Source organism: Corylus avellana, chromosome 1 (genome assembly GCF_965113065.1).
Source record: "Corylus avellana chromosome 1, dhCorAvel1.hap1.2, whole genome shotgun sequence".
Taxonomy (NCBI): domain Eukaryota; kingdom Viridiplantae; phylum Streptophyta; class Magnoliopsida; order Fagales; family Betulaceae; genus Corylus; species Corylus avellana.
The window spans coordinates 18749421-18821466 of NC_142490.1; the positions used below are offsets into that span (position 1 = coordinate 18749421).

At 33.6% G+C, this 72046-nt stretch overlaps 3 protein-coding genes and 3 pseudogenes across 3 annotated transcripts; 4 read left to right on the forward strand and 2 right to left on the reverse strand.

Moving 5' to 3' along the window:
• The first annotated feature begins 1193 nt into the window (after window positions 1–1193).
• Window positions 1194–4714, forward strand: LOC148588044 (uncharacterized; annotated as a pseudogene).
• Window positions 4715–26957: 22243 nt separating this feature from the next.
• Window positions 26958–32299, forward strand: LOC132171518 (uncharacterized). Its single transcript, XM_088511862.1, has 5 exons — window positions 26958–27393; window positions 27991–28563; window positions 28866–28997; window positions 31061–31485; window positions 31576–32299. Exons 1-5 carry the CDS (start codon window positions 27015–27017, stop codon window positions 32188–32190), a joined length of 2124 nt encoding a protein of 707 aa, XP_088367988.1. The 5' UTR covers window positions 26958–27014; the 3' UTR covers window positions 32191–32299.
• Window positions 32300–49843: 17544 nt separating this feature from the next.
• Window positions 49844–53427, forward strand: LOC132170930 (aquaporin NIP1-1). The gene is made up of 5 exons (XM_059582090.2): window positions 49844–50158; window positions 50327–50551; window positions 51758–51955; window positions 52045–52106; window positions 52789–53427. The coding sequence occupies exons 1-5, from the start codon at window positions 50009–50011 to the stop codon at window positions 53006–53008; spliced, it is 855 nt and encodes a 284-aa protein (XP_059438073.2). The 5' UTR covers window positions 49844–50008; the 3' UTR covers window positions 53009–53427.
• Window positions 53428–56196: 2769 nt separating this feature from the next.
• LOC132169330 (aquaporin NIP1-1-like) lies at window positions 56197–60245 on the forward strand. Its single transcript, XM_059580382.2, has 5 exons — window positions 56197–56343; window positions 56491–56715; window positions 57696–57893; window positions 59551–59612; window positions 60008–60245. Exons 1-5 carry the CDS (start codon window positions 56197–56199, stop codon window positions 60243–60245), a joined length of 870 nt encoding a protein of 289 aa, XP_059436365.2.
• A 2672-nt stretch (window positions 60246–62917) lies between these two features.
• Window positions 62918–65712, reverse strand: LOC148588045 (uncharacterized; annotated as a pseudogene).
• Window positions 65713–66276: 564 nt separating this feature from the next.
• Window positions 66277–67492, reverse strand: LOC148588046 (uncharacterized; annotated as a pseudogene).
• Between the last annotated feature and the right edge of the window lie 4554 nt (window positions 67493–72046).

Sequence of the window (72046 nt, forward strand, 5' to 3'; positions counted from 1 at the left end):
TGAAATTGTCGAAATGTAGAGCACCCACCTTGCTTCTTTCAACCTACAGCTTGGGTGTCAAATTATGATTTTTGTATGCTACATACCGTCATTTTATTTAAAATGCACTCCCAAATGAGGAACTTTCAACTATTTTATTTAAAAACACATATTTGGCTTGCAAATTCTTAAATGAAGTCCAATAGAAAGTAGGCATTAAAAAGTTTGGAATATTTTATTTAGAACCACTCTTTTGCAAAAATTTTGGAATAAGTTAAATTAAAAAGAAAGTGAAAATGTCTAGGGTTAAACACAAAACACAAATGTCGACGAATTAGTTGCATCCTGAGGCCATGCTTGACTAGCTTCAAAAGGGATATCCAAATATACACGTTTTTCTCCCTTATGATGTAAGAGTTTGAATATTCAAATATTAGTATTTTCTTCTCTTGTTTTTTTTTTTTTCTTTTCATTTTATCTCTCCTTAATTATATGCATCATGCATGCATGGGAGAGGACAAAGATAGGAATATGTCTGACTTTTGTGGTATTTTGTTGCTACTTGTATGTTGCACGTGTTTGAGAATGTCGAAGTTGACAAGAATGATAATTTTTTAATTTTTAATTTTTGTAAGGGAAGCTTGCATATTTATTTATTGGAAAAAAAAAATCAGTTAAAGTTACAAAATTGTGTGGTCATTTTGTAACATAAATAAAGTTAGATTGGAAAAAAATATGTATAGCACTTGCTTCATTTTTACTCTAGTAACTTTAACTATATAGTCTTGAATTATTTTTTTATCACACATATACAATCATGCTAATTTTATAATGTCGAGTAACCCTACATCCCATCACTCTTTCCAACCTCCATCCGCAATGGGTGACGTGGCCATATAAAATAATGTCATATAAAATACTCATATGATCATATGAAGCTTCATGTGCCTTTATAATTGGGTGTGCATAATTAATGACCATATATTGTCTAGATTTGTTTCCGATATGTTCCTTTACTTTAGATTGCATGCCTTGTACAATTTAACGTTAATTATTATTTTTATTTTTCCTGTAAATTGACTTTAATTAATTAGTTAAAGTTAAATTATACTTAATAGTATTTGATATTTACATAAGCTTGAATTTCTATTAGTATTATTTTTTTTAATATTTTATTGAGTTGTTAATTTTCTTTACTTCTTTTATTGTTTAAGATGACTATACGAGAGCTTGTGTTTGAGGTGCATTACGGTGGTAAGATTAATAGGGGGTTTACGTGTACATATGTGGGGGGTGAGGTAGATGTGCATGATGAGACGTACGATGAGGACTGGTTCTCATTTTTTGAGATTGAGGGTATAGTAAAAAACTATGGATACAAGTCAGGGGATTTGGTGTATTACTTACAACCAGGTTGTACTTTTCAAGGGGGTTTGAAATTAATTTCATCGGATCATAACGTCTTGGAAATGGTTGCTGCACATAAAGAGGTACCGGTTATTGAGTTGTATCTTGTTTCATTTGATAAGCCTGCAGTTAATGATGATGAAGATGAAGACGATAATGATGATGATGATGGTGAATATTGTGAAAATAGTAGGATTGATCGAGATAATCCTTATTGGGAAGAAGTATTCGAACCGGACTTGTTTGATGAAGATAAATATCTACCTAGGCCATCCACGGCAGAAGGAAATGTTGAGGAGGGTGGTGTTGAGGGTATTGACGAGGGTGATGGGGAGGGTAATGAGGGTGAGGATGGTGATGAGGAGGGGGATGAGGATAATGATGAGGAGGGGGAGAGTGATGAGGCGGCGGAGGATGATAATGAAAATGCAAATGCAAATGCAAAGGTAGGTAAAAAAGATAGTGGAAGGGGTCAGTGCTATGGTGATGAGATTAATGATGATGATGCAAACTCTGACATGGCCAGAAGTGACATTCTTGTATCCCCTCCTATAAGTGACGAGGAGAATGAGGTTTCATCTGTTTCTAGATTTGTAACTAGGCAACCTGAGTTTCAACCGACTGACATGTCGAATCCGCAGTTAAGAAATGGGCAGCTGTTTCCCTCAATCAAAGTGTTTAGAGAAGCAATTAGGGAGAACAATTTGAAGAAGGGGAAGGATATAAGGTTTAAAAAAAATTACCTAGCCAAATGTATTGTTGTATGCAGAGATCCAGGTTGTAGGTATCGGGTTTACAGTCGTAAATCCAAGGATCAAGAGTCATTTGAAATTAGATCGATACAAGACAAGTACACTTGTACAAGGCAGCATAGGAATTCGACTGTGAAATCTGCATGGATTGCTGATAAAATTATTGACAAGTTTAGAGTGCAACTTAACATGCCGTTGAAGGCAATTCTTGGGGAAGTGAAAGACAAATGGGATGTTGATGTTAATAATTGCCAATTGTATAGGGTTTGGAGAATTGCAAAGGAAATGCTGCAGGGCAAAGTAAAGCTGCAATACAATAAGCTGTGGGATTATTGTGAAACCATTAGACAAATGAATCGGGGTAGTTGTGTGATGATGAAGGTTGATAGACCTTTACCTGACCACCCATCATGCTTCCAAAGGTTGTATTTCTCATTGGCTGCCATGAAGAAAGGTTTTCGAGCTAGTTGTAGGCCTATCATTGGGTTGGATGGGTGCTTTTTGAAAGGGACTTATAAAGGACAGCTTTTGTCGGCCATTTTGAGGGATGACAATAATAACATATACCCAGTGGCTCTTGCAGTTGTTGAGGCAGAAACCAAAGACAATTGGATATAGTTTCTTGAGACATTGGTCTTAGATCTTGGCACCCCCTGCACAAGGATGAATATTTATTTCTGATCGTCAAAAGGTAACTATATTATAAGTTCATTATGTTTATTACTTTTTTGTTTTTTATTGTTTTTGTCAAAAGATAACAAAGTGTTGTTTATTATTCATTGTAGTTGTAGGGGCTACAACCAGCGTTTGACGTGGTGCTTCCCGGGGTTGACCATCGCTTTTGTGTGAGGCATTTGTATGCCAACTACAGAGACACAGGGCATCGTGGTCTTGCATTGAAAGACAAGTTATGGGCAGCGGCCGCAGCATACACTCAAGCTGAATTCCATAAGGAAATGGATGAATTGAAGCATATAAGCGAGGATGCATACAACTACTTGTCAAATGTTGACCCAAGCTTATGATCCAGGGCTTGGTTCAATACATTCTCGAGGTGTGATCTACTTGTCAACAACCTCTGTGAGTGCTTCAATGCTTACATCCTGAATGCGCGTGACCTGCCAATCATATCAATGCTTAAATTCATAAGGAAGAAGTTGATGAAGAGATATCAAACGAAGAGGGATGGCATCCACACCATGATTGGTAGGCTATGTCCAAGGGTTGTTGCCAAATTGGACGAAATTGGACAAGTTGCTGGGCATTACTACAACACATATGCTGGGGCTGGGTTATACGAAGTAACCCACAATAATAAACAATATGTTGTGAATTTGTTGAGGAAAACTTGTGGGTGTAGACAGTGGGACATGACAGGAATCCCCTGTGCACATGCAATGTCTGCAATTTGGTTTTTTAGTGCAAATCCCGAGGATTACGTAGATGATTGGTATAGCACTAAAATGTATAAAAAGGCGTATGATGACATTGTGTATCCAATGCCTGGAGAGGACCAATGGGTGAAGACTAACTACGACAAAGTGGATTCCCCTATAAGTAGAATACAACCAGGGAGACCTAGAAAAGTAAGGACAAGGGGTCCAGAAGAGCTGGTTAATCAATACCATATGAGGAAGGGTGGAGTGAGGATGAGATGCAGCAAATGCAAAGGAATTGGACACAATAGCAGAACATGTCCACGAAACAGAACAGAGGCAGTGAATTACAGGAGAGGAAGCAGTAGTGCAAGACAACATGAGGTGAGTTACTACATACATATATGATTAATTTTTAATTTTTGTCAAGTGGATTTTCTCCTGTTCATTATATATTGTATTATGTTATTATTTTATAAGTTTATTATCATAGGTACAAGATGATAGTGGTCGAAGTTTACATGGTCAGACCCCAACTCCCCAGCCAACCATTGATGCTGAAACAGTAAGTGATAAACTGTTTAAATGTCATTACTCATTATAATTAGTTCATTACATTTGATTTACCAAGTTGACATCATATTTGCAGATTTCGCAAGATACTGATGCATCTTCTAGAGGTATAGGGAGTACTAGGGGTAGGGGTAGGAGTAGAGGTAGAGGTCAGTTTCAACCTACCCCAGAAGGGTCTACTGGACTGCAAAGAGGTGGACCAAAAATAAGGGAGGGCCTGCTGGACTGCAAAGAGGTGGACCAAGAACTAAAGGAAGGCCTACTGGACTGCACAGAGGTGAACCAAGAACTAAGGGAGGGCCTACTGGACTGCATATTAGTGGACCAATGACTAGGAGTGGAGGTAGAGGTCAGTTTCAGGGTACAGTCCACACCGTCAGATTATATGGGCCGTCTCAATATCATACCTCATAATCTCAGGGCAATGCTACTGTGAGCAAACTGCTTATAATATTACTTTTGGATAACATAATAAAATGTTATTTCAAATATTTAATATTGTGAAATGTTACAACGTTTCAGGGTACTGGTACTGTCAATACTGTAAGGTTATACGGATCTCCTCATACACAGTCCGCACAATCTCAAAGCCTTTCTAGTGTCAATGTGAGTACTTCATACACTTAAGTGTTTCTGTTGTTAAATTATTATACACTTCAATTTAACTTGAACAAGGATGTTAAATAAATGATATTATTATGTTTAGAACAATCGATAATCTACGCCATCAACTCATTTGACACGTTGATTGGTTGGATTTTTTTGTTTAGATTGTAATTGGAGTATGAAGAACATGTTTGTCTTGACGAAGTTTTTAAGTATATTTGTGATATTATTTTTGTTGACTGTTGTGCCGATATTGCCTTATTAATCAAATTCTGCCCAATTCCTTTAAAATATATATATATATATATTATAATAAAATGAATGAATAAATCCAATCAATGGGATTTTTAAGTCCTATTAAGTGAAACTTTGACTTCTATTGTAACAATATCTTCTATATTGCCATGAGAAAACAACCAAGTAGTGAGTAAGGAATCCTAAGGGGCTTGGCTTCTACTTATTTCAAGTTATGATTTTCAAATTTCAGTCATCAAGTGTTGGGTTTGGTCATTCTTATTGACATTTACTTCACTCACGTATCTATCCTCATAATTAATTATAATGATGTGTGTGGGATGAGAAATAAAAGCAGAACAAAACAAAAAAGTTAGAGTTTTTTTTTTCATTTGTTTTAGCCAAAAAAAAAAAAAAAAAAAAAGTTAGGTTTTGAATTTGCTTAATATGCGTTTTTGCATGAGAAGTTAGGTATACATAGCAGGTGAATAGCAAGTGCATGTAAGTTCGATTTTATAATGAACTCTTAGTATGATAAGAAAATATTATAAATTGAGAATGTTTGTCAATATGTTTAGTTTTGAAGTAATTTTTATATCTCCCCCAAAAATGTTATGATGTGACGTGTGTGTGTGTGTGTGTGTGTTTTGAATTGTTTGTTAATGTGTGTGTGTATGTGTAAAGACATTGTTTTTTAATGTCTTTTGTCTTCTATTTATAACAAAACAACAAAGTCTATCCTTAAAGCACATAACTTCATGTTTGCAAATAGTACTCAGCAGCCTTTACTCATTGAACAATATATATATATATATATATATATATATATATATATATATATATATATATATATATATATATATATATATATATATTAAACGTATCTATAATTTTGGGAATTTCTTTTTTTTATTGGTTCCTCAAATGTGAGCCCACACTTGTCGTCGCAGGAACATGGAACATCGCAACTAGAAGGGTCTGCTTTACCAAGCAGATCTTCTCAGCCTTCTCAACAACATTTGGGGCGTACTACTGCATGTACATAAGCGCCTGCCAGAAGAGGTAAAACGATTGTACCGACTGTGGAGAAGGGAATTGCAGTCATGGAGGCTAACAAGAGAAAAAGGAAGAAGCCAGATTGGCAAAAATATTAGACACCAAGAAAATTGATTACTATAGAGATAATTGATCATTGTGGATGTGTGTGTGTATATATATATATATATATATAATGCTACAATTTGGTCGTTTTGGATGTGTAATATGTATATGGGTAATGGTAGACACATTAAACCTTGTAGCCGTTACAATTTTGTTATTTTGGATGCGTAATATGTATATAGGTGATGGTAGACACATTAACCTTGTTGCCGTTACAATTTGGTTATTTTGGATGCGTAATATGTATATAGGTGATGGTAGACACATTAACCTTGTAGCCGTTACAATTTGGTTATTTTGGATGCGTAATATGTATATAGGTGATGGTAGACACATTAACCTTGTAGCCGTTACAATTTGGTTATTTTGGATGTCTAATATGTATATAGGTGATGGTAGACACATTTACCTTGTAGCCATTACAATTTGGTGATTTTGGATGTGTATTATATATTTGGTTTATGTTTAGAACATGTACCTTGTGTATGAAACCATTGTAATTTGTGATAGAAAATTCAACTTATCAAATTGTATCATGAACAGACTCTTAACTACAATTGCACGAGGAAAACGCCAATTACACCAGGACTAGGTGTAAACACTACTTTATAGAACACAATCAATGCAATTCGGTTGGAATAGGTAAATGTACAAACAATTGAAACTCATCAAATTGTCATATTAGGAGATTGAAACAAGGTTTCGCACTTTAACATAGGTTTCACACTTTAATACAACACACTAAATAATAGTCCTTAACGTACATAGGTTTCTCCCTCCCACGGCAACATTGTGCTACTAACAGTGCAATGATGTTTCTCCCTATCATTAACAAAACAAGACAACAACAAAAAAGTTAAGATCAAACAAGTGGCCAATGACATCCGTAAGTTTTTTTCAATGCTATTATTTTTGTACTTTTCAGTAGCAATTTGCAACGTCAACTTCGCCAGTTCAATTTCAAAACCTTTCTTCTGATCAGCTATTTGGGCATCAAACTGTGACACAGGGAGCATAACTTCTTCGTCAACCCACATAAAATAATCACAACCACGATCACCTTCGCTTTGCATATTTCATAAATGAGAATTACTAACCAATTCACAAACAGAGTGTAATATAATTCACAATAGAGTTCTTCAATGTTATTTGATTTAAGAGAGTCAAAAACAAAAGAAGACAAATAAGACAACAACAAAAGGAGACCTTATGAGCTTTCAAACTATTTCTATTTATGGAGTGTGAAACATTTACATCCTTCAATTTTCCAATACTCCAATGGAAGAGACCCAAAAACTTTGTCAAACAAGGCCAACCTTATTTGGTAATGGACATGCCTAATTCTAATAAATAATAATAATAATAAAAAGTCTAAAGACCCACATTTCTAATTAACATTATCTTTATTTGCTTAGAACAATAAATAATTGTTGTATGCTCTAAGAGAGAACTAAAACAGTCACATGGAATGGGAATATATACCATGTTATTATTATTATTATTATTATTATTATTATTGGGAATAGATTGACATATGTTTCATCATGTACACAAAAATGATGTCATTAAACTTCAAGAAGCAATTAACTAAATTAATAAGGCAAAAGGGGATAATAATTAAACTTATGCTATTGGGATACAAAGTGATGAATGGAATACAAAGTGAATATGGTATTGGGATACAGAGTGATGAATGGGTCTCAGAAAATGGGGTCCTGCATTTCAAAAGTAAATGAATATGTTCATCAAATATCTTCATTTTTTTTTGTTTTTTTTTTTTTTTTCTTTCCTTCAGTTTTTGGTAGCTTACTTACTCAAACAAATTCATATTAATGGGTGTAAGTCTTCTATTCTCATCACAGAATCAAATGAAAAACGTCTAATATAAGTACTCATCATCAAAAACATCAAATGGAACCCACAAAAAAGCAGACACCCACAAATGGAACCCACAAAAAAACATTGGCTACACAACATGGAACACATCTCTTAGAAGAGACCCACAAATCCAAACCAGCAATCACTGTACAGATTTGAATCAAATGGAGAAAAGCATAAAGAAAGAAAGAAAGAAATCGAAAACCCCTAATTTTTAAAACCTAAATTTGCACCTTATATTTACCGCATCCAATAAACCTTCTACCAAGATTTTTCTGTGTGCGAGAAGTCATCACTCGTGATTCAATTCCGCATAGGCATTTCGTACACGCAGAGGTAAACATCACCGGCGAACTTCCCACCGACAGTACACAGCCATTCTCATCATCTTCGTTGGCAAACTTCTCCATCGTTGACGACGAGACGAGACGATGGGACCGGCTGCGTGACATGCATTACAACAAGGGGGACTACAGAACAAAAGGAAGGTAGAATGAAAAATTTTAAACCAACCCATCCGACAATATACACAGCAACCAATAACTTTCAATTTTTAACCAAAAAAAAATTATATTAAAAACTAACGGGTTTGCTGCAGACAAGACAAAAATATAGAGACAAAAATATTCTAAACATAGGGACCCATATCACTTTTGAACACTATAAAGCGAATTTTCCTTCACACTAAATCAGAACATCAATACATATACAAAACAACCAAACCCATTCTCCACAAAATCTTCTGCAAAACAACCAAACCCATTCTCCACAAAATCTTCTACAAAAAAACTAAACCCATTCTCCACAAAATCTTCAACAAAACAACCAAACCCATAGGAAAAACTCAATCGGGAAAGTGGGCTACCTTCAGGATGACGGGACCGTGACGACCAGCTGGCACCGTGCGCGGGGCTGCATGGGGGCTGCATCAAGGGAAGGCTACGATTGGGCGGCCCACCGTGCGAGGGGGGCTGCGTGGGGGCTGCGTGACCGGGGGATGGCTACGATCGGGCGGCGCACCGTGCGAGGGGGGCTACGTGAACGGGGAAGCCGACGATCGGGCGGGGGGCTGGGTGAACGAGGGGACCGGGTGAGAAGGAGGCTACGTGAACGTGAAGGAGAAGAAAGAGAACTAAATGAATTTTTCCCCAAAAATTTACCTATTAACCTAAGCAAAACGGCGCCGTTTTGCTCCAGCTTTAAAAATAAATAAATAAATAAAAATAAAAAAAATAAATCCAACAAGGGCAATTTCGTAACTTAACCTTAATAAAACGGTGTCGTTTCATGGTTCCCGTCCAGACTAACGGTTTTGACTAACGGGATGGCCAAAATGCAACAATTTGGTAGTTTGGAGGACTACTTTATGACTTTTGGAACATCAGGGGGCTAAATCGTAAACAGCTGGTAATTTGGGGGGTTTTTTTATATTTTTCCCTAATAATAATAATAATATACATTATAAATCTAACAAGTATGTATGGCTCTATGAGAAACTTTTTTTGAAAAATATGGAACTTCTATTGATGAAATTTCATAACCATAAAGCTCTTACAACATAGAGCATACAGCTCTGAAAAATTATAGTCAAAAGCTATGAAGGTTACAAAGTCACAAAAATGACTTCAAACTTCCGCTAACCCATGTACAATTACCTTTAAGGAACAGATCTGCTTCGTGCGAACTAGATCTATGACATGAGTAGTGTTGTGACAAATACTACCTAAATTAATAGATAATATTTGGTACGTTTTACTCGCAAGTGCACAAGATCAAACAATAGTATAGTGCGACAAATATGAGATCATTCCTACGAGGATTGTTGATTTTGCTTAGAATTAATTTGCTAAATCAAATATCAAAATTGTCACGAAATTAATATGTTGAAAAAGAAATAAAGATAAATGAAAGGGTAGGGCTTTGATATTCACTACTAATCATACTCAATTAATATAATAATATTTCAATGTTCCAATCATATCAAGATTACTTAATGTTTGCCAACCTAAGGGCATGGGTGTATAGTTCTTAAACTATTGATCTTCCTAAGCAACGAATTAGGTATGAGTGTATACTCTAATTCTTTTCTTTCTTAAAGGATTTAGTATTGGTGTATACTAAGTTGTTCTTTAAGAAAGCATAATTCAATGGAAATCGACAAACACATGAGACCTAGGGAATGGGTGTATACTCCCGGTTCCTCATGTTGATTACCCCAAGAACCCGCAAAGATATCATTTGTCACTCTACTAAGCCCAGGACTCGGCCATCTAAATTGACTTAAATAATTAATTCATACCACATGCATATGTTGGCCAAACACATTCATATGAGGAATTCAATAAAGTATGGAATAATCAAGTTAAGCACCACAATATGATTATTACAAAGGCGTCAATATTAAAATATTAAAGAAACATGATTAGTGCTTCAATCTAGCCCTACTAAAATATTTAGTTATACATAACTAAAATAAAGGGAAAAGAAAAAAACTGAAAACAACTCTTGGAAGTAGCCTCCAAATTCTCCTCCCAAAGCAAGTCTAGAATTGTATCTCTGAAACTGTGTATTAAATTGTGAGGCTTAGATGTCTATTTATAGGGCTTATGAGAGTTCTAGAAGCCCTAGTAATCTTAGGAAATTAGGAGTCCAGCCTCCTAGTCCAATTAGGAAGTAATCCTAGTACAAATTGGAATAGGATTCGTCCAAATTTGCGTTCTTTTATTGCGGAATGATTTTAACATAGCAGAATTTCGAATTAGGAAAATTCTATTTCACAATGATTTATATAATCTGGAGTTAGCTTTTCAATGCTGCTAGAATCACCTCAATCGGATACTTGAACTGAAAGTTATGATCAAAGTATCGAGGCATGTGCAGAATCCAAATTTGAATGCAATTCGATTTTGACTTCAATTAGAGAAATTTCGATTTAATCATTTCCTTTATTTGATTAACCTTAACCACATTATATATGCCCTCTATTATGATTGGTTAAGCTTAACCATATATTATAGGTCTTCCGAATTTTCCCTTTAAGCTTGAAACTTTTCTAGAAACGCTTTCTTTCTTTTGAGACCTACAAAAACATAGAAAACACAAAAAGAAAATAAAATAGCACAGCATAACAAGACTAAGAAACTAACAAGGGTAAATAAATGGCTAAAATATGAATATTTTGGCACTTATCAAGTAGCTCAAATACAAAACAAAAATAAGAAACAACTAGAAACTAAAAATTCGACTATGAGAGTTAAACCCGCACATCAATCTACTACATCCTCAACTCGAAAGCCAGAACAACAAATCCATCTTCAACCTGAAAGCCAAGACAAACAAAATTAGAAACAAAAAATAAAAACCCCACAAGCAGCAGCGGAGGAGCACGGCATTGTAGACATCCCTTCGGGAGACACGCATTGACCGAATAAGACAATTAGATTTAAGGTTGAAGAGACTAGATCTAGATCTAGAAACGAAGACCGGTGGAGCCTACAAATAAAACACCGAGTACTGTTATTGTGAAAGGAGAAAAGAGGAGATCTAGATCTAGAAACTTAAAATTCTCTTCTCTTTAAGTTTTTCTTGATGTTCTTAGCTCTATGAGAAACTTGAAGGTTACTTATTAACATCCCCAAATCTAAATTATTCTATTTTTTTTTCTCCTAATTCCTACATGTAATTTATAATAATTATATACTATATAGTATGAATTAATACAATTTATCATCACACGTTTTCTCTTTTGTCCGTTTCTTCACGCTATTTTTTAAAAATTTAAAAAAAAAAACCCTACATTTTCCATTATATTTGCAATATTTATTTAATGTTTCAATTTTTTTTTCCCCACTCTAACAAGTAGAATCTGATTAGATTTTTTTTTTTTTTTTTGGAAAATGTATAACAAATCCTTAAGTCAGCAATTCAAAATTTTAATATCCTTAAGTTTTTTTTTTTCAAAAATTTATTCCCTGACTCAATTAAAATGACAATAAAATTTCTACCGTTAAAATTTTTTAACAGACGTTTGGGGAACTAAAAACGCACCGTTTTACTCCATTAAAAAATTAATTTTTTATTAATTTAATTTAAAAAATTAAATCTAAAAAAAAAAAATTGAATGGTGCCCAGGGGTGACGTCTTACTCCTTTAAAATATTAATTTTTTATTAATTTAATTTAAAAATTAAATCAAAAAAAAAAATTGAAGGGTGGCCAGGGGTGGCTTGCAACCACCCCTCCACCCACAGTCTACCCCAAACCCCCCCTGGGGTCGCCGGGCAAACCACCCCTGGGGTGGCTTGCGGCCACCCCATAGGGCAGCCACCCATGGCCACCCTTCAATTTTTTTTTTTTTAAAAAAAATAAATTAAATTAATAAAAAATTAATATTTTAATAGAGTAAAACGGTGTGTTTTAAGTTTTCCAAACGTCTGTTAAAAAATTGTAACAGCAGAGATTTTATTGTCCTTTCAATTGAGTCAGGGACTAAATTTTTGAAAAAAAAAAAAAACTTAAGGATATTAAAATTTTGAAGGTCTGACTTAAGGATTTGTTATACATTTTCTCCCTTTTTTATTTTAACCAATATCTCAAAAAGCTCAGCGAACTACTTTTACCTTAATATTACGTTAAAAAAAACACCGTTTAAAAAGTCCTACCAAAACGAAGTCTCGTTTGGTGGCTGGCTCTACTTAAATATACTAAACAAGTATTTATCTTTAGAAGGGCGTAAATTTTTTTTTTTAAAAAAAAAAAATGATAAAAATCATTCACTTAATTATCTTGCAGGGCTATTTGGCATTGAACTATTTAGTGGCCTGAAATTATAGCAAGATTTGATTAATGTGTGAAAAATAAAAAAAAAAAGTAAAAATGTTTATATGATAAGGTAAAATAATTTTGTTTTGTAATGATTTTTTTTATTAGAATAGTAGTAAAATGTGATTAGTATGTCATAAAAAGTAAGAATGTTAATAATTGAATTTGAGATGAATAGTATGAGATTTTTTTTTGGGATCAATTTGTAAACAACCTCAATTATTTTTGTATAGTGAAGGAGTGAATCACTAAATCTGCCATTGAAATTTTGTGAAATTCACATAAGTCCACAAATTTAATGGTTGATCTATTAAATTTACAAAAAAGAAAACAATTACTCAGAGCATTGACAATGGAGGAGTCAAATAGTACTTTTATCTAAAATGGCTAATCAAATTTGTAAAAAAACCCTACATTGGATTAGCCAAAAAATTCAAAATGAATATTAGATTGGATTAGTTAAAAGAAAAAAAAAAAAAAAAAAAAAAAAAAAAAAGCTACATATAATATTGCTTTTCAAGTGAGTTATTTTATTTTTTATTGTTTCTTTCACCTGTGTTCTCTTTTTCTTAAACTTTTTCAACTTTTTTTTTTTTAGAAAAGAAATAAAGATAGAATCAATAAAGAGTAAAAAAAATAATATTTAAATGATATAAATAAAATATAGGTAATCCGATGTAGGAGGTCTTTAAATTCATTAAGAGTTTGTTTGGGATTGTGTTTGAGAGATTTAAAAGTGCTTTTAACACTCAAAAAACTCGTTTAAAGAAAAAAAAAATTCGTTTGATAAAAAAATTAAAAACGCTTTTAAGGGTCTAAAAAGTCTAAAAATGGCTAAAACGCACTTTTGACAAAATCTTAAAAATGAAGCTTTTGCCCAAAAACTTTTTTTTGACTTAAAAACTCTATTTTTTAAAACACAATCCTAAACATACTCTAACTAACTTAGTTTAAATAAATTTTAAGAAGTTATTTTACATAAAAATTTGACTTCCCCATTGTGAATAGTCTTTCATGTCTCTTAAAATTATTTTAAAAAATGTAAAATCTCACCCTTTCTATTAAAGAAATCGAATCTTCCCCTCTGCTCAAATTGACGGACTCGCATGGTTAAATTGGGTGGCTCTGATGAGTCAAATTTTAAATTATTTATACCATTGTTTGCCTCGAACCCCTTAACAAATACATGTTACCGAAGACCGAAGTTCCTAAAAATAATTTTTCTCCCAACCACTATTAAAAAGTGAGCCACTATTGGTTTCTCAAATTCAACTTTTTAGTCGATTTTTTTTTTTTTTTTTTATTTGGTTTGATTGAAATAATATTTTAACGTGATATAAAGATAATGCAATATTGAATTGTTATAAGTGTTTTGTACGTACAAAAATTATTAGTTAATATTTTAAGTTTTTTGGTAAGAAGAAAATAAAAATGTTAACAAGGCCAAAATGTAGCCATTTCAAGAGATGGAGAGGAGCTATGTAGGTGAAATGGTGGGATTAAATTGTAATTTTAATTTTACTTTTAAAGTTAAGAATAATTTTATTCTAATTTTATCACTTTTTTATCTAAATAGGCAATTCCATTTCAAATGAAATGGAGACGTCCTATTCCCAGAATGTAGGCAACTTTTGGGGATAAGTGTAAAAATAAAGACTTCTTAGGTCAATATTAGTTTCTCAGTTATTGATCAAAATCGGGAATCAAAACCGAAGTACCGATTATTAATTTTGGACAACCAGAACCGGGTAACTGGTTTCCAGTTAACCAGTTATTGTATAACCGGCCGGTTCTGGTTGGTACCCAATTATTCGGATCGGATAACCAGTTTTTAAAAAATTTGTATTTTGAGCTTATTTTAGGTATCGGCCTAAAACTTGAGCTTAATTGAACTGTTTTGCCCATTAAAAAAAAACTATTGATCTTTTTGTTTCAATCAAATAAGCTTTGTTGTGATTCCAAATAAAAAAACTTTGCACATCCTAAATTTATACACATTGAAGTGACTCCTAGTTATATGAGCTCCATAAACTTTGCACATCCTGACGCCCATTATCACTCAACAATCAAGCCCAAAAAAAAGAATCAATTAAAGTCAATCAGTATAGCACATGATTAACGATTGTTGTACCATAAAGTATGAAAGAATTAAGTAATTGTGAAAATATTATGGATACCTTTTCCACTGCAATCAGTGATAAAAGAATGGACCCATAAAGAGAATGATATGAACGAAATATGTCCAAACGTGACTGCAGTACTTATAAAATATAAACATAGCATATACGTACACTAAGCAAAATTAGAGAACATAGCATATATATATATATATATATATATATATAGATCAGATGGTTGAACCACGGGATATGCATTTATTTTAATATTCTAATATTGACCCAGCGAGTCTTCTTTTTTCACTTATCCCAAAAAGGTTCCTCAAAGATTTTTGTAAGGCTACAGATGGTTGAACCATTTATTTTGATCTCAAAATTGTAATGTGACTAAGTTATAAAAAAAAAAACCGAAAAATCGAGAAATCAGAAAATCGGAGAACCAATCGGAAAAAATAGTAACTGGGTACTCCGGTTTTGGTTTTTTGCACCCTATTATAACTGGGTAACCGGATATATATATATATATATATAAAATTGTAATATGACTAAGGTATCAAAAAAAACCGATATATATATATATATTTTTTTTTGGTATCCGGTTACCCGGTTATAACAGGGTGCAAAAAACCGAAACCGGAGTACCCAGTTACTGATTTTTTCCGATTGGTTCTCCGATTTTCCAATTTCTCCGGTTATAATAGGGTGCAAAAAACCGAAACCGGAGTACCCAGTTACGGATTTTTTCCGATTGGTTCTCCGATTTTCCAATTTCTCCGGTTATAACAGGGTGCAAAAAACCGAAACCGGAGTACCCAGTTACCGATTTTTTCCGATTGGTTCTCCGATTTTCCAATTTCTCAATTTTTCGGTTTTTTTTGATACCTTATATATATATACCCGGTTATAATAGGGTGCAAAAAATGAAACCGGAGTACCCAGTTACCAATTTTTTCCGACTAGCTCTCCGATTTTTTTATTTTTTTATTTCTTGATTTTTTGGCTTTTTTTTTTTTTTTTTTGATACCTTAGTCATATTACAATTTTGAGATCAAAATAAATGGTTCAACCATCTGTAGCTGAAGGGTGTCAACCCAGTTCAATTTTTCAGTTTTTGGCCAAAATCGGGAACCAGAATCGGGGTACTCCAATTTTTCGGTTTTAAGAAACTGGAACCGGAACCGGGACCCCGATTAACTGGGGTCCCAGTTACCGGCCTGTTCCAATTTTATCTGGTCCAGTAACCGGTTTTTTTAAAAAATTGGTTTTTGGGCTTATTTTAGGTATTGGGCTTAAAATAAGCCTTTTTTTTTTTTTTTTTTCATAAGTTGTCCCATTTTTAAAAAAATCTATTAGTTTCTTTGTCAAAATTAAAGGGACTTTGTTGTGATTGTTCCAAATAATTAAAAAATAAACCTAAAAAAATCCTAAAATTCTAAAAATTCAATGTTTTTGCCTATTTGGGCCTTAGAAATAAAAATTTAATTTTTTAAAATACCCTAAACCTAAACCTAAGTGTAAAAAATATTAATATATAATATATATATATTAATATATAAATATTATTAAATAAAATAGAAACCCGATTCCGGTATTCTCGGTAAAAATCGAGTACCAAAAACTGGGTACCGGAATTTGGTACCCAATTTTTGAATTTTTCAAATCAAAACCAAAACTGGGACCCCGATTTTTCGATTTTTAGTTTTCTGATTTTTCGATTTTGGTTCCGATTTCTTGATAATTTTTGACACCCTTACCTATAGCCTTACAAAAATCTTTGAGGAACCTTTTTGGGATAAGTGAAAAAAGAAAGACTCGCTGGGTCAATATTAGAATATTAAAAAAAATGCATATCCCGTGGTTCAACAATCTGTATTCTTATAAAAATCTTTGAGGAATCTTACAGCAAGATCAGTCCATACCAACAAGGCCAAAATGTAGGTATTAACGACTTTTTGGGATAAGTGTAAAAAGAAAGACTTCCTAGGTAAATTTTGAGATCAAATAAGTACATGTCCCCTGGTTTAACCAGTCGTGCTGTAAGATTAGTCCATACCTTTTCATCGGCTCAGAAAAAATAAAAAGCTTTGAGGAATCTTACTGCATAGCAGTCTATATTATATGATCTTTTGTTCAACTTTTTGAAATATATATATATATCAGGTGGAATGGTGGATCCTAGATTTACTTGATAAATTTTTTACTAATTTCATTTTATAAATTAACAATTAAATTTATAGAGTTCATCATTAACTTATATATGGTTAGCATAAGTCTATAAATCTAATGATTCATTTATAAAATGAGATGAGTCAAATATGAAAAAAAATATTAACCTCTAACATTTCTTCAAATCTAATAATTGATGGATTAAATTTATAAAAATATATATATATATATATATATATATAAAAGAAATATGATAAAATTATTAATACCAATCATTTGTCTTTTTAAAATAATTAATTAAATGGTGATTTATATATTTCTCTCTTAATATTTAAATAATGTAGGAAAAAAATAATAAAAAAATATTATAGAGTTTAAAAAGAGCACATTAGTGTTTTACTTTTTAATTATATTTTCAATATTTTTCACTGTTTGAATTTTTGTATTTTTCTCCCACTTATTTTATTAAAAATGTAATGTCTATTTTCGTGTCCTAAACGATAAAAATACCATAAAAATAAAAATTCAGAAAAAAACCCCAAATATAATATAGGGGTATTTTTGTCTTACTGAGAAATACTAGATAGATATTATTATTTTGAAGGAAAAAATATAATTTAGCGCTCCAAACTATCAGTCATTTTTATTTTAGTCCCTTAATATTCAAAAAGTGATAAGGTAGTTCTCCTAACTGCCAACCAGTTACAATCTGGTCACTCCGTTAGTCATTACGGTCAAATATGATGAAAAATTTAATACTACATCATTTTGACAATGTTAAGTTGCTAAAATATTCTTTTAAAAAAATTAATTTAAAAAATACCCCCCAAAACGACGTTGTTTTGATTGAAAAAAAAAAAAGACAAACGGTGGTTTAGGGGTGGCTTGCCAGCCCCCCATAGGCCATTTTTTTTTTTCAAAACGATGTATTTTTTGGAGGGCATTTTTTTAATCGACTTTTTTTTTTTTTTTTTAAAAATGGCATTTTAGTAACTTAACTTAAAAACAACGCTGTTTTGCATTTTGCATCCTATTTGAAGGTGTTGACTAATGGAGTGACTAAATTATAACTTTTTGGTATAGACTACTTTATTACTTTTTGAATATTATAGGGCTAAAATAAAAATGACTAATAATTTGAAGGCTTAAATTATATTTTTTCTTTTTTAAAAATAATAATGACAGAAATAAGGATTAATTTCTTTTTTACTTTTTTAGAAAAGAATATTATTCTAAAAGTAGGAGAATACTTAGCATTCTTTTTAAAATAATAAAATTTATTTATTTTTAATATCTTTTAACCATCTTCATAGTGAATGAACGAATTTATGGTACGGTCTATATAAATTTATAAATATAATAATTGATCTATTTAATTTATAGGATTAAACTAGAAAAATGTGAAAAAAAATATTTGTGAATCATTTCTCTATCATCACGATTTCACACGTTTTCTCTTTTGTCCGTTTCTTCACGCTACTTTGTATTATTATTTAAATTAAAAAATAACTAAAAAAAAAATATTTTTATTTTTAACATAAAATAATTCAAAATTTTATATTAGATTAATCATTTTCAGTTTCAACAAAGTACGTACGCAAAAAATGCTCTGCCAGGCCAATATTTTAACCGCCAAGCCCCACGTTCTGACTTCTGAGTGTCTTTATGAGTCTCTCGATGCTCGTGAGTGATGCGTGAGCTGCCTCTCACTTTCTCCCACTGTCTGTCTCGATGCGCTCAGTCTTATCTTCGTGAGCTGGCTCCCACTGTTTTGATGCTCCTGAGCTAAGAGAGATGGAACCGTTTTTAATAAAAAGGGAGAGAGAGAGAGAGAACTTTAATCAATATGGGAGTAAATAGTAAGGATTAATGTTAGATATTATTTTTTTATTTTTTGAAATTAAATTAATTTTTAAAATTATTATTAAATTTTAAATAAATTATGTTTAAATTTTAATCTAATGATGATTTTGAAAATTATATCAACTTTAAAAAGACTTTAAGTAGATAAAAAAATAATACCTAGCATTATTTAATAGTAAATTTTTAGTTTGGTGAGTACTATTCACCTCATTACTTTTTTTTTTTTTAGATTAAAGTAGTAAGGTTGGAAAAATGTACATTTATGCCATTTTATTTAAATTACCTCACCAAAATAACCAAAAAATAATTTTGGTGATGCGGCAAGAAGTGCTCTTAAATAAATAAGATAATAGACTTTTTTTATTTTGTTTTAATGTAAAAAAAAAAAAAAAAATGTTTTCCTAGGACACTATCATCCCATATCACTTTAGACAAACATATTGCTTTCATAGAATATTAAGAGCTAAATTTTTATGCAAAATAACTTTTTAAAATTTACTTTTATCTAGTTTAATTAATAAATTTTAAATGCCACTACATCTGATTAGCTATATTTCTATATATTATATTAAAATAATTTTTAATTTTTAATTTTTTATTAATTTTAGTTCCGAAAACCATTTCCATGAAAAAAAAAGAAAACACCAAAAACAACCAATCACCCCTTGAAAAGTGGGAAACGATTTGAGAAAAAGAAAAAACAGATGAGAGAAACAATAAAACTAAAATGGCTATCTTAAAAAGTGCTGCTACATTTAGTTTTTTTTTTTTTTTTTTTTTGCTAATCCAATATAATGAGTATGTCATTTTAGATAAAATCAACATTTAGCTCTTCCTTAATGCTCTTATAACATTTATAATACTCTTTATAATTAGTTTTTTTTTTTTTTTCCCTAAAAATCTCAAAACTCATAAAAATATATATTTAACAAACTTCATTTATTACTTTAAATATAACTATTAAGAGTCAAAAAGTTAAAATTATATTAATTTTTAAGTTTATTTTTTACTCTCATCTCCCTTGATTGATTTAAAACTAATAAAAAATAATATTTAACTAAAGTAGAAAAATGAATAGAGACTTCTTTTTTCTTTTTAATTGAATAAGGAATGGGTTATAGGGAATGATCTATTCCACTCCTAATCTGAACGAAAGGAGGGGACGATCCTAAAAATGAAAAAGGGGTGGCCTCCCTAACAATAGACCAAAAACAAACTAAAGTAGTGTGAAAATAATTACAAAACGTAGAAAATTGGACAAATAAGTGGCTCCGTCCTCTCAAGGGGCCGCGCAAGGCGATTTCAGAAGTAAAAGGGGCACAGATTAAGGTGACCCTATCTGAACCCCCACTTGTAACCAGCAACAACCACCAGAAGGAGGTTAAAGTGATAAAAGTACTACTAGAGTCCGTAAGTAGGATTGTTGTAAAGAAAGGAACCAATACAAATTCAGTTACAAAAGTATCCACTAAAGAAGCAAACCAATAAAAAGTTATGAGACAATAACCAACAAAACACAAAAACAACAAAAAATGACAATACATAAGAACAACAGAAAAGCAACAAAAAGACTAGAAAACAGTAGCAACAGCTAGGGAGTGGAGTTTTGCGAACACTGGCAGGTGCGTGGTGCAAACGAGCTGGAAGGTGAGATCCATGAGCCGACGCATGAGATCTACGTGTTGGCACGTGGTGGTCGGATCTGGCCGAAGGAGGTGGCGTTGGGACGCTAAGAGGCCGAGAAACGAGGTGAGATGACGCATGATGGTGGGAAACTGACCGATGAGGTTAGATCTAGTTTTTCTCTAAACTAGATCTAAAAACCCAACCAGTTTTGAGGAGGCGAGCGGCGCTGCACAGTGGTGAACGAACGGCGACGGAGTGGAGGCTGATTGGAGAGGATGAAGGAGACCTGAACTCCTGGTCTGGTCGGACTACACAACAACAAAACAACAAGAAAAAACAACAAAACGAGGAAATATAAACAAAGAAATGGAGGAGAATGGAGAAAAACTCCATATCTCCTCCCCAGAAAAACCTCACTAAGGAGGCGGTTGCTCTCACCATGGAGATGGAAGAAGAAAAAAAACCTAGGTTTTAAAATTTTTGTAGAGAGAGGTTAGAGCCTCTCTCTCTAACCGGCCATTGCTGCACTAAAATGCTACAACAAAATTTATTTGGCTGATTTCTGAGAACTTGATGTTTGATTCCTTTTAAAATTGACTATCTAAATTTGATTAAATGAATTTTCTCCTTAAATTTAGCTTTAATTTGCGGAGCCCATTGGGAATGTTCTTATTTTAACCAGATTCTACTTGTGAGGATGACAAAAAATTAAGGCATTAGAGAAATATTGCAACTATAATGATAAATGTAGTATTTTTTTTTAAAGAGTAAAAAAAAGAAAAAAACTGCATTTATTAAAAAAAAAAAAAAAAAACAAATACTAAACTTAAAGCTAATGTTTACTGTTACTATTTACTAATCCAGATGTAGATAAAGATAAAAATAAAAATATTTTGATGTTGATTTAAAAAAAAAAAAAAAAAAAATTATGCGTAAACAGTGTTGGAAAAAAAAAAATATTGCCAAACAAGGTCAATGACTTATAGATTCTCAATGGCTCAAGTTTTGAAATACAGAATTTTTTAAGTCATAAATAGTTTTTATATATATATATATATATATATATATATATATTATTTTAAGTGAGTTTTGATTTTTTTTAGAGCAAAATGTTCAAAAAGTAGTTTTTAAATTTTTTATTAAATAATTAATTTTTTATTTAGCATAACTTTTTTATGTACTTATAGTGCCTTTTAAACACTTTAATGATTAAATTAAAGAGTTTAAAAAGTGTGTTTAGGCCTTGTTTGGTAAACAACAAGCCTTTTACAATGCATTGTTCATGATTGATGAGAAAAAAAAATGAGTGTAATAATTAGTATAGAAAAGTGAAAAAGTTGTATTAAAAAGTGATAAAATTTTGTTTTGTAGTAATTTTTTTATTTAAATAGTAGTAAAAAGTGAATGATGTGATATAAAAAGTGAGAATATTTTGATGTTGATTTTTTTTAAAAATGAGATGAATAGTGTTGGGGAATATGATGTTGTTTAACAAACAACACCTAAGTACATAAAAATTATAGCAAACAAAATGTTAGTTTATTTGGTAAAAAACTCAAAACATACTTCTTTGACTTTTTACTCTAAAAAAATAGGCAAATGCATTTTTAGAAAGAAAAAAAAAATCAAATTATTTGGTAGGTTGTAATAAGGAAAAACCACATTTTGGACAGAACAATTGAATGGTCCCTAAGAACGATCGAAGTATTGAACGATCATCGAATAAGATTGATTGTTTTGGATAGAAAGTGCATGATCGGGGTTTTTTGTATAGGATTAGGCTGATGCTTAGTGTCTTGACTAATATTAGAAAATGACTTACAAAGACAAGAAGTTGATATTTTGAAATGTTCGAATTTTGAAACAAGTGTTCGAGGTAAGTAATCGTCCATAGAACAATTATAATGTTTTGTATCAAACATGATTATTTTATCTATAAAATGTGCATTTTGTTATTATGATTCTTATAAAATATGTCGTGAGCTTAATACTTTATAAATGATGTTTCAATAATGCATTGATATTCATGGTTTACTCACCTAGTAAATGATGGTCCTCAATTGAAAATATTATTGTGTTGCGTTGCCATGTGAGAAAAGATGTACAAAATATGTTGTGTGTACACATTATAAATACTTGACCCTATAGATAGCTGTCACGACTTGCAACATCACTAGTGTTGTGGATCACTTAGGGTCGGACTTGATCGGGCCATTATCGATGGCTTGCTATGTACCTCATTGGGGACCAATATTTGGTACACTGGACGCGCAAACTTTACAGTAAAAGGGTTAAGAGTACAAATTGGCCATACAAATGATGGCTATAGATTGTAATTTATTATGATGATTATACCGCACATTTTATTAGCATGGCTTTATGGTTTAGACAACAAAACGTTGTATTAGAGGATATGCCTTAACGATTTTATAAAAACGCTAACTTTTTTCCTAATGACATAATAATGGGAGATACGATCGCGAGTATAATTCAATCAAAACCTATGCTATTCTTAAATTGCCCGTTTTAATACTTGTTTTCAAGTAAAACTAGGCTCACTGCATGGGCTAGTTTTGTTGGTGATTTACATACTAAGTCGTAAATTTACATAGTTACTTTTCCACTTATAAAACATTCAGTTGTACTATAGTTTAACAAGTTTACCACAAAAGGTTAGATTATAGCTATTGGCAAGGCTCAAGATGTTGAGCACAGAGTTTTTAAAGGCAAATGTCTATTTATCATTTGTGTTTAGAGGCTCGTGAAATTGTATTGTATATTTGTAATTGCCTCATACTTCAAAGTTTTCGTTTGTATGGATGATAGAAGATATCAAGGAGGTTATTCAGTCTTTCGGCTTAATCAATATTTTTTGCTTTCCACTATTTTGTACTCTCATGTGTTAGAAAAAGTAATACCTCCAGTTAATTAGTTTTGAAGTATTTTGAGTAATACTCAAAGTTAATTACCTTAATTTATTTTTGGGGGCGTTACAAAAACATTATTGTCTAACATATTAGTAGGTTTGCCTCTAGAGTGCATATTAGTGTTGTTTGCAAGGTTTGAGTTGCTAAACGAAGGCTTTTAGAGGCAGATTTTGTTGTGAGTATACATGTGAATGTTGAATCCCACATTGAGAAAAAATAAAGAAAAATAATAGTTAATATACCTAAGTGAACCCAAGCCCATTAGATTAGGCTTTTGCGCTAGAGTGGTGATCAAATATATATATTAATCTACTCTTGTTAAAAACTTCCAAACCATTTATCTCTCAAACAAGTGGTATCAGAGCCATGGTTAGTTTTCAAGAGCCATGGTTAGCTTCTAGGGACCGGTGTCTCGATGTGTCTAATTTAGAGTTGTGTTCGCTTCTGTAACTCTTGTATGCATGACCCTTTTGGAAATATAGATACTCACAAGTGAGGAAGAAATTGTTGTAAGTGCATTTTTTAACGTTGAGCCCCACTGCAGCGTCCCACATCGTCTATGTATACTTTCACCCTACATGACAATAAAGTCGTGATGGTCATAATCCTATAAGAACTCTGGAATTAAGTGAGCTTTTGTAAGAGTAGTACCAAGGGTCTCACATCGCTTGTGTAAGGAGATGGAGATGTGCTTATATGTATACTTACACCATTCATGACAACAACATGTTTTAAAGTTGTGATGATCATGATTCTATTAGAACTCTGCAATTAAGCGAGCTTATGCGAGAGTAGTACTACAGTGGGTGACTTTCTGAAAAGTCTGGTTCGGGGGAGCCAAAACAGTTATGTGTTAATGTGATGGGGTGTTACAAATGGTATTAGAGTCATTGCCAAGCTTGTGATGGAGGGAGCTTGTACAAGCCCATGAGGGTCACCAATGGGCACTAGCTGTGACGCCACAAGAAGGGGTGATTGTGGTGTTCCACATCGCTTAGGTATGGAGATGGAGATGTGCTTTATATGTATATATACTTATACCCTTCATGACAACATATTTTAAAGTTGTAATGGTCATGATTCCGTCAGAACTTTGTACTAATCAAGCTTATGTGAGAATAGTACCAGAATGGGTGACCTTCTTGGAAGTCTGGTTCGAAGAGCCAAAAGAGAACAATATTGTGTGTAATTTGGGGTGGGGCGTTACAGAATGGTATCAGAGCCATTACCCAGCCTGAGATGGGGAGAGCGTGCATAAGCCCATGTGGGTCATCAGTTGGCACTTGCTGGGTTGCCAAGGAGTACATTGGGTCTCAAGAGGGGGTGATTGTGGCGTCCCACATTGCTTGTGTATGCAGATGGAGATGCGCTTATATGTATACTTACACCCTTTATGACAACAACACGTTTTAAAGTCGTGATAGTCATAATCTTATTAGAATTCTGCAGTTAAGCGAGTTTATGCGAGAGTAGTACTTACATGAGTGACCTCCTGGGAAGTCTGTTTCAGGGGAGCTAAAAACGGACAATATTGAGTGTCAGTGGAGTGTGGCGTTACACCCACATTAAGAAAATATAAAGAAAAATAGTAGTTAATATACTTAAATAAACTCAAGCCCATTAGCTTAGACTTTTATGCTAAAGTGATGTTTAAATATGTATATTAATGTATTATCGGTAAAAACTCCCAAACCGTTTATCTTTCCAACATATATATGTGTATAATTTGTGTACTGTTGTGTTTTTTGAGATAGTACTCTACTTCACCTATTTTGTAATATTTGTTAATACATGTGGAATTTCAAGTTAATTATTAGTTAATTAATTTAAGGACGTTATGAGTGACACTCTGAGTTAATTACCTTTGTTAGTTAATTTTGAAGGTGTTATAGGATCAAAATTGATAAGCGTTTAATTCTCACTCATCACTGGATCAAAATCAATATGTATCCACACTTAGCATTAGATCAATATCGTATCGATATGTTTAACCCTCATTTATCATTAAACCATAATCATTAAGCGTTTAAACCCCCGCTTATATCGTAGGTCAGAATGAGACAAAATTTTTTTTTAGAAATACCTTTAAGCCTCATCTTTCCTTAAAAATAATTCATTAATTTTTTTTTTCTTTTAAATTATTGTTGGGGAGAAAAACACTAAATGAGAATCAAACAAGAGTAAGTGAATATATATATTAGGACACCACTTTTACCCAATAAACTTAAGTTAATAGACTTAAATTCACTTATATATGTATATTGAGTACTCGTACTCTTTAGATTTCTTCAATGTAAAACACAATCTTCACAGTGTATGCACGCACAACACATTTGCTATGAAATTCTTCTTTCTTTAAACAGTGTAAATTAAGCTCAGTATAACATACGAAGCATATGGGAACATATTTCAAATCACAAGGCTCAAAAGCAATAAATATGCATGGTAGTTCATGATATGCAAAACAGATTTCAGTACGATTGGTAGTTTACTTATGACTTGCTAGTCCCACTGGTTTATAACCTTCTGACTAACAACTGTGGTCCTTTTTTCGCTTCTTTTTACTTTATTTATATAAATTTGTTGCTTTTTGCTTTTTTGCTTTTTTTCTTTTTGTATTTTTTTTTTTTCGAAATTTCTTGTTAGAAGGATTTCTATAATTGTAGGTCAAAAGTTTGCAATGTGGATTAAAGAGACATTGCGAAAAATGAAATATGAGGAAAATATTACAAATTAATTGATACTTAGTGGGGCATATGTAATTTTCATATTTAATTATTATAAAAACATTTCTTTTAAGAAGAAAACGAGTTTCGAAAAGTATTTTAGGTCAACGGCGTCAACAGTATTCTGTCCATTTGTTATTTGTATAATGGTGAAGGTTAATTATCTTATAACTCTGGTGGACTTAATTTGTGACCAAAAGCTCCTGCAAGGTTGAGTTTCAAAAACCTATTTCTTCAGCTGACTCCTCAAGAGGCTCTGAAGCTCAATCTGACAATCTGCACTAGTAAGTGGTGTCCATCACAGCTTGATGCTTGTTGTCATCATGACTTTTAACATTTTTCTCTTATTTGGGTAAGTATATTATTTTTTAGTTAACACTCCAAACATCATAGTTTTTCTTTTCCCCCCTTCTCTGCAATCTGTAAATCATAAGCTTGGTAATTCTGTCATGGTTGTTTATATTTACCCTTTAACAAAAGGCAAATGCTTTTTTGCTTTCTTCCACCCATCTTCCCACCATCTCCTCTCTCTTGTATTCTATTTTTTTTTTTTTTTTTTGAAAAAATCAAGAAGTTGAAAGAGAAAAAATGGTAGGGAGATGGGAGGGAGAATGCATTGTAGCAAATGTCTTTGTTATTTCAAAATTTGAATTATTTCGAAATAGTCAAATAGACATATGAGCTACTCTCTCGAGACATATTATATGATTATCGTATTAATTATTATTATTATTTTTTCAAATTTTTCTGTCTGATTTCGTTTTATTTATTTATTTATTTTTACATGATCTGATTTCGTTTTTATGAACATCTATCAACAAAAGGAAACAAAAGGAAAAGGTAATGGAGAATTGACCAGAGAGAAACACGCTTTGACAATGAGTCATTCTCAAGGTGCTTCATCTACTACCAATCGACGAGAATTCTTTTCCATTCCATCCTTTTCTAGAGCAGGGTCTTTCCCGTCTTTCCCTTGCACCTCTGGTCTTCATCCTACTCTAATGGATGACGTGGACGACGTGGAGACAGCTATGTCATCCGAGGAGCCAAACTTTTACCAACCACAACAAACAAGCGAAAATGCAAACCAATCACAAGTACAGTTGGAGGAGATAGTTGTAGAGGAGGGGACGCATTCTCACTTGAGTCTTCACTCAAGTGATCGCGAACACTCTGATGAGAGTAAGTACTCCTCTCTCTTCTCTTGTCTGCAAGCAGAATTTTTTTTTTTTTTTTCTTCCCATAATATTTATATACAGATTAATTAATCTTATTTAATTAGCTTCAACAGGTTCATAAATATACAGGTGAGTCGGTGACTCAAATCACTTTTTGAATATAATAAAAAAAAAAAAGTACATTTTTGAGAATATACTCAAATCACTATTACTGAAAATGCTAGATTTATGACTGATTGTTTTCCATTAATCCAATTAGCATTTTTATTTTACAATATTAATTTGGTGTGTTAGTTCAAATTAACTTTTAGATCGGTTCTTGTTATATATTGTTATTAAATTTACATCTTCTTATAGTTAATGCTTTTAGGATAACTACTGCTAATCTAACATAGAATCAAAGCTATAGGTCCTGATTTACTCTCTTATAAGCTTAATTAAGCTTTTAGGACAAATATAGTATATATATTATATATAAAAATATTATGTATAACATTACTCTTCTATATATAAAATATTTTAGTTTTTCGGGTTCTTAGAATCTAAATGGCATGATTTATCACGGAAACAATGTTGTTAATACATATGCTACTTGCAAAAGTTTTAGGAGAGACAAGAATGATTGTGTGGTCTCAACCGCCGGGGGAAAGGTCTCAACCGCCGGAGGAAAGGTCTCAACTGCCGGAGCAAAGCCCTCAATTCCTGGAAGAGATGTGTAATTCCCTGTATCGAGCTGCCCTAAAAAACGATTGGGAAGGTGCTAGTATCGTATTTGAGGCTTACGGAGAAGGTGCTGCCATACTTCCCATATCACAAGAAAGAATGAATACACTTCAAGTTGCAATTGCAGTTACAGCAAAATACACAACTTTAGTAGGAAAACTGTTGGATTATATGAATCCGAAAGAGTTAGAATTTAAAAATAGCAATGGAGATACAGCCCTTGCAATTGCTACTCTATCAGGAAATGTGAAACTTGCTAAGGAGATGGTGACGAAGAACGATAATCTGCCAATGATCAGAAATAATAAAGGAATTCTACCACTTCTCACAGCAGCTATGCACAAACATAGAGACATGGTGTTGTATCTATATTCTGTGACTGATTTTGATCAATTGACTTCTGCTGAGAGCATTCAGCTCCTTCTTTGTACTATTTCCTGGGATATGTATGGTATGGCCTACAACTCACTAATTGTTAGTTTTAGAAAATTAATTTACAATGTCTTTACTATCATTTGATTTCTTTAATAGAACTTCAATTGGATGTGAAAAGCATATCATTGAAATTTTACAAAGGGTATTGAGTCATTATACATTGTGGCGGCCCTAACTTTGACATTGAGTTTTACGCTGTAATTACGTAAGTTGGATAGAGTTACCAATACTTGTAATGCAATATTATTGATCATATAAGGATTTCTGAACCGACCCTTGCAACTGATCATCAAATTAATGTGTTGTTTTGGTGAACAGATAAGGCACACGAAATCCTGAAAAAGGATCCAACATTAGCGACTGCCGAAGATGAAAACAAGTGTACAGCATTGGAACAATTGGCGAAAAAACCTTTTGCGATGTCAACCTGGGAAAGATTCAAAGGCTTCTGTTAGTTTGCCTCTAACCCAAACTTTCTTTCCTTGCATAATCAAATATATATATTTAAGCACTTGTTTTTTATTACATTAATCAAAATTTGATTACCAGTTTACTCGAAACTCAAATCACTTTGGAATGAGAAGTAGTTTGTCTTGATTTCATCGAATATTTATATAGTATATACATGCTAAAGTACTGTGATAAGATCTAATGAGATAAACGGTTTTCTATTTGATATGTTTAAATCTATTGTAAAACTTGGAACTGTTTCCTTTATAGACACCAATAGCATTGTTGGTAGCATTTTTTTTTGGTTTTTTGCCGTACAAGGTAGCATTTCTTTTTCACTTAATTTTAAGGAAAAAAACATATCACTGTGGTTTTACTGATTTGCAATAAGCTTCGTGTAGTTTTAAAATGGTCTGATTTGCAAAAAGAACACATTAGTCTCTACTATTAAATTATGTTACCCTAGAGATGACTAGGGGTGACTTTTGAGCCACCCTAAAAGTGGTTGATGGTGGCTCGCAGGCCACTCACAAATTTGGGGGTGTTCTGCAAGCAACCCCTAGTGGTTGGGCTCACATGCCTTTTAGAGGTGGTTGAGTCACCTCTAAGGTGGCCCGTGAGTTACCCCTAACTAATAGAGTTGACGCTAATGCAACCTCCAATGTTATGGGTGGCTAGAGTCACTCCCAGCCACCTCTCCATGAGCCAACCCCAGCTAGACATCTCCTCCCCTCTCCCTTTAACTTTAAGTACTTTTTAGTTTTTAATTTAGTATATATATATATATTATGGATGAAACATGTCTTAAATTTATTGGATTTAACGTGGCACACTAGTGGAATTCGTCAAGTTTTTTGATGTAATTTGATATTAGAGGCTAATTTGTTGTTTTTGCATACCACATATAGCTCTGAGAACGTTTAAAACCACATAGAGCTTTATTGCAAATGAGTGAAATCATGGGAACTAATTTTGCATTTTCTCCTAATTTTAAAAATATAGCTTTTGTAATAGTTCATTTTGTTATTTAAGAATAGGCTAGTGATAAATTAGTAGGATAACTAATTCCAAAAAACTCTTAAATTTAAGCACTTTGTTAATGAATAGAGATCCTATTAATCAAATTTGTTAGTGATTTAGTTTTGTCTTTGTTTTCTATTCTCAAGTCAAAGATTAATACAAACAACTCAAAACATACAACACTGCTCAAAATATAAAATTTGTTTTTACCCTAATGTCAAATCAGTTCATTTTTTCAAATAAAAAATAACCCCTAAAACACATTAACAAACATACCCGATAGGTTAACATAGAAAGGGACTCACATTTAAAAACACTCCTAAATTTGTATTTTGATATTTGATTATGAAAGGGACTCTTGTGATATAGTAGGTAATTAATATCTTTTCAAATTAAAATCCAATATCAAGGGCTAATCGCAAAATAAATCACTATTGGTGTAAAAATAATAAAGAATTCATTACGAGGCCTATAGGTGTAATAATAATAATAATAATGAATGAATGATAGAAAAATCAATATGTTGGTAACTTATCTAGTATAAGAACTCAACATCAAACTTTAATCAACTTGGCGTTCTCAAAATTTTATTAGATGGTTAGGAAAGAGGCGAAACTCATTATTTAGTTACATAACTGATTGCCTAACCACTATAACTATCAAGTCAGTTTATTGATATTTCCCATTGATCCAGAAGTTTTCTTCATTTACTAAGAAGAAAAAAAAGTTTGCTTAATCTTAAAATATCATAATCTAAATAGTATTATATATTTGAAAATAGAATCAAAATTATAAGCAATAAGAAACACAAGTGTTATTGCTTGTGGCATTTGATACGAGTGTTTGAGTTATACCAAGACAAAACATATCCAAAGAAGTCCACAACTAGGGCATAAATAACTGCATTTTATGCATTACATTATCTTCATTTTTTTATGAAAATTTCAATCTCATTTCTTGTTATGGATCTTGTTAAAATATCTTAACAGAATAAATAAATTAGTATGAAATGAGATTTGAATGGATTCTTTTCCTAATCCTAGGGTTTGAAAGCATCTATCGCAAAGCTTCGATGCGGATGTTAGCCTATACATTAGTTGAATCCCTTTGGAGAGAAGTTCAAAAATTACAACCGGAAGAACGAAAAAAGTATTCATCTACAATTTTCCTTGCTGCAGAGTTGGGGAATGTTGAATTTCTAACTATACTCATACGCTCTGATCCTGAGCTCATATGGATGACTGATGGAAAGAAGCGAAATATATTTCATATTTCTATTATATATCGGCAAGAGAGTATATTCAATCTAATACATGAGATAGGCATTTTCAAAGATATGATTGCAACCTATTGCGACAATGATGGGAATAACATGCTGCACTTAGCTGGAAAGTTGGCATTTGCAAATAGACTGAATATCGTATCAGGAGCAGCCCTTCAAATGCAACGAGAATTACTATGGTTTAAGGTGTGTTAATATTATTTCAGCTTTCTTTGTTCTAGTTCCATATATATGGGTTGTAGTTTCACTATTCAATTTACACTTTGGTTATTATAGGAGGTTGAAAAGATTGTGCCCCTTGCATTCTCAAATGCGAAGAATTTACAAAAACAAACGCCCAATGTTCTATTTAAAAAGACACATGGAAAGTTACAAAGAGATGGTGAAAACTGGATGAGGAACACATCAACAAATTGCATGCTTGTTGCAACATTGATTGCCACTATGGTTTTCGCTGCGGCCTTCACTGTACCAGGTGGAAATGATCAAGTAAAGGGAAGTCCTATTTTCTTGGAACGTAATTGGTTTACAATATTCTTCGTGTCAGATTCAATAGCATTGTTATGCTCTACATCTTCAGTATTAATTTTCTTGTCAATTCTCACATCTCGTTACACAGAACATGATTTCCTTTATTCATTACCTAAAAGGTTGGTGTTAGGACTAACCATGCTCTTTATCTCCATAGTAGCCATGGTCGTAGCCTTTAATGCAACCTGCTTTTTGGTCTATCAAAACAAAACGGCAGTTATTCCGAGTGTTACAATTCTTCTAGCTTGTATCCCAATTTTATGTTTTATTCTCCTACATTGTAGACTTTTCTTCGATATAACCCGCTCAACATTATGGTCTAGATATCTTTTTCAGTCAGGTAGACATAAGCTTTTCTAGCAAGTGGAACATGTGTAGTAATCCAACACTTTGTAATGTATTTTCAAATTTTTGGTGCTTATGGATTTGCATAATGGAATGGAATGAGAATGAAAATTGTAATTGTGATGATAGACGGCATGAGTAATGAGAACATAATTGAATTGAAATGTTTAGAACAATCAGGCTCGATGCTTGGGCCTCCAAATGAAAATGATTGCAATTTTTACCAACTTCTTGAATGCCTAACAATTTGATAATGAGAAATATTAAGGATTAATAAGTTTCTCATATTTTCTTATAAATTCAATAGATTAATCATTAGATTTGTAAGGTCTACATAAGTTTACAAATATAATGATTGATTTGTAAGATGAGATGGAGAAAATATAGAAAAAAAAAAATAAAAAATTAAATAATACTTAGCATTTCTCTTTCATAATTAAGCTTATTTATATTAGTTCACCCTATGTTTATAACAACTAATTAACCAACTCACCTAACTAATATACTCAACATAAAGTCTAACTCAAATGCACTACTATTAAATGTTTTACATTTCTAGCCCTTTCCAAGCACCTTACCGACCTACTAGGTTTTGTTTTACATTTCTCATCCTTTCTAAGCACCTTACCGACCATATCACATCTATTTATGTGAGGTGGGAATTTTTAATTTTTAGTTGATTTAGATGTGATTTGATGGTTTGTTTTCTTTTTTTAAGTTATACTAAGCTGAGATGTCAATTACCCACCTTCGAAATTCCTCGAGAGGAGAGTTTCGGATAGTTTTTGGTCATGCCCAAACTGCTCCATCTCATGAGCACTTCATTTGGGATAGTTTTTGGTCATGCCCCACCAGCATATCCTCTCCTCTCTCTATTTGTGTAGGATAGCACAAAAGAGAGGATTTGTGCCGAAACTCAATAAAAGTAATTCTCTTTTTAGAATAATAATCTCCCACCTTCGAAATTCCTCGCTTCCACATTTACAAACTCATTTGCTCAGCCCATTAAACCTTCGGGCCAACTCCCCCACCTCCTATTTCTTTCAACTCCAAAGCCCGTGAAACCCTATATCCCACCAACTCCTCCCTTACCGGGTTTTTTGGTGTCTTAGATATTTGATTTTTTTTTTTTTTTGGTATTTGATTTTTTTTTTTCTTAACTTGTGCAAATGCATGGAAATACAGTACTCTAAACCAAGGCATATTTTAGTTTTCTTTAATTTCTTAATTAGAGATATATTTTTAGTAATTGGTTTTTGAAAAATATATAATGAATTATCAATTTACAACTATAAATAAAAATTTCACCATTTTATGACGTTTTCAAAAAAACCTAACTGTTCACATGTCACCAAATGTTGGATTTTTTGTAGTGAATGGAAATGACTTACACCTAAATTGAATATGTTAGAAAATTAATATGCATAGCGGAATAGAATAGTACCTTATTTGTACAACAATCAAATATTGTTCCACGTGATTTTCCAATGAATTTCTTCTTTTTTCCAGTGATGAAATACACTACTAGAAATTACTAGAGTAATATTCACAGAATCCACAGTCTAAGAGCACCAATGAAAAATATATTGAGAGAGAGTTGTTATTGTTTTTGTTTTTGTTTTGTTTTTTTTTTTTTTTGTTTTGTTTTGTTTTTTTTTTTCATCTGTCTCTCAACCCATTCAATAGGAGAGTATTTATATTATCACTCATTTAGATGAAGATAGCTGTTTTGTTTTTAGTTGTCAGTTTCCTACTTACAAGCCAAGTGTTGTATCACTTGGCTTTGTACACGTAGAGGCGTGCCTATGTGGACGCCTATCTTATTTTCAACATCTGCCACTCGCACACAATGGGCACGACCTGGTAATGTATCTCTCAATGTGTTTTTTTCATTATTCATACTTGCAAATAGACTGTGCGACCACCGAGTACACCTGCATATGAAGGTTGGGAGCACTATACCAAATCTTTATCAAAAAACTAGCATAGCAACATCCCTAAAAAAAAAAATGTCTCATTATGCCCTAGACTCATTCGAACACATCAGATCAAACATCTCTAATCCCTCTTGAGTTAACTCGGAACATTGTTTGACCTACTCATAAAATACCATGATGTATTCACGATTAGGTTGCTATTATCATATAGCGCCTTAACCTGTCGACAGTGAATACACTCAGGAATGTCTTATCGAATAGTCTTCCCTTCACACTCATGCCACTCAACTTTGGTTCAATCGATTTCCTAGTTATGTCCCTTTAGACTGCATCAATCATAGTCATAAGCAACATACTAGAGTAGCAGACATAAAGACCTTCGTCTTATGACATAGTCAAAAAGTCAACAAGGGCACAAAATATACATAGTCATGGAAAAATGACTTGTGGGACTCACATGGTAAGGAAATAGGGAATGATTCACTCACCTCCTCAATTTGGTCGCATGAGCACATGTAGTATGAAATACGTGTTACAGTTAAGTTCTCTTTCAAAAACCAAAAAAAAAAAAAAAAAAAGTATGTCTAAGCTCAATAAATTGTACAGATCTTAGTCTAATCGCTACACAAGCGCCTAACCCGAGCCCTTCATTTGCTCATCATCTTAGGCGCCAAATTAAGGTCTCACATCCGGCTAATCATAGGTTACATGAATTGTGGGCTATTCATGCATGGTCTAAACAACACTATAGACCTCATCTTAGCTCCAACTAAGGCGACATTTGTTTGTGTCAACTACCTTTACTTGCTACACAAGTATCAAAGGGCACAATGTCTTAGCTCAACTCACTACCCAAGTGCCAGAGGTGATTGCTCATGTGAGTGAGCCAATCTAAACCTGTTGACATACCTTTCATACCATGGAACCAATCACTTGGTAAGTGTGTATATTAAACAATATGCCATATGATAATTCAAAAAACAAATGATGAATAACATCATGTGCATTACTAAATAAATATCCCAAAAGAGTACAACAATTGTCAACTGAATAACAAACAATTACATTCTACGCAATCCCAAACTCCTAACATGAGTCTGAAAAGCATCTCTAGCGATAGGGTTTGTCAAGGGATCTGCAATCATTTGACTAGTAGAAATGTGTTTCAGGACCACCTCTTTTTGTGCAACCATGTCTCTAATGTAGTGATATTTTATGTCAATGTGTTTGGTCTTCCCATGATTCTTGGGGTTCTTAGCATAAGCAAGAGCTGCTGTACTCTCACAATGAATTGCAGGGGTGTCAATGAGGGCGGTTAGAAACCGCCCGCTAACCACTAACCGCCTAACCGTTATAACCGCCTAGCGGTTAGAGGTTATTGAGTTTACTAACCATAACCGCTAACCATTAACCGCCTTTTTATATAATATATAATATATTTTTATAATTATAATTATAATAATATTTATACATATAACATAATCACTTGATCATTAAATCACAATTTTTTTTTTTAGATAATTAAATCACAATTTGAGTATTAATATATTATCACTATAATTTATATGATTATATCACATAATCAATTGATCATTAAATCATTTGATTATATAATAACAAATTATACATATATAATATGACATAACTCATAAGTATACCAATTTATAACAATTAAGTATCTAGAGACTTAGTTCCAATGTATGTTATAAACTTATAAGCCTATATATGTTATAAATTATAATTATAAATATATATGCATATGAATAATATAAATGTATAATATCAATACTTAATCATATGATTCAATGACAATTCAAATACTTTATTCAAGTGAATCATATTATTAATGTACAATGATAATGTGATTCATATAATATTAAATTAAGTAATTGACATTTGATTAAACAATGTGTTACTTATAAACACAATTGAAGTATTAATGTATTATCATTCTAATTTTAGTAATATTATCACTATAATTGATATGATTATATCACATGATGAATTGATCATTAAATCATATGATTATATAATAATAAATAATACATATAATCATAAATAATATGACATATAATCATATATATCATATATTTTATTTGAAATTTTTTTATATGTTGTGTTGAACTTTTTATTTATTTTTTTTTTATTATTATTATTTTTAAGTTAACCGATTATGATTTAATATTAAGGATTTTTTTTTTTTTTTTTTTAAAGTACAAGTAAATGTAAATTTGGGGTGAAATATTTTTGATTTTTTAATATGGGCTCTTTTTATAGCAATTGGCCTAAGAAGACACTAAAGATACAAAAAACACAAATGAGGGTAAAAAATGATACAGTAATAAAAAAGCCCAAAAACACCCAAAAAAAAGCCCAAAAAGCCCAATTTTGAAAAAGCGGTTAGCAGGCGGTTACCTGTTTCACTAACCGCTAACCCGCGGTTAGTAGCTAACTGCTAACTGCCTAGCGGCTAGTAAAATCTACTAACCGCTAAGGCAATTACGGTTAGCGGTTATTGCCAATAATCGCTAATCGTAACCGTATTGACACCCTTAATGAATTGTCACAGGATTTGGAGCATTCGCAACAATCTCAAGATGTTGAAGGAATCTCCTCAACCAAACAGCTTCCTGAACCGCTGCAGAACAAGCTACATACTTGGTCTCCATAGTCGATAATGCTATACAGGGTTGTTTCTTGCTACTCCAAGTAATGGCACCATTATTAAGCAAGAAAGCATATCCAGATGTCGATTTGCGCTCATCTAGGTAACTACCCTAGTCAACGTTACTATATTCAACAAGACGCAAATTTGAACCCTGATAGCAAAGTTCATAATCTGCGGTTCCTTTGAGATATCTTAATATCCTCTTGACTGATTTCCAATGGATCTGTCCGGGGTTAGACCGGAATCTACTGACCAAGCCAACTGCATAGCATATGTCTGGCCGAGTACACATCATAGCATACATCAGGTTACCTATGGCGTTAGCATAAGGAACACATGTCATCTTTTCTTTCTCATCTTAAGTCTTAGGACACATCTCTAGGCACAAGTTTTCGCCTTTAGCAATAGGATTGTCAATGGGTTAATCATACATCAAAAAGCGTTCAAGAACCTTCTTTATATAGGTTTGTTGTGACAAACCTAGAAGTTTCTTTGATCGATCCCTGAAGATCTTAACTCCCAGAATGTAGTCTGCCTCGCCCATGTCCTTCATCTCAAAGTTGGAGGACAGCCACCCTTTGGTGGCGACTATCATATCCTTATCATTTCCGGCCAACAATATATCATCAACATACAATGACAGAATGATGAAACTCCCCTTGGACCGTTTGACATAAACAAAATGGTCTTCTTCGATCATCGAAAACCCATTCAAAAGAATAGCTCGATGGAATCTTAGATACCATTGTCTAGATGGTTGCTTTAGGGCATAGATGGACCGTTTGAGCTTGCATACATTGCGCTCTTGCCCATCGGCCACAAAACCAATTGCTTGATCCATATAGATCTCCTCATCTAGTTCTCCATTGAGAAAAGCTGTTTTAACGTCCATTTGATAAAGTTCCAAATTCATATAAGCAACTATGGCCAGAATCAAATGAATTGAGGCAAACCTTACTACTGGTGAAAAGGTTTTTTCATAATCTATACCCTCTTGCTGGGTATAATCTTTTGCCACAAGGCAAGCTTTGTACCTTTCTATTGAACTGTTCGCCTTGCGTTTGACCTTAAGAACCCATTTGTTCCCAATGGTCTTTCGCCCTGGCGGTAGGTTCACCAGATCGCAGACCTGGTTAGTCTTCATTGACTCAATCTCATTATTCATTGCTTTAATTCGCTCATCTTTTGCAGAAGATGAGAGAGCCTCTTGAACTGTCCTAGGCTCATCATCATCATGCAGAGCAATCATGAAAGCTTCCCCTTCAATCTCGAAACGACAACGGGGAAGATTTCCTCGTTTGCTTCTACGAGGTTAAGGTTGTTGTGAATCCTCTACTAGTGGTATGCTCCCCCTAGGTGGCAAGTCGCTACCACTATCCCTAGGAGTTTGAGGAATTTCTTCCTCATTCTCAACTAGGCCAAGCCACTTAGAGCGCCTTCCTTTTGATCCAAAGTCTCATAAAGCTCTAAATTTCTTTCAACCTCACCTCCAGTTGGAAACTCATCTTCGATAAAATCCACATCTCATGACTTTATCTTAGTCATCCTTCCATCGGTTTGTTTTCCTATCAACACGTAGCCCTTGGAATGTCATGAACAAATCCTACTGAGCCCTTTGGCCGCAAGTAACTCAAATTGGGTTTCTTGCCGGTCCATAACTCATAAGGACTAGAAGGTACTGATTTGGATGGCACTCGGTTAAGAATGTAGGTAGCAGTCAAAAGTGCATCCCCCCAATATGATATTGGTAAGTTTACTTGCACCATCATTGATCTAACCATCTCTAGTAGAGTTCAATTTCTCCTTTCCGCCATGCCATTTTGCTGCGGCGTATTTGGCATCATAAGTTGCCTTTTGATTCCCTTTTCATCACAAAGCCTTTTAAATTGCTCAAAAAGATATTCGCGTCCACGATCAGTTCTTAGAGCTTTAATACTCTTGTCGAATTGATTCTCAACCATATTCATATATCGTTTAAAACAATCCAATGCTTCAGATTTATGGGAAATCAAATAAACATGACCGTATCGCGAAAAATCATCTATAAATGTGATGAAATAGAACCCCCCCATGTCTTGCCCTTATATTCATTTTGGCCATAGATGTCTGAATGGACTAATTGCAATGGAAAAGATGCCCCAATGGCTTTTCCAAACGGTTTTCTAATTGACTTTCTCATAAGACAATGTTCATATGTGGACATGGACACTTTAGCGAGATTGCCTAATAGGCTTTCTCTAGCTAATCTAGTCATCCTTTCTTGTCTAATATGGCCAAGCCTAGCATGCCATCTAATTGAATTAACATTATCAGAAGAAGTCAATAAAGCAAATGATTTATCATAACTAGAATAATCCAAATCCAATATTAAAAAACCATCTGAAATAAAATTGCATCCATAATATGTTGTTCCCAAATATATGTAAACACTATTATCAAATACAAACCGAAAACCAAATTTAAGCAATGTAATTATAGAAAGCAAGTTTCGTTGAATCTCAGAAGCGTATAGCACATCATGGAGTAATAGAGTGTGTCCACCTCGCAAGTCCAGCTTGTAGGTACCAATACCAAGTACCTCCATGCTAGCTTTATTCCCCACTTTTATGTCTCGACTCCCAACAGGATTCAAGGATACTCCACAAATCCGACCCGATCTTGAGCTACATGTTTGGTTGCTACCAAATCTACAGTCCACACAGGAGACAAGTGAGCAACCAAAACAAGGCTTGTTATATAAACATAGTGAGAAAATTCAAAGAGTACCTTCTTCGGCTTAGTGCACTCAAGAGCGAAGTGGCCTTTCTTTTCGCTGTTAAAGCAAAGCAGCTTAGACTTGTCTTTTTTACTAGCGCGTTTACCTCTCTTACACTTGTAAGTCCTTGCCTTCTTGGACCCTGGTCCAGCAGCTCCATGTTTGTCATTGTTCTTGCGCTTAGGCCTATATGCCTTGCGCGAACTTGACTCAGCCAAGTATGCGGAACTATTGGGCTTAGTAGCCTCTAAGCGCTTAGCTTCAAGTTTCAAATGACGCGAAACATCATCAAAAGTCTTAATGTTCTCATTGTGCGTCAGATTTTGGTTCATAGCTTCCCAAGAGCTTGGTAGTGAACGAATCACCGCTTGGACCTGCTGCTCATCAGTAAGTTGGTTTTCAGCTGCTTTGAGCTAGTGCATCATGAATGACATCACCCTGAGATGCAGCTTCATTGTATGATCTGAGCACATCTTGTAGGAGTCAAACCTGATGGTCAATCCGCGCAGTCTAGTGGCAGATGTGCCACCATACTTTAACTTCAGTGCTTCCCACATATCTTGAGCTGTTGGATATACCTCGAACTCACCAATTAGATCATTGTGCATGCTGCTTAACATAGTAAAGCGCCCAGATTGATCCTTTTTGCTCCAATTTTCAAAAGCAACAAAATCTCTTATGTTTTGTTCGGTATCCCCTTGCATTGGCTCAGTCAGTGAATGGGACAAGATCTCCAAGACCTCTTGTTCATTTTAAACATATTGAATCGTTCGATGCCATATGTCATAATTTTCCCCATCCAATTTTTCCCCTTTATTCAAATCAGCAACAATACCTTTTGAAGCCATATTACTACAAAGAAATGTGCAAAGGGATATTATACATACATAAAAATTTGCAACGATAATCTAAGTTAAATAAAATAATTATTAACATGTCGCGAGATCGAAAAATCGCTAAGCTTCATAATCATCTCCCATGCCATAAGTGTCATAAATATTAATATTTAACTTAATTTTCGTAAAAATTATGTATGGGAGAAAAAATAAATTTAACTCAACCATACTCCCACTTATCAAGAATAATCTAGGCATAATTTACTCATCAAATAAATATATACCAATTCATGCCAATAAAATAAATATTGAAAAAACAATATGCATTCATATATATTAACTAAAAATTGAATGCTCTATTTAACGAACATATGCCCGTGGCCTAGTGGTTTGGGTGTGTGACTTTGAACCTTAAGTTCCTAGGTTCAAACCCAGTGAGCACATATTTTTCACCAACCCGTTTTAAACAAAAAAGCATATAAAACCGGGTCAGGCTGACCCATTTGGATCCGGTCCATGTGTCTTCACTGGCCCAAATGGTCAACCTTCAATCTCCAACGGATGGGCTTGTTTTTCCTACTAAAAAAAACGTGTAATGGGCCATGCCCATTTTAGATATCAAATTCTTAAAAAACAGAAAAAAAACCCTACACAGTCATCTTTTTGTTCAATATCACAGATTCACAGCCGTACATGGCCACCATCCCAACAGACCACCGCCGGCCTCCGAAAAAACCAGCGCTCCTCCTCATGCAGTAGCCCAGCCACCACTTCACACACGATTCCTCCTTTTTTTTTTTTTTATTATTTTTATTTTTTATTTTTTAATAATGCGGCACAACCGCTAATCTATAAAGAGCGGTGTCACTTTAACGGCGTATAAAAAAAAAATTTCCGCTGGGGTGGGCTGGCACCACTATAACGCCAATTTTCACGGCGGCAACTGATGCCGCCGCTCCTACCCATGGTGATAGTCACACCGCACAAGGCAGTGTGGCTATGGTTTTGGAGCAGCAGTTCTATGCCCCTTTAATTTGGGCACACAAGGTTGAAAATTAACTCATCTATAATGAGTGTTGTAAGACGTGATGGTGCTTCCACCACTGTGATTTTCAATCTGGTGGTGCGATGGTAATGTAGTGAAATACCGCTACCAGTGGCAGGTGCATAGGCATTATGATTCAGTAAATACAAACATACTCACAATATATATATATATTTTTCACGAAAACAATAAGAATGGCTCTGATACCAATGTTAGAAAATTAATATGCACAGCGGAATAGAACAGTACCTTATTTTCACAGCAATCAAATATTGTTCCACAGATTCACCAATGAATTTCTTCCTTTTCCCAGTGATGGAATACACTACCAAAAATTACTGGAGTAATATTCACAGAATCCACAGTTTAAGAGCACCAATGAAAAATATATTGAAAGAGAGTTGTTTTCTCTTTTTTTTTTTTTTTTTTTTTTCATCCGTCTCTCTACCCATTCAATAGGAGAGTATTTATATTATCACCCATTTAGATGAAGATAGCAATTTTGATTTTTTAGAATAATTGACAAAGTCAGTTTCCTACTTACAAGCCAAGTGTTGTATCACTTGGCTTTGTACATGTAGAGGTATGCCTATGTGGACGCCTATCTTATTTTGAACAGAATAAATTACCCTAACTAAAATCTATCCAATACAAAATCTACCCCTTTGTAGCACTAGAATTATTTTTATCTGATTAAAGGAAGTCAGAGTGATTCTCTTTTTAGGTAAAAAGGTATAAAATAAAAAAAGAAGGAAAAAAAAAACCCCTCCTCCTGCATCCAAACAGAAACAAATTCACAAAAACCTCATAAATAATATATTTTATTATTTTAATCGTTCCACAAGAGACAACTTTATAAATTGTAGCGATTTTAACGTAACAAAATATAAGCGGATTAATCTTGGTAGATGCCTAAAACTAAGTAATTAATGGGTCATGAACATGAAATAATTCCAAAGCCACATTCCCAAACCTAAGAGAGAATTATTTTACAATTGAATAATGCTACTTTTCACACTCATGTTACACCGATTGATATGACGTGTTTTAAGTGATCACTAATATGATAAACCACTTAAAACACGCTACGTCAGCATGTTTAAAATGAGTTTAAAGAGTTACATTACTCATTAGAATTTCTGGAGCAACTGGGTCTAAAAGTGGGCAAATGATGATTTGATTACTATAGGTGAAGTCAAAGTTTATACAATTGCATGCAACTTGATCTAACTTCACATTAGGAAATTTCGTGCCATGACTAAAAGGAGAAAGAAACATAACAAAACAAAAAAAGAGGAGGCAAAGGGAGGAAAACTTCCAAACTAAAGTGTGAGAGGGGGTCTTTGTCTGCCACTCAAAACCAAAGGCTTTTCTACTAACTCTCCAACAATCATGGGTGACATTTGGAAAAACAATACTCTTATTTCCATATTGGTCAAGTTTTTCCACATAAAAATAGTGTGAATCCTCCTTTGATAAAGCATGGGATTACATGAGTAATAGTAGAAACCCAACTACTAATATAGTAATATATTGGTCCAAGTCCAACATTGGCATGCAAAATGGGTGTGGTAATTCTCCATTAAAAAAAGAAAAAGAAAAGGGGAGAGAGAGGCCACAATGATCATTTGATTTGAGCACATCGTTGAAAATTAATGGTGAATAGTGGGGGGTTAGATTTTGCATGCGCATTGAACATAGTTGAGGTGATCATTACTTGCTATAGCACCCAATTGTTTGTGGATAGTGTGGAAAATTAGATGCACTAATTAAGCACTTAATCACTTGGTTTGATTTTGCTACCTTAGAATATATATTTTTCCTTAAAAGTTTTTCTTGTTTTTAAGTGTTTGGTGATGATCTATATAAATCATTTTTTATTGTTATCTTCATAGGCTCAGACATGCAATTGTGAGAGGGTTTCTTATGGGGCCTTCCTGCCTTTGGGTTGTCCAAACACTTACTAGGATAAGTGGGCTTCATAAGGGCCCTCTCACAATTGTTTTTAAGTGTTCGGTGCAGCGTAAAATATTTGACAACTTAAAAAACGTTTTTAGTTGGCCAAGAAAAATAACCTTCAAAGTAAAATGGTTTATTCTTTTCATCTACTTAAATTCATTTTTTTTGTTGTGCTCCCATAACCTTAGACACCCCTCTCATGAGACCTATTTATCCAAAAAGGTCTCGGATTGTCCAAATACCTACTAGGGTAGGTGGGCTCCACAAGGTCTCTCTCACAATTGCTTGCCCTAAATTGTAAGCAATACATGTAGTTGCGTTGGATTTTAATCTCACCTCTAAATACCTTATAATATTCTCACACTCTCGTCCTCTACAATTTCTATTCACCGCCTCTCTTTTCTCTTCGTAGCTCTTCATATTATATAAAATTATAAAAAAATATTTAATAATTTTTCATTAAAGCAAAAATGCCAAAAAATAATTTTTGAACCATTTTTCAAGGTTGCAAATAGCTTACTTTTTTTTTTTTTTTTTTTTTTTGTTGACAGAATATGAATCTTTTTAGACCTGTCATTTGTTTTTGAAAACTCACTTCTAAACCTAACATTTTTTGTAACTTTATTGAAACACACGTATTTGACTTGCAAAAGTGCTGGGTCAAACACGCTGTTACAGTGGTTGATTTGAACATGCAAGTAGGTTAATTTTCTCTTGTTCAAGGACTAACTTTAGAAAATGATCAGTTTTTATAGTTGCTTTGCAACTTCTACCAAGTCTTGATTGGGTGACTTTTAAGAAGCCTCGAAGAAAAAAGAAAGAAATATCATTTGATTTGGTTGCGACTCTGTGAGCATCTTTGCATTGCATGCGACATTTGTTAAGACACAAGCAGCTGAGAATACACACAACGTAGTTACGTAATGTATGACAGATATGTGATATCACCCACTCATAAACAGTGCTACAGATAATGTAAACTGAATCTTTGACACAAAAATAAAGTACCCACAGCCAGTCCATTCCCATGATCATATTTTTATTAGCATATACCCCACAAATACTTATTCAAACGTGGGCCATCCAATGCCTTTAAGCCTTTTCTCAGACCATCAAACCTGACCTTTGACCTTTGGATCATATAAACATAAATGCTATTTGATATAATATTTATATACGACTGCCAGGATAACTCATTTTTTAAAATTGGCTTACAAAAAAAAAATGTCAAACTTACTTTATCAACACTAACCTGATATTGGTAGTCGAGTTAATGTCAATATTTTAATCTAACTCATAGGCCGCCTCCTTCACGACTCGAATTCGCAGTGTGGTGTTTGGCTCTAATACTTAAATGATACAAATTTTGGGTATAACCCACATTTAAAAACTGATTATATATACACATAGTTAAGATTAGATTTAATCCATGTGGGACACAAGGATTGTAACACATTAATTTTTTTGTTTGTTTAAGAAATATTATTTAGTAGACTGTTATATAGTAAATATAACGTGACAGTGAAAACCAACCCTTGATTTTTTTTTTTTTTTTAAACAAATCTTTGTTGATCTAAATGCTAATTTTCATTGGTGTGTCATCTCAGTTGTATGGTAATTATATAATTGTCCACTAAATAACATTTTAGTAATTGAAAACATAGAGACACAAACACCCTTAAGAGCATGTTTGAAATTGTATTTGAGAAATAGAGTTTTTAAGTTAAAAAAACTTTTTGGCAAAAACTTCATTTTTAAGATTTTACCAAAAGTGCGTTTTTAGTATTTTTATAGTCTGTTTAGGATTACGTTTGAGAAATAGAGTTTTTAAGTCAAAAAACGTTTTTGGGCAAAAGCTTCATTTTTTAAGCTTTTGCCAAAAATGCGTTTTTGGCCATTTTTAGGTTTTTTTTGACCCTTAAAAGCGATTTTAATTATTTTTACCAAACGAGTACTTTTTTCTTCAAACGGACATTTTGAGTTTTAAAATTATTTTTAGGCCCTTCAAATGCAATCCCAAACATGCCCTTAGACTTTTTAGACTCTTAAAAGTGCTTTCAATTTTTTTTACTAAACAAATATATATATATTTTTTATTTTTCAAATGAACTTTTTAAGTGTTAATTGCATTTTTAAGCCACTCAAACGCACACGCAATGTTAAAGTAATGATTAAGTAATTAAATTTACCTCTTCCTATTAGCTTAATCTTTTGAAATAACTGATGATTTAACATGGTATCAGAACCAAAGGTCCTGGAATCGAACCTTGACTCTGTCAATTTACCCCTCATTTAAATTAAATATTCTACGTGTTGAGCTTCACGTAAATGGGAGTGTTAAAGTAATGATTAAGTGATTAAATTTACCTCTTCCTATTAGCTTAAACTTTTGATACAAACAAGCCATAGATATTGTCAACAACCGCGGCCTGCAAGGCTAGTTTGGTCTCCAATTAGTCTTGCGTTGGTGAAACAAATAATTGGTTTTATGGATTTTGTTCACCAAATCAAGGTATTAGTTGGAATTAATATGTCATTGGACCACGTTAGTTAATTAAGAATGATTCATTGATGGTCGATTAGACACAAAGGAATATAGGGTACAAATATAAAAATAAAAGATCCAACCACGAATTCTTCTATCATGATTAAAATCTAGAACTTATCCTAGTGCTTCGATCCATTGCAACTATGCTAATTGAGTAGATTTTTAATATTCTACTATATGCTAATTGGATTGTGACATATATATTCTTTGTGTTAATTATGTTATTGAACGGTTCAATTCTATCTGAAATTTAATTCAGCCAAACCAATTTAATATTATATATATGATTCCAATATAATCAGCTGAATTATAAAGGAAGCAAAATCTCTGTGGGTGGGTTTGTCTTCAATTGTTATGTTTTTAAATAAAAAAATAAAAAAAAATTAGAGCTGCAATTCTTTACAATTTATTAACATGTGTCAGCATATGTAATTAAAAGGTATTAATTTAGTTTGACGGGTTACCCTATCGAGCCAAATGTCTCTTCTCTTGTGTACCCGACAATTATAATTAACAAATGCTTCCCTAAATGGTTGATCATACAAGTTAAAATTGAAGAAAAAAAAAATGTATATAAAAGAATAATTAAATTTGTAGAATATTCCTTTGTGCTCGTAGAGTTGAACATGACAACTTGTCCTCATCATGTACACTTATTAACGCTTGTTAATGTTATGTACGACTAGTTATATTTGTCTTTAATTAGTACATTACAATTAAAGAGAATTATCCAAAGCCGTATAAATGTTTTTTTGTGGGGTATATTTAAAAAAAATAATTTTGTAAAGTGTCTTTTAATTTTTAATTTTTAATTTTTTTGAAGTAAAAATGCTTTGGTTCGAAAAAAATACAAGGTTAGAATCGATTCTTATAAAGACATTTTTAATTTTTTTTTTTAAAGAGCAGCCACCCTCAACTAATGAGATGTTAGGAAATTTATAATATTTCTTAAAACCAGTGAGATGTAAAAAATAAGAAAAATACAAAATCAAGCATTAAAAAACACAAAAATTTACGTGGTTCACCACTAAGACTCTAAGAGCTACGTACAATGATATATAAATGGCATTAAAGCCTACAAACATAAGCGATTATAAATATGACCATCAACTGAGTTAGGACACCAAAATGGGCCAAAAGGTTTTCTCAGGGGCATCAGCCCAAGCCTCAACTCCATTGACTAAGCCTTCGAAAAAATATCATTTAAATCGTAGGGCCTCTAACGTCGTATTGGGTCGAGTGTGAACCGGGTCATATACAAAACTATGCTCCATATAGCCTAACATGAGAGGGAGTCGTTTTATAAGTGACCAGATGCTCACCCTTATCTTGTTGTGGTGGCCTGCTCTCTTTCAATGGGAGTGGACGAGCGGCCAACTCTCTCTTTTTAAATCTTTTTATAAGCAATAAATTAATTTCTAGATGAGAAAAAATAAGCACTAGTTTTTTTTTTTTTTTTTTAAAAAAAAATTATTATAAGGCGTGCGAAATTTTTCTAAAGAGTACGTTTTTATTTTTTTTATTTTTTAGAGAAGCTTTTCCTGTTTTGAAAAGTGAAATATTGTTCACTAAGAAATATTTATTTTTTGTTTTTAAAAATATAAAAAGACTTTTTCAAACCATTAACCAATATAACTGCAGATTCAACTAAGTTGTCCTACTGGCTGGAATCCTTAGGTTTTTCAGTAACCCAAAGGTTGAATATTCTTAATTTTGTTCGTTTTACATTACTAGAAAATACCTTTTTATAGTAGTTTCCTCCTATTTGATTAATTAAACATGTATATAGTCATAGACCTTTATGCCCATAGTTTTGCTTGGGTTTAATCTCCATCCATTGTGCGTGCAAGGGTTAGTTCAATGGTGATCTCGTTTGATTAATACTATGAGTTCGATTGTTCGAGCTCTCACTTAACCAAAATACGGTTCTTGTAAATAACTATTGGAATATTTAATATTGTCATTCATTTTATTTTTTTTAGGGTTTATTCCCGTTATGTTACAATATTTTATACTATTTAAATTAAGTTTATCAGTATTTTTCTTATTAACTTATTTACCTTCCATGTATTATTGATATTTACATTATTCTACGTAGTGCCTTTTTTATTTTTTTTTATTTTTTTAATAGATACATTTTGTACTATGTAAAATATACACTTCAATAATAAAAATGTAGCCCTAAAGGTGTCATTAGCTTCTTTCTTCTCTCTTTGCCTCCACTCTTTTCTTTTTCTTTCATATTTTATTAGAGTTTTTCTTCATATGAAAAATGACAAAATTATGTCCCCTCAGGGAACAGAAAGCCTTTAGCAAATAGGGGTTTTATTAATTTATTTATTTTAACCCTTCCATCTTTGTAAAAGTAGAATTCATGTGTTATCTTAACCTCATTAGTCATTGCCTTCCCCTTTCACATTCTAGAAGAAGTAGATTTTCTGTTAATCTTATCTCTATGCAGTTGATAAGATTTGGCTTACTTGTTCTAAGCAAAACTACGTATTGTAGATTTTAACTGTCCAAATTTAATTTTAATTTTCATTAAAAAGAAAAAATTAAATCTAAATGGTCAAAAAGACGAAACCTGAGCCAAACTGAACCCAAGTGATAATACTATGAGAATTGTTATTACTCAAGTACTCAAGTAAGATTGATCTTGACCCAAAAACTTATAATTGAGAGAAGATATGAGAACAAGGAAGAGAGAAATAAAATTAAAGTGAATTGACGTATGGCTTACATCTACACATCAAAGCCTTTTTTTTAACTACAACTTTTATTGATTATTTAATTGTATACAATATTCTACTTATAACGAAAGAGTTTGAACTTACACGTCTCTTCTACTTCTAAATTAATAATAATAAATTTATTTTATACAAGCTATCTTGTAACTATTGAGTTCGTGTAGCTCTTATTTCTTGAGTTGATTAAGATAAAATTTACGAGAGCATAAGAGACAATAATTATAAGAACTCAAGTGATAATAGTCAAAATGCAAAAAAAAAAAAAAAAAAAAAAATTCGTACAAGCATTGATTAATGGTATTTAGAAGACTTTTACGAAAATATTTTTTTTGCATTTTGACATTTATTTTCCTTATATTTTTGCTGGAGGAATATTATTTAGTAAACTCTCATACGACTGTCATACAACTATAATGATGTGATACTGAAAATTAACATTTGGATCAACAATTGCTTGTAAAAAGAAAAATCAATAATTGATATTCAGTGCCATTAGGGGTGTCAAAAATTACCGAGGAACCCAAACTGGAACCGGGAAACCGGGGACCCAGTTCTGTTTCCGGTTTGGAGAAACAAAAAACCGGGTACCCCGGTTCCAATACCTGATTTTTGCGACCTGATTTTTACCGGGTTACCGGAACCGGGTGCATATATATATATATATATATATATATATATATATATATACTTTAGATAATTAAGTATATATATAAAAAACCGGTTACTGGACCAGGTACAAATCGGACCGGCCAGTAACCAAGACCTTGGGGTCCCAGTTTTCCAAAACCAAAAATCGGGTACCTCAATTTCTGTCCCTAATTTTGACCAAAAACTAAAAAATTAGACCAAATTAACGCTCCTCAATGTCACATTATCATAATTATATAAGAATCGTATAAGAATCTATTAAATATTATTTATCTTTCTCTGAGTTGGCATGCAGGACCAATGAAAATGTATACAAAATAGACCGCAGAATGCAAAGAACAATAGACATTAATAAGGCATTCATGTCACCCCTCTGCATTTCCGGTGGGTTGTTGACGCAGCCATCAATGCATTTATCTGTTCACATCCGCCAAACATTACTTTTCAACGATATCTACTATGCAGATTTTATATTTTATTTTGAAAGTAAAAAAGAAAAACAAAACATTTCGTCGTCTCTTTCTCATCTCAAAAAGTCCATTTTTCTCTCTCTCTCTCTCCCCATTCTTTTTGGACCTTTTTGTACCAATAAATAGCAGTTGCTCTGCTGGGGTTTTTTGCCAAAGCTGAGCAATCTCCTTTCTCTGCTCTTTCGACTCTGTTACCCTCTCTTTTCTTGTGTCGAGAGCCATGGCAGACAATTCAGGAAGTAATGGAAGCCAAGCTGTTACTTTGAATGTCAATGAAAGCGAGGCCAATCGCAATATTCCTTCCTCCTCTGCCTCCAAAACCAGCAGTAATGGAGGAGGCTTCTGTCTCTCTGTGCCCTTCATGCAGAAGGTGCCTACTTTCTCCTTATCTTCTTCCAACTATCTTTTTCCCTTTCGAGTCTTATTATATGCAAGTCCTAAAAAACCATGAGCTTTAAGAATGTTTCTGGGTCTATATATTCAGCATTATCTAAACAAATTTAACATGAAAAGAAGGAAAATTTTTTGTTGATGACAGTTGGTGGCAGAGGTGTTGGGCACATACTTCTTGATATTCGCCGGTTGTGCAGCGGTGGTGGTGAATTTGGACAAAGACAAGGTGGTGACTCTGCCGGGAATATCAATTGTTTGGGGACTTGCTGTGATGGTTCTGGTTTACTCTGTTGGCCACATCTCCGGTGCCCATTTTAATCCTGCGGTCACCATTGCCTTCGCCACTTGCAAGCGATTTCCATGGAAGCAGGTACCCAAAAACACAGAAACTTTATAAGGCTTGGGGCATTAATTAACCTGCTTTCTGCAGTTTCTAAAAATAACCCACTTTACTTTTAGAGAAACATCTTGAAAGGCATGTTATTAACTGTTATTAACACCCAAATTGGTATGTAAATTCATGTATTTTTCAACTTATTTACAAAATGACAAAATATATATATATTTTAAAAAAACCGTAAACAAGTTTTTCGAGTTTGAGCTTTTCTTTCTCAAATCGTTAAAGTTCACTCAACCACCACCGAACCTCAGTTAGACCTATGCCAGGCCACCATTGGACCTCCACCGGGCATTTTTCACTCAATTTTCATATAGGTCAAAAACAAAAAAATGTTTTCAAAAAATAATTTCATTGAAAATATTTTCTAACAAAAAATATTTTTTAAGTCGAAATAAACGGAACAGCAGTGACAGGGCGGACATATATGTATGCTTGGGGGACCAATGTCCCCCCAAGAATTTTTTAAAATCCTTGAAAAATATTTTTAAATCAACTATTATCCTTGATATTTTCCTTTTTGTCCTCCCAAATTATTTTCTCGCTCATCAAATGACAATTATCAAATGACAATTAAAGTCTACTCTTAAGTCAACTTCTTTCTTAGTTTATGATAAACATTGCTTATCACACTACATAAACAAGTGAAAATATTGAAAAATCAAACATATAATAAAAAAATTACATTTCTTTTCAGAAGCACAAGCCTTTTGTGCTTGTGAAAAGAAATGTAGTAACAAAGACTTTTTTTAGTAGTAAAATGACTTATAAATATATAAATATAAAATGGCTAACTAAGAGTAAGAAAAAAAAACTATCTTTCACACTCCACAGGAATTAACTAGCACAAGGTTTAGGGACTTGAGTCCCCCAAATATTTAAAACACCCACCAAACAGTATATTTTTTTTATAAAGTAGGTCCCCAAAAATTAATTTTCTCCCCCTCCATTTTTATTTTTAATTTTTTAATTTTGTCTCCTAAACTCAAAGTTCTGGTTCCAAGTGGTGAATTTTGAAGCTATGACAAAAACCCATGATGCATATTTCTCCTAACCAATGCACATTGTATTAATTCAACTTAATTTTCCGCAGAAAATAGCATGTGAATCAAATTTGTCTCTCTGATTTAAACTTATTGTATATATTTTTTTCCTTTTGTCAAATTATATATCTTGTAGGTGCCAGCCTATGTATCAGCTCAAATAATCGGGTCAACACTGGCGAGCGGAACACTCCGGTTGATGTTCACCGGGCACGAGAACCGGTTTGCCGGAACAATGCCGTCGGGGTCTAACCTGCAGACTTTTGTGCTTGAGTTCATAATCACATTCTACCTCATGTTTGTCATATCCGGCGTTGCCACCGACAACAGAGCTGTTAGTTCTTCACCCTTAATACTCTGTTTAATTTTGTTATCTTAAAAACTTAGGGTTTAAACTCATGGCTTTACTCTGATACTATGCAGATTGGAGAGCTTGCTGGCCTTGCTATTGGGTCTACCGTCCTACTTAACGTAATGATTGCCGGGTAATAGCTTAATCTAATCTGATTTATTCATGTTAAGTCATGTTATTTAATAGACTGTTATACAATTAGAATGATGTGAAAGTGAAAATTAGTTTTTTTTTTTTTTTTTTAAGTGTTGATCTAACGACTAATATCATTGTCACATTATCAAATGGTATGGTAGTCTTATAACAATGTACTAAATATTATTACTTATTCATGTTTGGTACATATTTTAAGGAAAATGCTTGGAATACTATCACTTTTACTATAATCTCTTATCAACTCGGATAATAATCTCCAGCAATTTATTTGCTCGGGTTGCTAGCAATATGAGTAGAAAATGTGAGAGAACTCTTTTGGGGCCCAATAAGGATAGGTAGGCCATAAATACTCTCACATTTGTTGTTAAAACTACTAGCAATTCATGCCAAAAAAAAAAAAAAAGGGGAGGTAGAAATCTAAATCATACCAACTCAAGTGGCAGTCTACATTTGATAAAAATGAGTATCACAAAGACTATCGCGTGACAGTCCATAATTTAGTAGTTGACGTGATAAATGTCATATAGGCTGTCACGTGACCGTTCACATTTAAGTGACTGGTGTGAAAAGTGTCACCATAGATTGCTAAATCAATTTATAAAAGATGTGTAATAAAAGTTGTGCTCGTATTCTAATGATGTCAAAATCCTATTTGACAGGCCAATTTCAGGAGCATCAATGAATCCAGCAAGAACCCTGGGGCCTGCAATTATACATAGCAAATACAATAGCATATGGGTATACCTTCTGGCAACGATTCTCGGGGCTATCTCCGGTGCATGGGTCTACAATATTATCAGGTTCACCGACAAGCCGTTGCGCGAGATCACCAAGAGTGGCTCTTTCCTAAAAGGGTCAAAAAATAATAATTCTATCTAATTATAAGTGAATAAAGCTATTTAATAAACTCTCATACGACTGCCTCTACAATTATGATAATGTGACAGTAAAAATCAACATTCGAATCAACAAGAGATTTATAACAAAAATAACTGATTTTCACTGTCCCATCACCATAGTTGTATGACAGTCGAATAAGAGTCTACTAAATAGCAATTATATATATATATATATATATATATATATATATATGAAACTGTTTTGTAAGAAAATTCGCACAAATCATTTTTTAAAAGTAATATGTGTCGTTTGTATATGAGAAGTATTTTTTTTAATAGCATGTGCTTTTCACATGCTTTAAAAGTTTACAAGACACATGTCACTTTAAAAGGTGGGTTTGTAAGAGTTTCCTAAAATTGAGTTCGTATGAGATTAAAAAAGGAAACGGGTTTCCTCCATGTTTTGTACTATAGGCTTAAAAAGTGTAAGGAGGAGCTCTCATGTCATGTTTGTTATCAAATGTATTCTCTATAATCTTTGTATGATTGTATCATAACAAATCTTATAAATGAAAGTTTGCTTCATTGTTATTGTTCGCCTTAAATAAAATGTTTATTTCTTTTTAAAAAAATAGATATATGTTTAATATATCAAATTTAAATATTTGTACCATGTCCAAGGTAAGGAACCATGACATGCATATATTTGTTTGGAACAAATTCCATTTTGAGAGAGTTAAAGCCAAATGTCTCTTCTCCTATATATGTTCCCGACAATTACAATTAATTAATTAATGTTTCACTAAATGGTCAAGAAAATAATTTACATAAATGAATGATTAAAGTTGTTTATATTCCTTTGTGCAGTAGAGTTGAACATGACAACTTGTTCTCATCATGTACACTTATTAACGCTTGTTAATGTTATGTACAACTAGTTATAAACACTTACAAAGAGAATTATCCAAAGCCGTATAAATGTTTTTGTGGGGTCCATTTAAGAAAATTAATTGGCAAGTTCTTTATTTTTAAGTGTTTTGTAATATTTTTTTTTAAAAAAAACAAAAACTAAACAGGCATATTTCGAAAAAAATAAAAATAAAAGGTAAGTGTAGAACCGATTCTTATAAAAAGCAGCCCACCCTCAACGAATGAGAGTGAGTTGTTTTATAAGTGTCGAGATGCTCACCCTTATCTTGTTGTAGTGGTCGGCCACACATTTACCTCTAACCATAACCAATGTAGATTGTCTTGTCGGAATGGTTGTGTGGCCACACATCTTTTCATTGGGGGTGGACGAGTGGTGCATTTTTAGTACAAGTTAACGGTTGAATCTAACGAAGGGTGTTAATTGAATCAAATTAAAAGTTCATGAGACTAAATTGAGAGTTTTTAAAATTTATAGGGATCTTCTCAAAACGCACGGTAATTCAAAAGTTTAAAATGAAATTTCCTCAAAAAAATAAAATAAAGATGTAGTAATAACATTACTCTCTACCAAAATGTAAATATGACATTTTATTCATCTTTTGAAGCATAACTTCGTGCCAATGAATAAATTTCTTTTAGTATAACTACTTCCTACCAAAAATGACAAAATGTCCCCTCGTGCAACAGAAAGCCTTCAGAGCATCCTTAATTAGATCTCTTTTCAAAAGCACCACACAGCAAACTTTTTCAATATTTCTCTATTCTCTCTCTCTTATTCTCAAGCTTATTGGAAGGTTTATCATCTTCTCTCCATCTCCTTTCTTTCTATCCCTTTGTTCTATCTCACTAAGCGTGGTCCACAGTCAATTGAGCTGCCCCTTGGGAATGAACTTTTTGAATGTTATACACACTTTTTAACTCTTCAAACGCACACTCAAACAGACCCTAAATCCAATTAGAATCACGATTGATCAGACACATGGATAATCACAGATATCGAAAACCCATAAACCTACATCTAGAAGCAAAGCCCAGAAATCAAGATTATAGCATGTTCGTTGTGGAAAGTTGTATGATAAAGACAGATCGTGAGCTTTCTTCCTTAGAGAGAGACAAGGTAGAGAGAGAGAGAGAAGAGAAGCGCTAGAACCAAAACTAAAAACAATACACCAAATCAACACAGAACATGGCCTTTTAGCAACTTTATTGGAAACGAAGGGCTTTGTCAGGTGTCTTGGTGAAGCAAAGAGCGCGTGGAAAGAGAATGAGTTGTGTCACTCTAAGAATGATGTGGCTTTTAGAATCATCATTAGGATTATGATTAATCATTATTGGATTTTGATCAAATGATGATTTTAAAAGCCACCTCATTTTAAGAGTGACACTAGAAGGATTTCTAAAATTAAAAATATAAAGAAATAAAATAGCGAAACAAATTTGTTTAGTAGATTTGGTGAGGATTATGACAGAACCTAAAATGAGGGGTTTGATAAATGTAGACTTTTGTTAATTTTAGCCAAAATTTGGCTAAACCTCACTTTTGGAGAGCTCAAAAATGAGGAGAGAACTTAGGTGTTTGATAAATGAAGACTTCTGTCAATTTTAGCCAAAATTTGGCTAAACATCACTTTTGGAGAGCTCAAAAATGAGGAGAGAAATGAGGAGTTTAAATGAAGACTATTGTCAATTTTAGCCAAAATTTGTCTAAACATCACTTTTGGAGAGCTCATTGAGGAATGCTCTTAGCAATATGGTTTTTCTTTTTCTTTATATATATATATATATATATATAAAATTCTTTTACCATTTATCTTGTTAAAAGTAGAATTCATATATTATCTTAACCTCATTACTCATTGCTATTAGAAGAAGTAAATTATCTATTTTTTTTTATCTCTTTGGCAGTTAATATCCATTATCTACAATGCTATTTTATATCGGACACAGTTTTCCTCCAAACTGGGTTGGAGAAACTTCCTCCAACTCAGTCTATAAAAATGACCTGTGCTATTTTAATATGTGAGATGCACATGTGTTTTTAATAGTAAGAACAAAATTTGAAGAAATAATATTAAAAACTTATGCACATCTTACATGTTATTAAAAAAATGAACACATGTTATTTTTACAGATTGAGTTGAAGGAAGTTCGTCCAACCCAGTTTGAAGGAAAACTCTATCCTTTTGTAAATGTACTGAAAAAGGCTATTTTCTCTCTCTCTCTCTCTCTCTCCCTCCATTCTTTCTGGACCTCTGCTCCTTCCTCTCTCTTACCTTCTCTGTTTTTGTGTCGATAGCCATGGCAGAGAATGCAGGAATTCCTGGAAGCCACGCTGTGTGTTTTAAAGAACGTGAGGCCAATGAGACTACTCCTTCCTCCTCTGCCCCCACCCCCAAAACCAACCATGGATGCTGCTTCGGTGTCTCTGTTCCTTTTTCTCAAAAGGTGCATCTACTTCTTTCTATGCTCATCATCACAACTCATTTCTTCATTTGATCCTACATTTTAACTTGAAAATTGATAAGCAAATCTTATTATCTAACCCAATTTAACATGAAAAAAGGGAAACGTTTTGTTGTTGATCGATGACAGTTGATCGCAGAGGTGTTGGGCACATTCTTCATGGTATTTGCCGGTTGTGGGTCGGTGGTGGTGAATTTGAACTATGAAAAGGTGGTGACTTTTCCGGGAATAGCAATAACTTGGGGACTTGTTGTGATGGTTCTGGTTTACTCTCTTGGCCACGTCTCCGGCGCCCATTTTAATCCTGCGGTCACCATTGCCTTTGCCACTTGCAAGAGATTTCCATGGAGGCAGGTAAACTACACCAGAGAAACTTCTCATATTTTCTTGTGTGCACTGCAAGAAACTGCATTAACTATACCCTTAGAATGTGTTTGGCCAAATTGCAAACATTTATTGTTTGTGGGTGATTTTTTTTTTTTTAAATTGCGATTTAAAAATGTAGAAAAATATGTGTTTTCAAATCATAAACAATGAAAGTATTTTTGAAAACGCACAATTTTAAAAACTAATATACCTAATTGCCAATTTTTAAATCGCATGTCTTAAACCAAGTATTTTGAAATTGAACGTTTTGAAATCGTAATATCAAAAGAAGAGTCCTGCTATTTGGCTGCCAAGAGTCAGACAAGTGTCTGCCAAAGTCTGACATGGCTTTATTAAAAAAAAAAAAAAATTGTAAAAATCTCTCTCTCTTCCCCTATTTCGTATTTTTTTTTTGTTAATTAAATTTTTATGAATTAATATTTAGTTTCTAATGCTTCAAAACTAAAATCTATGGGTGAAAAGTTAACCCTTTAGGGATGGTATCACCCAAAAAGGGTTCAATCATCCTAAATTTAGTGCTAATGTCTCAAATTTTGTGTTAATATCTCAAATTTGAATTCCTCTTTAATGTTTATCTTCTTTAATTAAAAAAAAATAAAATTGTAAATGTCTATGCTTGGCTGTCTCATGGCAGCCGTAAATCTCTACTCTCAAAAGAACCCTTAATGTGATTTCAACTTGTTTTAAAAGGCATATTAGTAATTGTCATTAACACCCAAAATGGGTATGTAAATTCCAGTCTTTGCAACTTATTTACAGAGAGAATTACATCAATTTTGGTGAATTTTCAAGCTATGACAAAAATCCATGATGCATATGCCTTTTCCCACCAACCAATGCACTTTGTATTCCAACTTAAAAAAAAAAAAAAAAAATCCATGTGAATCAAACTTCAATTTTATTTATTTATTTATTTTGTCTTTTGTCAAATTATATATATCTTGTAGGTGCCAGCCTATATAATGGCTCAAGTCCTCGGATCAACACTGGCGAGCGGAGCCTTACGGTTGATATTCACCGGCCACGAGAACCGGTTTCCCGGAACAATGCCGGCGGGGTCTAACTTCCAGTCTTTTGCGCTTGAGTTTGTTATCACATTCTACCTCATGTTTGTCATATCCGGCGTTGCCACCGACAACAGAGCTGTTAGTTCTTCATCCTTTTATTGTTTTAATTTGGGTAAATTACTTGTTATCCCATAAAGATAACATGATAGGAGATAGTGAATTGAATCATACAAGTAAGGTCTAATATGCAAACTATTTAATTAAAATAAGTGGTGAACGGTGTTTGGATTTGTGATTTCAAAAAATGTGATTTAAAAACTCAGTTAAGTGTTAGGCAAAATCGCAGTTTGACCTTTAAAATCATAATTTAGTCTTTAAAATTGTGCGTTTTTTTTTTCTTTAAAAAAAAACACCCTCATTTGCTGCAATTTGAAAACACAAATATCGCAATTTTTTAAAAACCCAATCCCAAACAATCCACTTTTGTTTATATAATCACAATGCCAAACACACTCAAAGTGTTAGGGCTTGAACTCAAGATCTTTTGGCTTGGGTCAAGAACTTACGGAGATCAAAGAGATAGCAGTAAAATTTACTTATTTAAGAAGTTGCCTGAGAAAAAAATTACACATAATCACCAAAAGTACACCAAGCCTTCTTGAAAAAATAAGAGTTAAAGTCATCTGGATAAGGAGCTTTGTTGTCCTCCATGGAGAAAAACACATAGTAATGCTAGAAATCCCTCCTGTGTCACTCCAAAAAATGCGACAACTTTTAAAATTATCGTTTAATCAAATTCAATAATGATCAATCACAAATTCAATAGTTATTTTAAAACTCACATCATTTTTAGAAAGGCACAAGAGAAACTTCTAACGTTACTTGAAAAACACGTCTCTTACTTCTTCATGCTCCGATACCATGTTATGTTAGGAGATAAAGCGGTTATAGAGTTTTTACCAAGAGTACATTAATATACATAACTGAACACCACTCTAGCTCAAAAGCCTAAGCTAATGGGCTTGGGTCCACTTAGGTATATTAAGTATTTTTGAGGAATTTTCTTCAACCTAGTCTATAAAAGTGACACGTGTCCATTTTTTTATTAACATGTGAAATGCACATGAGTTTTTAATAAAATTTATTTCAACTTTGTCCCTACTATTAAAAAAACATGTGCATCGCACATGTTCAATGGACACATGTCACTTTCATAGACTAGGTTGAAGGAAATTCCTCCAACCCAGTTTGGAGAAAAACTTTGTCCTAAATCACTAGTCATATATCTCAAATTAGTAAAATAAATCATTTAATTAATATTCTAACAAAATTTTTAACTAAAGTAATTGCACATCAATTTATAATTAGCCAATGTGGTTGGCTGATTAGTTCTCCTATCTCATTGACCTATTGGTCCAGAATCTTATGATATCAAGCAATCTGACTAATATATAAATTCAAGCGTGTTGAGTTATGAGAATAAAATAATTTATAAGCTTATCTATTGTTAAATCATCACTTGTCTAGAAAATTTAAGTTGGAAGAAGTAAATTTAATTATTTAATTAATATTTTAACACTCTCCCTCACTAGTAGTATATTTTAATTAAACGAGGGTGAATGATGGAATAACTCAGAATTTTTGACTCTAATACCATGTTAAATTATCACTTACTTAAAAGCTTAAACTGATAGAAACAAATAAATTTAATTATTTAATCAATACTTTAACATTCGTGTCGACAATTATGTATGAATTCTTCTACATCGTTGAAATATATATTTTCTCTGTGCAGATTGGAGATCTTGCTGGTCTTGCTGTTGGGTCTACGGTCACACTTAACGTATTGTGTGTGGGGTAATAGCTTAATCTAATATGATTAATTAGAATATATATGCACATCATCACTACTTATATTCACACCATTTTTTTTGTTTATATATTATATATACTTGTGTTGAATAATTCTATTTAGTAGATGATGTGACAGTGAAAATTTGTCCCTACCCTTTTTTTTTACTAGTGTTGATGCAACAACTGATTTTCACGATCACATTATCAAGTTGTATGACAATTGCATAACAGTCTGCTAAATAGCATTACTAATTCATATTTGGTACATACTGCAACTTCTACTACAGCCTCTTACCACCTCACGTAACAGTTTACATTTTATAAAAAAGAGTACTACAAAGAGTGTCACGTGCACTGCAAAATCAGTATTGTGATGATATAGGGATACTATTTGACAGGGTAATTTCAGGAGCATCAATGAATCCAGCAAGATCCTTGGGGCCTGCAATTGTACATGGCAAATTCAAAAGCTTATGGATATACATTGTGGCACCAATTCTTGGGACTATATGTGGTGCATGGGTCTACAATATTATCAGGTTCACTGACCAGCCGTTTCATGAGCTCACCAAGAGTGGCTCTTTCCTAAGATTGACAAGAAGTAGTGGCACCTCCAGAAGTAGCAACTCTAGCTAAGAAATGGCATCTCCTGTCGAAGTACCAACTCTGTCTAACTATATACATAAAAGAAATGTTATTGAGCATTCTTTTTGTTTTCTTTTGGTATACTCAACTAACGTACGAGGTATGTTCAATGCATCATTGGTTTTTTTTTTTTTTTTTTTTTTTTTTTTTTTTTTTAAAAAAAATTAAGATTTATTGAAGGTGGATTGAGTATATCATTTCAACGGAATATAATGAAAGAATAATTAAAAAATAATAATAATAAAATAACATTTTTCTGTCTCTCTAAATGTTTGTTCTCATGTGTTCCCCACAATTCCAATTAGCAAATGCTTCACTAAGTGGTTGATCATCAAAGTTAAAATTGAAGGAAAAAAAATAATTTACATAAAAGAATAATTAACTTTGTAGATATTCCTTTGTGCACGCAGAGTTGAACATGTATAACGCTTGTTAATGCTATGTACTACTAGTTATAATTGTCTTTAATTGGTACATTACAAAGAGAATTATCCAAAGCCGTATAAATGTTTTTGTGGGGTCATTTAAGAAAATTATTTGACAATTTTTTTTGGTAAAGTGTTTTGTAAATTTTTTAAGTAAACATGCTTATTTTGAAAAGAATACACGGTAGGTACACAAAACAATCGATTATTATAACAAATGACTTTTAAAAAAAAAAATAAAAAAAAAAACAAAAAAAAAAACTAAGCCATCCTCATCGAATGAGATATTAGGAAATCAATTATATTTTCCAGAACTGGTGAGATAAAAAAAAATAAAAATGCCAAAAAAGTAATAAAATCTACAGAGATTTATGAACCGGGTTGACCGCAAACCAGATTGGATACAAAATCAAGTTCCACATAGCCTATCATGTGAGGGAGTTGTTTTATAAGTGACCAAGTGTGCACCCTTATCTTGTTCTGGTGGCCACACATCTACCTGTGACCATAATAAAGATAGCTTGTCTTGTTGGAATTAGGGGTAGACGTACGGGTAGATATTAACCGTCAGTATCCGCTATCTATAATAATTACTTATCCACTATTCGCTATTTGCACATTCTGATGCGGATGCGGTTAGCAAAAGCCACTATCTGCATATGCAGATGTAGATAGCAGTTTTAGGATATGCAAATGCGATTAATGATAGCATTTGCATACCCCTTATATATAATATATTTAACATACACCAAAACGACGTCGTTTTGGATTAGGTATATGTAGTGTTTACATTGTTTTAGGTTTTTTTTCTTCGCAATTCACCATTCATTTGAGCAAAAAGGAAAAAAGTAATGTGAAATCAATATATTTTTAAAATATAAGGGTTTTAAAAAAAATAAAACAAGTCTAAAACACTAAAAATCGATCCAAATTATTTTCAAAATCGTTTAAAATAGATCATAATAGAGACTTAAAGAAGCCCAAGAGACTAAAATAGACCCATTACCTAAAATGTAGATAGCGAATAATAATTAACTATATTTAATAACTATAATAACATGATGAGATGCAGATGCGAATATCTGAAAATGATATCCGCATTTTGCGAATGCAGCTGAAAATATTGCAAATAATTGTACCTACATTCGCATGTACACCCATAACTAGAATGGTTGTATAACTACACCCCTCTTTCAATTGCGATGGAGGAGTAACCACATTTTCTTTTGTAAATCTTTTTATAAGTAATCAATTAATTTATAGACAAGTAAAAATAAGCTTTTTTTTTTTTTTTTTTTTTTAAATATTATTATAAGGTCACTACAAAAAATGAATTTTTTTTTGACAGGCTATTCTTGACGTGGTAGGTGGTTTGACATGTCACTAAACTTTATTGACGTGTGTCGGACATTAAAATTATGGGTATCAAACGGTGATTTTTTGACAAGTCACTGTTTAACACATCAATAATTTTTGACGTGTCAAAAAGTGGCACGTCAAAAAAATTTATTGACGTGTTATTTTCTGACACGTCAAAAATTTCTGACGTGTCAGAAAATGCCACGTCAATAAATATTTTGACGTGCTAGGAGTGGCACGTCAAAAATTTTATTGACGTGGCAGTACTGATACGTAAAAATTTTTTTTGACATGCCACTCTTGCCACGTCAAAATTTTTGCTAACGTGCCACTATTGACACGTCAGTAATGGTTGACGTGTCAAGAATGGCACGTCAGAAATTTACTGACGTGTCAAACATTATGACACGTCAGTAAATTGTGACGTGTAATAACATGACACGTCAAAAATAATGGTCATTTTTAAATTTGTTTTTTTGCTTCCCCTATATATTTTTTGAATTTTTTCGGGGCTCTACTTGAATTTTGGATTTAACCTGATATACAATTTACATATGTACTACAATAAAACTATCCATCAATCCATGCAAATAACATAATACATATTCATCAACGTCGATCACAAACATACAAGTTCAATGTACATCTAACAAACTATCAACCAAAACCAGCTTCAAGACACAATAAAACTATCTCTGTTATCACAAATAAAGACATATACACCAAGTGCGAATGGCCAACCACAAAAACTATACACCAACCACAAATAAAGACATATACACCAATAAAACTATCTCTGTTATGATATATATCTAACTACATCAAGAAAACTATCACAAATATAATTACATCAACAAAGTAACTTATGTACACCAAGTGCTAATGGCCAACCATTTGTTCAATCCAAGTCATCATCGATATCAAATTATCAATAGCATCCTCTCCCTGATAGCCACTAACTGCAAATGATAAAACAAACAATCACAAAACAATATTCTAGAATATTATCAAATCTTAATCATTGAGCAACGTCACTATGAAACAAAGGTCATCATACTCAACAAATTCAGATTTATTTCTACACCCCCAACATATTTTCGTGATCAAAGCAAATGGACATCACATTCTACAAGGACCATAGTGGTCCATCTCACAATACCAAATACTTCAAATGCAAAGCTCTAACTCACATCCACCACTAAACCAACCATGATATAAACCAAATTCAAAAGGATTTGCAACATCATTAATGAGAATAATTACAACATATCCAAACTCTAAATTTAGAAGTGCACATATATATAGGGACAGTTCTAAAACCACGTTGACCATTAAAAAATGTCATTACCTGATCTACTATCGACCGACGATCTAACAATCGCACAGGGTGGGGAAGCTCTGTTTGGCACTCCCTTGTATTGAGTCACCTTGGGCGCAGAGCTCGACTGCATCATTTCCTCGAGCTGGCGAAAACGGGCCTCAAACATTGCTGTTATTTGGGCTTCCTTTTCCGTAAGATGCGCAGCCATTTGAGCCTCCTTTTCAGCCAACTGTGCATCTTTCGCAGCCACCTGCTTTGCCACTTGTAGAGCTACCCGCGCAGCTGTCTGCTCCCGCTCTGCGGCCAATAGCTCATCCATCTGTGCCTTATGCTGTGCCCTCTCCGCCTCAAGTGGTTTGTTAAGAAGTTCTTGTGAGACCGCGAAGTGCCCGGTGTTCTGTGACTGTGCCTGTGCCTGTGACGGTGTATAGTATGAGTGTATGGTGCCCCGCACAGGTAGAACATTCGGTCTAACCTACCGAACCCTACCAGTGTACTCAAGCTTATTTCCAATTGCTTGGGCGTACGCATCGTTCGGTGCCCACTATACCATCCCCTTTGTCACACTCGACGATGCTACAGGGTCGGTGGATATAAGCTCCTTCATCCTCTCCTGTATGTTACATTAATTATTGGTGCGTCATACAACTGTTAATCGCAAATAAATTATCACATATATAAGCAAAACAACATATGAAAGGTGAGTAGCATACACATCTCTTCTTGACTATGTCATTTGGATGTCAATCATCCTTCTTCTTGTGTGTGCGGATGTAAGACTGTGCTCGTGTAGGAGGAGTGCCCACACTTACGGTCTGCCCAAAAAATAGAATATACAGATATGTTTATATATATCAAATGTTTACATCTATAAGTATAGAGTAAATTACACACATACCTCCTTATGCGTCACCCTGGCGTAACTCTTCGACCCGGTGCAATGGGGCGTATTGTTCAATGCTCGCAAGGTCTTCATATGCGCAGTATACTCCTACACAATTAACATTCTTAATATGTTAATACTAATACAATTACAATTAATGAAACTATACAAAATTATAATATAACTCATGACTTACCTGGTTCTTCTTACTACACCATTTATCCAACAAGATCTCCAAGTCGAAGGGGTCGTACTTGGAAAGCCTTTCTTGCCCCACTCTTGCCCGTACGGTGTCCGTAGTATCGTGCAGCTGAATGGCAAGATCTTTTTTTAACTCGTGCCTCCAAGTCCTCAGCTTGGTGCCCATATCTCGAAACGTGTCCTTCTATTCAGCAACCATATTGCACTAAAGGGAATGAAAAAGTCTTCCTGCACAAGTTCAAAATTGATAAATTAAAAAAACCAAAAATATATGTGTATATGTATATACGTATAAACACACATATATATGTACAACTTAGAGCGTATATATATATATATATATATATATATATATATATATATATATATATATATATATATGCATTAGGAGTGTTTGACATAATAAAATACACATGCTATTGTACAATATCTAGTTAAAACATACCATTAAGGTGTCCCATATATCCTCCTCCGTACGCTCCAGTACCTTCGTCCAATCGTCCCGTATTCGGACATAATTTTCGCTCCATATGATCTTACTGGTCATTCATCTAGACCTCCTAGTGCTAAATCCTATGGGCTGCCATGAAGTATTGTACTCAAGTACAATCCTTTTCCCGGCGGGGACCCATGGCAATCAGTGCGAGTCGTTAATGGTGAACACCTCTAAACAGGTGTTTCCATCTGGATCGAAACCTAACAGATTAATAATTACTGATGTAAGTTATTTCGAATTGAATACTAACTACAAATAATTAAGACTTGTATGTTTGTATTTTGGGCATATACACTTACTTATCGTCCGGACCTAGTGAGGGCCTAACCGGCCGACGGGAGCAGTGTCACTGGGCTACGAATCATCTATGGCACTTGTCCCACCAGTCATGTCTTCTGGGGTTGTGTCTCATTGTTGTTCGTACTTGCGCTAGGTTGGCTATAGAGTCGCTCCACATGGCCATGAGAGCTCAGCCCTAACTCGTTGCACATCGGCCAGCAAGTTGGATGAAATGATGCATCTGTGTCGTAGGGAGACGAATCAGGCCGATACCCCATCTGGGCCGAGCCTGTCAGACTGTATGGATTAGGGATGGGGATCTCCCCTTCCACATCACCTGAAAGTAATAGTCGACACCCGTCCTGTTGCCACATAAGCTGAGCAACGTCTTGTTGCTCGCTATCATCATGGTGGTTCGATAGAGACCCATGCGACATAGACTGCCACATTGAAGACGAGGGCCTCAGTCCTCGTGTCTTCCCCCTAGTACTCATGGCAACCTGTGAAAAATAGCACGCACCTAATTAATTACGTATACAATGTATGAAATATTCGCTACCATATGTAAAATGACTCATATATTAAAAATAAGATATGTACCAGATTTTACCCAATGCACAAATTAATTAATTAATTAATTGTGTTGATGTATTGTGTAGTGAACAACTACCAATCAATATACTTTTATTCAATCACATACGTTTGGTTTGGATCTAAGTCGGGTTTTGGATCTAAGCTCTGATGTATTCGATATGATCCTGTAGATCATGATCAATATTATTGGTCAATAGGAGCAGCTCACATTCGTGGTAGTTGGCACATGCATCATGAGGCCCTTCACCTTGACCAACGTTGGATATGTTTCTAGGTTTAGTCCTTACAGCGCAAACCCAATCTAGGTCCCTATCATCTTGTACGTAAAATACCTTGTCAACTTGTGAAGCTAGCATATACGGCTCATCAGTAATCAGCTCTCTCGTGTGGACAAGGTTTTTGAAGTTGACAAGTATTATGCCATACTCGTCCACCTTGTACCCCTTGTCTCTCGTGTTGTCCACCTAATCACACTTGAACATAACGTACTTAGTCCTATTGTAGTACTCAATCTTAAGTACTTCTCTTAACATCCCGTAGTACGTTTCACCATCAACAGTCGGCACACACACCCCACTATTCTGAGTCCTCTTTCCAGCATCATATGCAATAGTGCGAAACAGTCTGCCATTAACCACATATCTATTGTATCTGACTGCTGACTCCCTCGGACCTCTGCAATGCATTACCAATTTGTCACCAAGTTCCTTCCTGCATAAATCGTCCAATCGATCGACCTGCGAATATATTACGTACAATAGAAAACGTGAGGTTAGTTTCTTTATTTGATTTGAACCAAAAGCAAATATACTCCGACAGTTCTTTTGTTAAACATCACATTAGTCTTATGTAGTTACGGTACCACTCGCAGAACAACTCATAATGTTGGGTTTCCAATTGATATTCTTTTGTTCGCCTCTTATTGCATGATCGTCTATGCGTATCCATGTGCATTCTACAATTCGAAATTAGTTTCATTATAATTCAAATCTAATGGTACAAGTTGATTGAACATACATATGCCAGTGAGGGACCTCGACTTACGTCCGCAATTGAAGGAACTCGTCCGAATTAAACATAATATACCTGTGAATCAGTATCAATGTGATTTGGTCGAGTCCGACTCGTGTTCCATGTCCCTTTGAACCATCCGGATTTATTTGTATCCTATTGTGAAATGTTGGTGCGTTATTTAAATATTTCAAACAAAATGTTATCAACTCAGTTGCTATGTAACCCTCCGCAATGCAGCCCTCAGGAGCCGCTTTGTTGCTCACATTAGATTTGAATACTCCAAGGCCCCTAAATATGAACATCGATCAGTCAATCAGTTCAGTTAGTAACTGTCTTGTATTGGAGTGAAAAATAAAAATCACGAATATCCATAAACAAATTTTCCCTCTCTCTCGGATACATTCACCTATACTGTACCGGTCCATCGAGTCGACATTCACGGACAAGATGCACGACCACATGAACCATGCTGGTAAAAAAGCCAAGGGAGAATACCTATTCCATCTTGCACAACGTGATACAGACGTCACCTTGCAGTCGATCAATATCCTCTTGTGTCAATGTTGTTGAACATAGGCCCCTAAAAATTGCAGACATCTCAATAAGAGGTCTAACGACGTTGACTGGAAGTGATCTACGCAATGCAATAGGTAGAAGCTGTTGCATTGGTACGTTACTATCATGACTCTTTAACCCCAATATCGTACGGTCCTTCAGTCGTACACAACGAGAAATGTTCGAGGCATATCCGTCGGGCACCCTTACATTTTGGAACACTTTCAAAAAATATGTTTTATCATCCTTGGACATCGTGTGGGAAGCTTGTCGCATATAGGTTTTACCATTATCGCCAATGTAGGGATGAAGTGTACATCTCAAACCCATTTCTGGCAAGTCTGTGCAAGCTTGGAGGTTGTCATTCGTTTTCCCTGGAATGTCCAATATTGTACCAAGTATGTTGTCCATCACGTTTTTCGCTATGTGCATGACATTAAGGTTGTACTGTAATAAATTATCTTTCCAACACGGCAACCTAAGGAAAATACTTTTCTTCATCCACACTATCAGTATTTGTCTTCCACTTCTTTCCTCTTTCTTTATCACCATCTCTTCTAATTATCTCAGGATTTCATCTCCACTTGACACATTAATGGCACATTATAGTTCTTGGTTGCCGTCAAATGTTCTTTTGTTCCGCCTCCACGGATGATCCATGAGCAAGTATCGCATGTGCCCCATAAAACAGCATTTATGGCCATATTTTAACCAATTTGGACCTTGTCGAGTGCATACAGCAAGGAGATGCCTTCTCACCCCTAGTAGAGCATCCAAACAAATCTGCGTATGCTAGAAAGTCATTAATTGTCCATATCAACTGCACTTACAACACAAAATTATTTTTCTTTGAGAGACGTCATATGTGCGCACCCCTACATTCCATAGTTCCTGTAATTCCTCAACTAAGGGTTGAAGGTAGACATTTATATCCATTTCAGGTGAGCTTGGACCCGGGATAATTAGGGATAGTATGAAAGACGTATGTTTGATGCACATCCAAGGAGGCAAGTTGTACGACACATGCATTACAAGCCAAATGCTGTGGGATGTGCTGATGTTCCCAGATGGATTAAATCTATCCAAGATTAGTCCAAGCCTTACATTGCTACTGTCCGCTGAAAACTCCGAATGAAAATTGTCGAATGACTTGCATGCTTCACAGTCGGTCAGATGCCTCAATACGCCGTCCTTAGTGCGGCCTTCTACATGCCACCTCATATAAGGTGCAGTATGCTTTGACATAAACATCCTCTGTAGTCGTGGTATAAGTGGAAACCACCGCAACACATTCACCGGACGTTTCTTGCTCAACGATATGGGTTGACCATCCTCATGTAAATGAATTACATCCTTCCATTTAGATTTTCCACAAACGGTATATGAATCCTACTCCTTATTGCCCTTCCAAAATAACATACAGTCATTACGACACGCCGAAATCTTCTCATACCCGAGTCCCATGTCTCGTAGAAACTTTTTTCGCCTCATATGTATTAACTGGCAAAGTTTCATCACTCGTAGGCAATAACTGATTGATGAACTCAAGTAAAGACGAGAATATCGCGTTACTAAGTCCACCAATGCACTTCAAGTTGTACAGGTATACAGTTGCACTTAGTTTGCTATGTTTGGTACCAGTATGAAGTGGTTTCTCTGCCTTTTTAAGAAGGTCGTAATACTTTAGTGCGTTACCTTCAGCGGCTTCTTTGTTCACAATTTCTTCACCTCCTTGCACCACGACCTGAGGTTCATAATTCTCTTCTCTAACTTCGTACATGCCAGATAAATCACGCAACATTGCGTGCATGTCTCAACCCTGATTTGCGCTTGCACTCGCATCTATGGCCGGGCGATTCGAATTAGAGCCTGTACCAGGACCCTGTACATGCTTTTCACCGTGATAGTACCAGAGTGTGTATTTCGGCATTATTCCTTTACTCCCTGTCAAGTGGTCGAATACGAAATCTGGTCGGTGGCGCCGATTATTTCGACAAATCTTACAAGGGCAATAGATGAATCCATCAGGGGTTCTACAGTTACTAACTGCAAACTCCACGAACAATCTACACTCGTCTCTGTATTCCCTCGTACCCCTAGACTTTGTCATCCAACTCTTGTCCATTTTTTCTCTATGTACATTAGGAACAAATATATAAGACTTAAAAAATATAAACTTAATTTCAAGCACATGCATATATATAAACCTAATTTCCATCACATAAAAAATATAGGTTTATAATTTTTATGTGAAAATGTAACTCTCAATTAATTAACAAATATAATAAATATTTATGAATATATATGCATTTGTTATATATGGGGACCCTAAATAAAAGAAAACTAGGTTAGTTATTTAATTAACAAATATATCCAGTATTCATGGATATGCATTTGTTATATATGGGATAGTACCAAAGTGTGTATTTTTAACATTTGCCTAATCTAATTAATCTTGGAAAACCAAAAAGAAAATAAAATACTCAATCCAAATTTAAATGCATTTTTGGTGGAGACCCTAAACAAAATAATTCTAACTAGGTTATTTTATAAGGTTTTTCTATAACATCTACCTAGGTTCGTTATGAGAACCCTAAATACAATAAATCTAGCTTAAATGAAATTCTTTGGCATTAGTAGGTGATGACATTGCACTCCAACTTCTGAATAAGAATAATCTAGCAGCTTTAAAATTCATAATATCATGACATATCTAATAATCAGAAATTATTTACTCCAATATGATCATTTCTTTGTCAAAATGATTGCAGTTTCTTAAGGAGAAAAACTTCAAACAAACAATTCCCCCAGTAAAGGTCGAGGATGGATATGAAATCACATATAAAAAGGTCACAGCTGCACTGAGAAGGGCTGTCCATTTCTTTTCTGCCATTTAGGCCAGTGATGGCCATTGGCCTGTTGAAAATGCTGGCCCATTATTTTTCCTTCCCCCTTTGGTGAGACTCATAATTATTATCATTTTTTCTTTAATAAGTGTCATCATTGATATTCAAGTAAAAGTAATTTCCCTTTCAAGAAAAATAAATCAATCATACATAAATAAAACAAGATTAAGAGAAAATTAGTCTAAGAAGCCATGAGGAAATTTATAATCTATTATGTGGATTATTGACTTTCTGAATGTGAGACTAAAATGTTAAAAATTTATTGATATATTATCCCCAAATGTCGTCATCTTTGTGAGAAGCAGTAATCACCAAAGGAAATGTTAATTGGCAATCACCATCAAAAGTTTCTACCAGGTTTCTCATGAATGTGGCAAATAATTGATGAAGTGGGTGGCTTCTCATTTGAATTAATTGATTAATGTCTTTGCAATATTACAGAAAACTCACGCCAATTTGAATTTTTCTATGTAGAGTTTAATCTTGGCATGTGGAGGTAACAACTACTATAAGGCTGGCAAAATAGGTACCCAACACGACCCGCGGGTACCCGTTACACGATTAGCCTATACATAAACACGACTCGTTTAGCTAAACGTGTAACAAGGTCTGACACAATTATGACACGGAAATAGCCGAGTAACCCGACATGACCCGTTTACAATAACCGAGTCATATCGGGTAGACATGACTCAACACGACTTGTTCGCTTAACAGGTAACGCGGCCTGGCCCGACCCGACCCGACCCGCTAAAAACCCTAAACCCTAAATTTTCTTTTTTAAAAATAATTTGTAATAATAATACATGAATACCAATACAATTGGTAATAAAAACATTCACAAAATTAGCAATTTTTAACTCTATACATATTAAAATATTAGATAGTCCATTTCCACAATTCTATGTAATGGAATAACGATTTTAGTTTCTCTTTAAGGAGATTCCTTTGCTATGATGATCGGTCTATATGTTCTTTGTTTTACTGTTTATATTAAAATTCACACACACACACACACACACACACACACACACATATATATATATATATATATATATATATATATATATATATATATATATATATATATATATAATGGTGTGTATATGAAATGAATATGGATCAAATTAGATTTTCCACGACATTTTCATCATAGCAATAAAGAAAAAGATGAGAAAAAAAAACTAACAAAAACAAAATAATAAAGAAAAAAGAAACGAAAATCAAAACTACATCATCATTAGATTCATTACAAATTAGGTTCCCATGGGCCATTATGCCCGGTGTTATCCACTTGAAGTCTTGAAGGATCCATGATCTATCCTATGTAATCAAAGATATGAATTGTGAAACACTACAAATATGCTCATTTTTTGACTTTTTTTTTTTTTTTTTTTAACGGGTCTGGTGGGTACCTATTAGACCCGGTTAGTACTCGCTAGACCCAAACAGTAACCAGGTCTGGCGGGTCAACCCGCCGGGTAGACCCACCAAACACGAAATTAACAGGGTCTTAAACGGGTAGACCCGATTAAGACCTGAACCCGATAAGGCCAAATTCAATACCTGTTTTTTCGTATCGTATTCGTGTCGCATTCGCGGGTCGTGTTAAAATTGCCAGCCCTAACCATATTCTAGGCTTGAAGATGCTACATTCCTATCTAGAAACCCCTATAAACGAAGTATTCAACCAAAAACGAGGGGGAATTGAACGGGTCAATAAGCTAATAATTTGGGTAATCAAGGCTTTTGGAATGAA

What these genes read in the sequence shown, in the direction of transcription:
- LOC132171518 (XM_088511862.1), top strand. Translation starts at nt 27,015, where the DNA reads ATGAACATCTATCAACAAAAGGAAACAAAAGGAAAAGGTAATGGAGAA. An exon ending in TATTTCCTGGGATATGTATG is followed by an intron (nt 28,564 to 28,865) that starts GTATGGCCTACA and finishes TTTGGTGAACAG; the next exon opens with ATAAGGCACACGAAATCCTG. An exon ending in GGAAAGATTCAAAGGCTTCT is followed by an intron (nt 28,998 to 31,060) that starts GTTAGTTTGCCT and finishes TCCTAATCCTAG; the next exon opens with GGTTTGAAAGCATCTATCGC.
- LOC132170930 (XM_059582090.2), top strand. Translation starts at nt 50,009, where the DNA reads ATGGCAGACAATTCAGGAAGTAATGGAAGCCAAGCTGTTACTTTGAAT. An exon ending in CTGTGCCCTTCATGCAGAAG is followed by an intron (nt 50,159 to 50,326) that starts GTGCCTACTTTC and finishes TGTTGATGACAG; the next exon opens with TTGGTGGCAGAGGTGTTGGG. An exon ending in CTTAACGTAATGATTGCCGG is followed by an intron (nt 52,107 to 52,788) that starts GTAATAGCTTAA and finishes CCTATTTGACAG; the next exon opens with GCCAATTTCAGGAGCATCAA.
- LOC132169330 (XM_059580382.2), top strand. Translation starts at nt 56,197, where the DNA reads ATGGCAGAGAATGCAGGAATTCCTGGAAGCCACGCTGTGTGTTTTAAA. An exon ending in CTGTTCCTTTTTCTCAAAAG is followed by an intron (nt 56,344 to 56,490) that starts GTGCATCTACTT and finishes GATCGATGACAG; the next exon opens with TTGATCGCAGAGGTGTTGGG. An exon ending in AGAGATTTCCATGGAGGCAG is followed by an intron (nt 56,716 to 57,695) that starts GTAAACTACACC and finishes TATATCTTGTAG; the next exon opens with GTGCCAGCCTATATAATGGC.